This window comes from Neolamprologus brichardi, chromosome 11 (genome assembly GCF_056152115.1).
Source record: "Neolamprologus brichardi isolate AB-2024 chromosome 11, ASM5615211v1, whole genome shotgun sequence".
NCBI classification, from domain to species: Eukaryota; Metazoa; Chordata; class Actinopteri; order Cichliformes; family Cichlidae; genus Neolamprologus; species Neolamprologus brichardi.
In genome coordinates this window covers 25,346,134-25,411,947 of record NC_142114.1, presented here as the reverse complement: position 1 = coordinate 25,411,947, position 65,814 = coordinate 25,346,134, and the positions used below count along the sequence as shown (strand labels likewise).

Genomic DNA, 65,814 nt, shown 5'->3' with positions numbered 1-65,814 from the left:
CATGCATCATTAAAAATTGGCCCTTCCAGGTTTCTCTTTATGTGAGCATGTGCCACTTTCAGCACTCCTGCTATGTGACGACAGCTTCCTCTAAGTCTTATTCTCACCATCTGCAATTATACGTGTGCAGAGAGTAAACACTCTGTGTCAGACTGACATGATCTTCATGATCCTGCAGTGTCCACGCCTAAAGGTGGTGCATCAGGAACAAGCCATTGTTATTCTCACCAGTTGTTGCACACCTTGAATTCATCCCTCACAGTCAGCACAAACAACCTGAACTAGGCTCACTTTTTTTGGCCGAACCAAAACAATTGTGACTGGTCACATAAACTATTAGGAAACTTTTGTTCCCTGTGACTTCATCTGATTCTTCTAAATTAAATTCAAAGGCTGCTGCAATGTCAAATCAGCATTAGTGCTAAAAGTTGTTCAGAGGTGCATAAGAAGAGGACCTTGAAGGGTCTTTTTATGGATGGAGCCACAGAACCTTTTGATTGGAAATGATTGAACAAAATCAGGTATTGTGTGTTTCAAGGCATGTTCTTGTCAGGTCTTAAGCTTAGTTTCAACAAAATCAGTAAAGCCAGTCAAGGTAAGTCTGAAATCATTCTAGGTGATAGCTTCCTTTGTTTTTCTTGTTCTGAGGGTTTAAACTTTTAAAATGTTGATATTTTACATTTGAGAAAATTCATAAATCATTTGTTTTTTTCTATGGGTTGCATCTTGACATTTTTTTGTGACTTTTGTGAATTAATTTCCACAAGAATAAAAGTACAGTAACAACGAAACACACATTTACCAAGAGCTGTAAAAGACCCTGAATGGGTCTCAGATGAGGCTGGAGTGCCTGCAGCCTTTTGTCAGGTTTCTTCTTTAGATCACGAAGAAAAAGACGGGTTAAACAGCAGTATTGTGGTGGATCCTTCCCAGGCTGGATGGGTGCTGCTGTGTAGAGAGTGGGGGAAGGTTTGCATGCCCTTCTCTTTCTTCAAATAAATAGACCAGGGGGTAAGAGAGCATTTCAGCCCCTGAAAAGTACATGAAAAGACTTTTTAAAAGCACAGAATAGGAAACAGCAGTCGGTGAGCTACAAAAACAGCAGCAACAGTGATTATCACCCTCTTTATTCCTGCCAGCCTATCATACACACTTGTGGAAGCTGGCACATGCAGTAGCACATGACTGCACATGCTCAAACACACACACACAAACTAAAGGAGGGTCCTCTGAATTGAAGCAAGTGAAGGCAAAAGTACCATTGGACTCCATGGCAACAAGTGGGCATTACATTACCGAGCGAGGGAGGGTGGGGGAGGTGCCGTCATCCCTCTGAGAGTAACACTGTGACAGACTGAACCTTATTTATGAGGCATGTTTCTTCAGTTAATGGCAACTAAAATGCAGATAAAATGGATAATAGATTTCCACGATCAATCCAAAAGAATAGCAGCTAAATATTTCTTTCTTTCTCATGATTTGGCTTATTTTTGTCTTCATCTTTGTGATGCCTACTCATTGCTGTGGCATCTTTTCCTTTCAGGATATTTGCCTACTTTACCTTCAAATCTGTGTTTTTTTTGTGGTAAGATTAAAGCAGATACGTTTGAAAATGCATTACTGCATGTATTGGGAGGATAATCCACATGTAGCTGTAGCAGTTTGCAAAATGCTGTCTCTATGGGGACTATTTAAGCATACTGTCATTGCACTTGGGTGTGTTCTAGTGAGGCAGTTCTAGTTCCATGATTTCATTAGGTTTTAAATTTGTAGACCTGAGCCAGTAAATGCTGAGAACCTCACCAACTGGGGACCATTTCTTGACCTGAATTTGGACAAGATGCAGAACTAGATGTTGGTTTTCCAGGGCAGCATTCATAGTCTGGTGTTATTTCTTTTGGCCTACTGGGTTTGCGCTATAGGGCTAAACCATTTCAATACCAGAGAAGGCATAAAAACAACTTTAGTGTGAGCGTGGTTTTCTTAAGGCAAATAAGTCAAGGATATAATTGAACTCATTAAGTTCTTCTTATCCTGTCAGTGCTATCCTCTTCCTCACAGTTAACAGCTGTAAATGGCCTGTATTTATATAGCGCTTTACTAGTCCCTAAGGACCCCAAAGTGCTTTACACATCCAGTCATCCACCCATTCACACACACATTCACACACTGGTGATGGCAAGCTACATTGTAGCCACAGCCACCCTGGGGCGCACTGACAGAGGCGAGGCTGCCGGACACTGGTGCCACCGGGCCCTCTGACCACCACCAGTAGGCAACGGGTGGAGCGTCTTGCCCAAGGATACCACGGACACTGCCCCAGTGCTCTCAATTGAGGGCTGTAGTACACAATTATGAGGGATTAGCAAATCATTTCAGTGAGTAACCTTTTGAAGATGATCCGATGATCCAAAAAAGTATTAGGAATGTCAGACATATCACTAAACATGGGAAACAGTAAAGCTCTGTACCACAAAAACTAAAACAAAATAAAGTCCTATTAAATAAAACACCTACAGTTCAGATAACCCTGAATATTGCTGAATAGAAGCACACGTGATTTATTGAAAAATCAGGAAGCAGTATTATAAAATAATGAATGTTTTCCCAGCTGTACCCTTATGTAATACATAAAGGTCGTGTTTGTAGCGGGTGTTTGTGTTGTTCAAGGGAATTAGATAACGAGGGCAAGGGTCAGAGCCGCAAAGTATTCCACAAAGCTTCACTGCTCGTGGGATGATAATGGGAGCTTGGAAGATTTTTGTGAGACTGATTTTAAGCAGAAGGATGGATGCTAACAGTCTTGATCCCTCTGAGAAAAGACTGAAACCTGTTGAGTTAAAGCAGATATTAGCCCTGCATGAGGATGTGTGTTTTCCATGTGCACTAACCCTTTCCCCGTTATACGCGCACCCTTCTCTTTCCTCTCCTTCTGTTCTTCACTCTCACTTATCTGCTGCTGGCAGTGATTTTGCGCATCTTCAGACAGAGGGCGTCGTTGCCATGGAAACCCACACTGAGGCTACAGTTTGAGCAGACGAGATCCAAATGCAGTGACCTCCAGCCTTCTCTGCCTTCACACGCACGCACGCACACAAACACACACACACGGATGGATGAGGCAGATTAAGCGACTTTTATGCAGCTTTACGGTCATCTAGAAATAGACTGTAGAATATCAGAGCATTAAAAGTGCTCTTAACTCCACTTTAGGTTCAATGTCGCACCCTGCAATCTCTTCAGACAAACCTAATCCTCTCCAACACAGCTGTCCAGCTACCACTTACAGCTGAAATACCCACTGTACTTTGTAATGTCCTCATCATGACTCTCATCAAATTTTAATGTTAATTTATAGTGTCTTTCAAGAGAAACACAAAACAAAAATTTAAAAACAATTCAAAGACTTGCATGTCACAAGTCTGTTGGGTCGTGGCAGATGGCCCCGCCCCTCCCTGAGCCTTGTTCTGCCGGAGGTTTCTTCCTGTTAAAAGGGAGTTTTTCCTTCCCACTGTCACCAAAGTGCTTGCTCATAGGGAGTCATATAATTGTTGGGTTTTTCTCTGTATGTATTATTGTAGGGTCTACCTTACAGTATAAAACACCTTGAGGCAACTGTTGTTGTGATTTGGCGCTGTATAAATAAAATTGAATTGAATTGAACTGAATGTCAACTCTGAACTTGTGTGTAGGTGTAAATCCGAGATTGTGTGTTCTGTCTTTCTGTCCCGTGATGGACTAGTCTAGGGAGTACCCTATTGCTGGATCTGAGCGAGAAACTGAAGACCCTCCAAAGACTTTGGGATGTTTCAATAATAACCCCCAAAATCGTACCATGTATCACAAGTATCATAGATACTTGTCTACGTTACTCGTGTATAATCCACAAAATTAACATTAAGACTCAAAACTAAGGATTGAGACAATAAACCCATCAGGAAAGTGTTTACTGAGACCATAGTGGGCATTTGGATCTTTCTCCAGCTAATTTCTACAAAACCAGAGGAGTCGCCTCCTGGTGGCCATTAGAAAAAATGCATGCTTAATTGCACTAGGTTTTCTTCTCGCTTTTTTTTTTTATTTTTTTAACTCAAATCTGTTTCTGACTCCTCATTTCATTTGTTGAGCACAAATTACCACAGAAGGGTAAACTATCCACGATTAGACAACAAAATAGCCCTACACATTATTTAAAATCACTCCACCAACTAACGAACTGGCACAGAATTAAAGAAGAGCAATCAGCCAATCTTTTCCATTTCTGGGTTTGGTAAAGGTTTCTGTGTTTAGTCCCTGTTTTTCACCTGGAAATATTGGCGCAGTTGTTAGCACTGTTCCTGGGTTCAAATACACTGGCTGCCTTTGGTTTTTCTGCATTAAGTTTCCACATTTTACCTTTGCTCTCAAGCTTCACAGTCCAAAGACAAGCATTGAGTTAGCTTAATTGGTGATCTTAAAATGTCCATAAGAGTGAATGGTTATTTATCTTTCCATATCTGTCCACGGAGCACTGTTTGATAGCTGGGATAGGCTCAGCTTCCCCACAGTGAATTAGATAAGAGGATGGATGGATTATTTAAAATCTTATGACCCATTTTTTTTTTAATCAGGAAGGGTCTCAAGTCCCATTGCAGAATCTATAACATTATCAGCATGTTTTTTTTTCTTTTTTTTAAATTGAAAAACACTTTCATTCTCTCTGAAATGCTATAAAGAAGTTCCGCTAATAAGAAGAGTGCATTTTTAAAATGACAAGAACATCAAAAATACACAGCATTTGAATTAATGCAGCAAGTCACTTTCATTTTGTCTAGAATGGAAAACAAATGGTCTTTTTAACTTGATATTATGGGGAAAATCCTCTATCAGAGGTGTAAAGTATGTATGGAGGGTACAAGCAGTAAAATGGGGGCAGCAGAAAAGGAACTAGAAAAAACAGTGAACATGTTGAAGGCATGTGAAGATTTTTTTCCTCTTCTGTTCAGAGTCAAACCTGCTGGGACTTGGGATTCATCAGCAGGCTGTGATTGGCTGACAGCACGGTGGAATGATGGTGCTAGGATCATGAAGTGGCCGTTGTGATTGGCTGATGCAGACACACAAATAGTAGGGTGCATGAAGGAGGCATGCACACTCAAACACACACACACAATCATGCACGTATGTGTACACAGAAATGCTAAAATTAACACGACGTGCACACATTTTCACAGCGAAACACAGATATAGTGACACCCATGTAGAAGCAACCAGATAACTACCCCCGTGCTCTCAATTGAAATCTACATGCGTGCATACACAAGTGTACTGCGTGCCTTACAAAGCCGCATTAAAAGCACGACAGAAATCAAAAGAAACGAGACAGAAAGCAAGAGGGGGAGTAAGAGAGCATATCTTACCCACCAACCCCCGATTTCTAAATGAATCATTCTGGCACCGTCTAGTTTACTAATGAGGCTCTGAGGAATGCTGTTGATCAGAACAGGACCCTCTGGCCTTTTATGATGGAAATGTGGCGATACATTACCAGTCCCAACCAGAGAAACCCACCCCCTGTCCTCCGTTCCTCCAAGTGAGTGAGTGAGTGAAACAGTTGACAGCCGCGTAGCGCCGTGCAACAGTGACTTTTACAAATCTAAGAGTGATGTGACCCAAATGTTTCCTTAAAGAGAGACTGTGTAGTCTGATGATGATGAAGACGAGGCCCCCTGACTAAATAAAGTCTTAGCCTATTCATGTGTTGTTGTGGTCAGGCTTTGTGTGTTTTGTTTGGGATCTGTGTGTGTGTGTGTTGCCAAAATCTACTCCTTGAGACGTCTGCTTCAGCATAACTGACCAAAAAGGTGATTTTGAGTTTGGCTTTGGAAAGCAAGCCACCACTTATGTCTCTATTTTAGGCCCTTTCATCTGTAATTTGTAAAAAGCCGCAATCTCCACTTTCTGTGAAGAGATCAAATATTCAAAGTAGAGTGTTGTCCGAGCACTCATCATTGTGGCCAGTGTGATCCCACTGAAAGTTGTTCTCTTGTTTAACCTATAAGTGATCGCCAATCACTTACCATAAATTTTTGGAGTTGTTTTGGAGTAGATTTGGCCACTCCTGCCAACATTCACCGCTGTTCCAAGTTTTCTCCAATTGTGGATAATGGGCATTCCCTGGTTCTTTGGACTTTCAAAGCCAAATGGCTTGTAACTCGTTCCAGACTGATAGTTGTCAACAAGTTTCTTTCTCATCTGTTCGCAAGTTTCTTTAGATTGTGACATTACGTGTTGCTTTCTGAGGTCTTTTAGCCCGCAGACAGGTGTGTGTTTAAATCTTAATATAAAACTGCACTGTGTATTTATTCAACTTATGTTCTATTAACAGAATTTGTTTGTTGATCTCATCGATCACTGCCTCAAAGTAAGTTCACACTTACCTGGTGAAATGTCATCTGTTGGGTTGGCACAGAATTTGTTGTGGACATTCATATTTCTCAGATGATGTCTTTTTGTCACTCTTAGATTAGCTTTACAGCCAAACAAACAAGCAAGGTTTTATGAGGTTTCCATTGTGGCTGGTCTAATTCCCTTTAAGTGTCAGCAGCTGATGTCACTACCTGCAGGTTAGCATTATTTACTCACTCAAAACTGCTGCAGGATTTTTGATGGCATTGTCCCATTACACCTGTAAACTACATAGGCAGACAAATTGATGGACCAAAGCAAACATTGTCCGAAAGGCGTGAATCAAAAAGGCTCAAAGTTACTTTTTGTATTGCAATTTGTATTTTATTTCATGACTTTATAGATTTAGAGAAACTGGAAACATGGGCGGAAAAGTGGAGTCTATGACATTCAAATAATGAGAACTGAGCCGTTGAAGTTGTATCCAACTGCAAATGTATTTTCTTAGTTTTCTGCTGTGCATCATTGAAACTAAAATTATTTCAGGTCCTCAGTTATTAACTTACCATGAGATCCTGTCTTCTAACTGTGTACTCTAAACAAATTTTTAATTATTTAAACTCAAACAAATACTCGAGACTAAACAATTTAATTGCATACTTTTGATTTCATGTCAAATTATCATGTAATTGACAAAACTATTTACTATGCATCTCTAATAGAATAATATAAATCAGATGTATCCAGTCTGCTGAACAAACACAATTTGCAAACATGTTCAACAGGAGAATATTTAGTTGTTAATATTTTTGTGCATTACCTCTCTTACTTTACTCCTACATTTGCGTATTAATAACCAGTCTATTTCTGCACTGTAAGGTGACCATCGATTTGGAGCTCCACCTCAACAAGAACGTCAAGCTGAAACCTTCCAAAGGACCTGTTGCACACTATGACGTTTACCTCTACAGGATGCCCAACACCAAACCACACATCACCAACGGGCCAAGTCCCCGGACTGTTAATGGCCCCAGCAAAGCTAAAGGTCGAGTTTTAAAGTGGGAGGATGCCCTGTACCCAGCTTCTTCTCCTTGTTCTATCTGTAACCCCATCAGTACTCCCTCTCTGCCAGCCTCCATCACCAACGAGCAACAAGGGTACAGGACATGGATACTTAACCCGTACAACCCCTGATGAACTGGTCCTTGTACATTTCACTGTCATCTTGAAAAAGGTTCTGTGAATGTGCATTTTACATGTTAATGAAAATCTTTCATTCGGGGAAATTGAAATTCACAAAATAGTGTTTGCTGATCTGCTTCCAAGGTTGGATCAGATTGGATTATTATAACGCAGGGGAGGGCGACAAACTCTGGAGTTCCAAGAATTATAAACTGTCCTCAGCTGAGAAAAGCTAAATGTCTTCTGAAAGGACGAAAGAGCTTTTGGATATGTATTCGATTATATGCAGTGACATGAATGCAAACATCAAGCAGTGAATAAAATATAGTAACAATATTTAGGGATTTATTTCAGATATGTTTACATTGTTTTGAATATTTATATATTTAAATATTTATATTAAAGTAATTACAGAAGCACAAAAAATAAAACTTTAAAGTCTCTTTAAAGTTTACAGCTACACTGCATTGTGCTATTTACTGTTTTTCTTGGGAACACTTCAGGGACGATGGGAATCAGACCAGTGACCTTCTGATGGTCTCAATCCACAAAGGCTGCCGACAACCTTCACAGAGGCAGAAACTTGTATTTATTTATTTATTTGTATTTGCGTCAGTCCTCAAACAGTTACGCCAGACCAAATGGTCATTTCACCAAACAAGTCATTTAAAACTTACTGGATTTTTTTGTATTACTCCTCTCACTTGATGACTAATTACTGGACTAAATCAATTTTTTTAAAAATCTTGCTTATTATTTAAGTGGTTAAGATGTTCGAGCTGGTGTGTCCAGAGAACCGGTGAAAATGAATATAAAACACTGAAAAGAGCTTTGTTTAAACTGCTAAACTGTTAAGTGTTAAAGTACACTATCTTTTTCACTTATTTCAAAACTACACGACTTAAAAATAAGTAATATTCAAATGTATTGTTAAAGGCACGCAGTTAGGAAGCCATCACTTATTATCCATGTAAGTTTTGAGGCCTTCTTAAGCTCAATGTTTTGTTTCTCTGCCCGCAGCTTTACTGTTTCGGTTGTCTCGCTGCTCTCATTACATCATGTTTGGCCACAGCAGGCAGCTGTTCCCAAAGAGAAAAACTCAGCTGAACCAATTTCAAAAGTAGCAGACAGACAACCCCATTTAACCCCTAGCTGGTGAATAACTCAGGGCATCTGCAGCTGAAATAGAGACAAATGAAAAGAAAAACTGAACCCTTGAACCACTTGTCCGGGAGGTATATTTTTCTGCGGTATTTTGTTGCCAAGGCTCACATCGCTGCAAACCAATACAAAATTTGTTCTCAGTGATCACCTTCATCCTATCATTAAATCAATGCTTCTATCCTGAAGGAAGCAGTCTGCCACCATCCTCAGGGCACAAGGGGTCACTGAATGGTGAAAATGATGTGGCTCATATGGTGTGGACTTTACAGTCACCAGATCTCAACGAAGCTGAACATCTATGGGATGTTTGGAAATTCCATGTCAGACACTGCTGTTCACCACCACTATCAAAACACCAAATGAGGGAAAAAATTGTGTTCATCCCTCCAGTGGAGATCTTTGACTTAAAAGCTCAGTGTTCATGTGGACTGAAGCAATTTTGCTTTAATGTTTTTTCCTTTTCTTTATTTCAAGTTAGTGAAAACCAAAGAAACTTTAGATATTCATCATCTGGACACAACATGCGCCTGTATTTCTATTGGATATGTATGTTTGATCTAAATACCTTCAGGCAGTCAGGAAAGAAATTAGTGGAAATAAAAAGAAGTAATTGGAGTAATTGAATAAATTCAGCAAATCAGAATCAAGCAGCTAATGAGCTGTCTGCTTTTGCCAGTAATTTTACAGGCACTGCGATAATGTCATCATGTGCAGTTTCATTGCATTTACTGGAATGATCTCTTTGGTGTTGAGTTGTGTGAGAGTTACACAGTGCCACCTGCTGATTGGAAAAATGTCCGGTGGCTTTAGTTCTGTTTCCCAGTTTAACTAGACCGAGCTGGTTGCTTGAATCGTGAATGTAAGATGGATGACTTGATATACACACACACATTATGTAATCAGGCTTTCTGCATTTCAACACAAACCGTTCCTTAGATCTGGACGGCAACAACATCAAATATAGCAACAAAACTGTATGTTTCACAAAGACTCATCAGCTGACTGATGTCAAAATTTTGGAAACCTCCAGTGCGATGAGAATTGTTGAGGCAGAACAACCCAAAGGTTAATGAGTATTCCCTCAGAAATGCTTCACCATGAATAGAATCTGTCATTAAGTTTAAACAGAGCAAGACATAAAATAAAAATGATGAAGAAGGATGTGCTGAGTGATGAATGTGCAGAGATTAAATCTTCAGATCTTTAATTGATTAATAATAAGCCAATACTGATTGACATTCAAGCGGCAAAAGAGATGCAAAATGACCGTTTTAAAAATGCATAGCATGAAATATTTAATTGCAGTTTTTCATTTCACTTTTGTGGGCTGCTAGATATAGATTTCATATCACTGTTGGAACTTATTTAAATGCTAGAATGTCAGAGGAAAAAATGTGTCTCTGGAGATGAAGACTGGAGTGTGCAGGTGCATCTCTGAGGTGAAATTGGTCACTATTACCATGGAATAATAATAATAATAATAATAATAATAATAATAATAATACTTTAACATATATTCCTATATATAACTGTTTTTGTGAAATACTCGGGATGCGTCTACCACCACGTCTATTACCACAGTACCACCAGCATGTGGGGCTGCTTGCACGCGACATTAAGACGGCAACGCCGAAGAAGTTGCCATGTGCTTACGAAGATTGTCTATGAAGACGATGCGCACTAGCTACCACGCTTTCCTGTTTGCTAGCCCGTAGTGGAATTTATTTTTAGTATGATCGTAAGTCAAATATTAAGATTTGCCTTAATATTTGTCTTTATTATAGCTTGAGTGTAATGTGCCAAAATAAAAAAAAAATGTGAAAATGATCGAAAAGATTTGCACGGATAAAGGGTCGGAGTGAGACCTCATCTTTGGTTTAAATTTCCAGGCGTTAACAACAAGCAGAAAGCAGCAAGACTGTGGAGAAAAGCTTTTTAATATTTGATTTGTTAAAAATAGAATCGTAAGCCTTTAATTTTATCCCATATATGTACAAAACAGACATGTCGGTTGATTTCTGTTAAAATCTCCTGGTGTGTGTCACTTTGAAACCGTTTAGCTTGTATTATTTACAGTTAGCTTAGCTTCCAAGGTTAGCTATGTTTACAGAGCTCAACAGCATCCTGAACGCCACTCCTGATAGCATCACTCAGGTAAGGAATGCAGTATTTTCAGTCTCACTTTGAACATTACTTTACTTGTAGTCGTGTATTTGTAACGATCTTAAGTGGACTGCAAGTTATTAAGTGCCATAATGACCATCCTACAGGGGGAATTTATTTTAGTGTCTGACAGACAGAGTGATGCCTCTTTCCTCATTCACCACTTCCTGTCTTTCTACCTGCGAGGTGAGGTGTAACTTGCCACAGTATTGTCATTTTCTATCTGTCTGTTTAACAGCTAATGTGTTTAATCTGCTTCTTTTGGTTTTAGCGCGATGCAAAGTGTGCTTTCTGGGTCTGGTGCAGTCCTTCAGTCACTACAGTGCAATCAGTCAAAGACTGGTGAGTGTTAACTATTATTTTCTGCAAGAAAACATCAAAACCACTGGCATGAAGGGCAATTTCCATCCTTCCCCAGTGAGCCACTGTCATTAAAGACATGATATCTTATTCAAGATCTAAATCTATTTAAACAAGGATCAGCAGCATAATTAAAATGCTTTATTAGTGACACAACAGGAGTCAAATATTTTTTTAAAAAAACTCTTTTTTTGCGTGAAATGTGTGTTCTCAGGGTGTAAGTTTAACACAGGCAAGGGAAAAGGGTCAGCTGATTTTCCTAGAGGGCCTTAAGGAGTCGCTATCTATTTTGATTCCTCAAGAAACCACAACAGGAAGTCAAGCCATGGACTTCCTCAGGTATAACCGCTGTTCTTACTCACAACTTTCACTGCATAATTGTCACGTACTTAAAAAAAACAAAAACAAAACACGTTAACAAAAAAAAAAACTCAACTGACTTTAGGACTAGTCAGACAGCATCACCTCCTTTGTCCCCAGAGATCCTACCGTTGGCCTGCAGAGGCTGTATGAGTTTGTGCGGTCCAGTGTGAGCAGTGATGGTGGTGGGGAGGAAGGGGTGGAAGAGTGGGGCCCTCCCGTTTTGCTGGTGGATGACGTCAGTGTGCTTTTGAGTCTGGGGGTCAGCGCTGGAGCTGCGCTGGACTTCAGCCACTACTGCAGAGCCACAGTCTGCTCTCAGCTACAGGTTAGACCTAAATGCCCTTTCATTAAAAGTCCTCTCCTCAAATTAAACTCAACAGATTCTACAAATACTCTTATAAACATGTCTGCACTGCAGGGGAACATAGTGATGCTGGTACGCTGTCATGGAGAAGAAGCGGAGGATGATGGAAGTGATGAGGGATCAGAGTGGCTCCTCAAGAGCCTGACCCACCAGTGCAGCCTCACTCTTCATGTACAGGGTCTCCCAACTGGCTACTGCAGGGACATACACGGTCAGGTATGTGTGTATGTGGATGCAAATTTTCTAATTCAGACTGAACACATCAGAGACGCAGATCTGCTCATTATCCAGGTGTTTCGATTCAGTTAACAAGTCAAAATCGATTTATTGAGCTTTCTATGTCATAGAGTTACAAATATTTGAACAGAAAGGCTAAAAGATTGTTTTTGGTAACTGTGATTAACATTTTTGCAATTAAGAACATTATTACTGACTAATTTTCTGTTGATTGATTACTTTATTAATCTCATTTTAGCTGTACTTGACAAAATGCATCTAGTGTCTATTTCTTGTCCTTAAACAGTATCAAATTTAGCACAAGGTGCACTGTTGTTTTTCAGGTGGAGGTTTGTTGGAGGAGGAGACGAGGCGATGGGCAGCACACACAGAAGAAGCTTTTTCAATACAAGGTCCACGATAAAGGAGCCTCCTTCTTTGCTCCTGGGACATCCAGTGCCGTTCTCTAGTTATACCCTTAGACACATTTAGTCTCTTTTACGTGACAACAGACCAACCACTGTTATGTTTTCATGTTGCGCAAATAGCAAATGCTGCCAAAGTGGTTGGTGAATTGGCCATGGCTGGTCACTGCTGTCAGCAAACCGTGTCTGGATCCCAAACCTTGTGATGGAAGGACATTGTGATCCAATTCCAGACATCTGAATCTCCAGAGGATAGAGTTATTATCATGCTGACTCGTGATGTTGTCATTATTTGGTCAATTTCAGTGGACGACTCAACAAAATACTCAGAATGCAGGATTGCTGGTGGTTTGAAAGAATCTTGTTAATGAATAAAATTATTATTCACAGAACAGTTTTGTGGAGCCGTGTTGCCAATGAATGTTAATATAATAAAATCTAATTAATTTTTTCTTATTTAAATGCACACATTTTACAACAACAGTTGTCTCAGGGTACATTACATTGTAAGAAAAACACACAAGTAAAATGTGTTTGGAGAGAAACCAAGCCTACCTCATGAGTAAGCACTTAAAAAAACAGAAAACTCAAATTTTACTGGAAAAATCCTCTGGCAGAAACATACCTAGGGAGGTAATCCACCTCTGAAGGCAGACACCTGGATATAGGTACAGGTGGGAATAGTTAACAATGATTAAAGCCCAAATGAGCCCAAAGAGTAAGAAGAAACAATCGTAATTCAGTCTAATAGTGGTACTTGAATGCCTGGTATATCCTCAGTGGTCACCTAAGTAGAGAGGGTGTCACTTGAACCCAAAATGGAAAGCTCTCCGTCACATCCTAATGTTTAAAACTTGTAGCTGTGAGGAAAAGTGGTCTGTTGGGATAGTATGGAACTACGTAGTCTTTAAAATATGATGGACCTTAGTAATTAAGTGCTGTATAAGTGACAAGAGGATTTAACAGGGAGTCAATGAACAGAATATTAGAGTTATGAGCCTCCTTTGTTCATATTAGTACTCTTGATTCCTTCAGCATTTTGGATGAATTGAAAGGTCTTCAAAGATATCAGGGCATCCTGATAAGAATTCTTCTGACTACTTCCTTTAGTGTTCAGCACAGTAGATCATCTGCCTCGATCTCACCCTATACCTAGAGTCCTCTCCTGCCACACAAACCCTCTGCTTGTCCTCCTTCACTACATCCATGAATCTTCTCTGTGGTCTTCCTGTTTTGCTCCCTCATCCTTGGAAGCTCCATAGTCAGTATCCCTTGTCCAATATAGCCACTATCCCTCCTCTGTATATGTCCAACACTTCTCAATCTTGTCCCTCTAACTCTGACTACAACCCGATCTGTCTCTCTTATGTACTTATTCCCGGCACCTTCAGCCCTGCTTTCTGTCTTTTTTTAGTGCCACCGTCTCTGACCCATACATAATAGCAAGTTTCACTATAATAATAAATTATAATGATCTAGCCTAGAAGCCACAGACACGTAAACTCAAACAGGAAATTGGTTCCTAAATTTGCACAGGATGCCTAAAAAGTCGCCATCATATCCACTAGATGTCCCCACTGTAACAGCGTGCAGGTTGAGAGGTCGAAGGGGAGAGGTTTCATTGGGATATGACAGCCAGTAACTGCTGAGACGGTGCGTCTATATGTTGGCGTGTAATGGGAGGCATATGCGTTAGCATTTAGTAAAATTTGGAACCGAAGGAATAGAGCGATTGCTTACCAGTTCAACCACGAGGACAACATCAACTACAACAACAACAGCATCATTAGGAGGGACTCTGAAATTTGTCCAGGCAAGTTGAGCTGCGCACTGCTAGCATTAGCTGTGAAACTTAGCTTCGTGTAAGTGTAAAGTACCGGAACTGTTGAATTATTTATTATGTTGGTTACTTAATGTTGCTATGAATGTAGCATTAAAGCTGCCGTCTTCGGGCTCGAATAAGCTCATAACTTAAGTGTGGTACCTTTACATATGAACCCGCAGCATCTCAGAGCGCACTCTAACGACGTGCTAACACCAAGCATGCTACCTGTAGTTTTACTCTATTATGCACCGTTGTTGGAATCAGTCTGTGGTACTTTATAAGCGACAGCTGTGTTAATTGAGGTATGTTAACTGTCACAATTTTCCTTTCTTTTTTAAGCTTAAAGCGTGGGTCCATATTGGGACCCGGGTTTATTTACAGCTAGCAAAGCTAATTGTTTGCTAGCAGGGTTAGCCTGAGCTTCATGACATCGTAAGTTTTTACATAATACATAAAACACATTGATCTATCATCATTATAGCTGTTTGTTCAGCACTTGTTTTCTACTCTTATGTTTAAGGCATTTTAAGTGTTATTTAATGAACCATGGTGAGGTAGCGGTGGATATTATCAGCTAGCCTTTTTTGCACATGCCATTTTACTAATAAAGCTAGATGCTCTCATATGGAATATAAACCTGTCAGGGCAAACGGTGGGATTTAACTTTTCCCTTTGAGGTTTTTAATTGCATGTAAACATAATTTATCATCTGCTTCAGCTCGGTGAGTGGCGTCTTCTCGCTCAATTTGACATTTGTTGGTAGGCAGTTTCTAATGTTAGTTTTTATGAATGAAATTAAGACGTGTACATATTTAAACTGCACTTTCTGATTTCATTCATTAATCCCTGCCGGTTTCTGATTCTTGGTTTGATAATTACTGTGATTACCAGCAGGTGATATTGCAACAGGGTTGCATCATCCTTCTTGCAGTTGTTCATTGTCTTGTGGTGGCTATTTCACAATTCTGGTTGCTTTAATATACCTTAGAGTGTAAAGAAGACTTTAGCAAGTAATTCAGTGCATGTCTATCAATTAACCAAGATATATTTCATTTTTAAAAACTGTATTTTGAGAGAGGTGTTTGTAAGGAAGTAGACCGCCTATTACCCACCATCTGTTATTCAAATGTGGTTACTCATTGACAGGACATTACCCTCTTTTCTCATCAGCGCTAGTTGTAAAAGGCAGCTCATCCATATTGAGCTGCTCTCTGCAATTATAGCAGGACTAATGGTCCTCAGTTATCAGAGGCGCATGCCTCAGAATTATGCAACTATGTCACTGAATTTTGATGCAATTATGCCACAAAGAACGGACACAGCTTAATGCTTGCTGGAATGTTTGTGGGTATTGGTATGGTGCTTGGATTTGCAGCAGTTTATAAGGAAATATTGTTTAAGGAATATACATTCATGGCATGTGTTGAAAAGAGGTAAGCTTTGCTTTTCGAAATTTTATTGATAATTTGCATCTATAAACTCCGTGCACCATTTTTCTCATAGCAGCAGTCTTTTAGCTTTGTGCTTTTTGACAAAGTCTTACCTTAGTCTGAATCGGAAAGGTACACTAAAGAGGTCCACAATGATCTCCTTAACTGAATTTGCACTTGCAATGTGAAATGCTGTGATTTGTGAGTAAATGTGCTGGGTTTTCATGTAAGATGCATACAAGCTGTTCTTTGTTAGATTATTTGTTTAGCACATACTCACAAATGCACATGGTTATTCATTCAGCTGAGACTTTTTCCCTGACTTAGTCAGGAAATATTATTTGTGTTATATAATATATATTGTTTTTAATGTACTACAGCCATAGACGATGGTGTTCCCTATCTTGTGATACAGAATAGGATTTCTGAATAATTGCTGGTCACTTGCCAAAAATGGCTGAAGATAAGAGAAAGGCTACTCCTTACCAGCACTTGACCTGTGACTGGTGTTAATATATCTGCCCTAGTTGTTAAGTTTTACTTGTCAAGCCTCTCTCAAATACACCATGCTTTTGAGATAGTGAATGTCTTGTCTTGCTGTAACTGGCATAATAGTACGCTGGCTGGCTTTGGCCAGAGGAGGAGGGAGATGATGGGGGATGGCTACAGGTCCTGAGCCCTGCTCGCTGAGTTTCCGATCAGCTCAATCCGGGATTAGTTCACTGACGGAGATGGTGCTGACCCTTTGCCAAATCGGGCCTTACAGCTACACCCACTTACCCTGCTGGACAAACAACTGAGAGATGGAGGCATTCATTGAAAATTTTCCCTGGCAAGACGGCCCCTGGAACCAGGACCAGGTTGAGAGCAGAAAGTCATTACTTCAAAATCTGCCTTTAACGTTTGCTGCACCTATTGTGCAAGGTTACTAGGACATTGCTGTGTTTACTGTATGGAGTATTTATAACAGCAGATCAAGAGACTCCTGAGGCAAATTCCTCCCGGGGAATGTTTCCGCTGTTCTCGGGGGGACAAGCGGAGCAATTACACAGTCTGTCTGAGTCGAGGAGGGAGCACTGTGTTAAGCACAAAGCGCACGTAAAGCTAAAAAAACCCACCGTTTCTGCTTTCAGGGGACTTCAGCGGGTGCAAGCCAGAGAGATAAACTGGTCTCCCATTGGCAGGTATGCTCTTAGAACAGCCTAACTTGTCTAACAACACTGTTTGGTTAACAGTTTCATGCTGCTTATTGACACGATTTTAGAAGCTGAGGTGAGAGCGGGCGGATTAAGATACTGAACAAATCCAGCTGCTGTATGTGTGCCAGGAAACCCAGTTAAATATTGTAATAGAGCAGTGTTTACACTGATAGGCAGCTCTGAACGTGCCTACTGAGTAAACAGGGAAACAAGAAATGAGATTGGAGGTCAATTTGGTGATTGCGTTTGTTGTTAAGCGAACCACCTTTACGTCAAAGAGTTCAGTTTTTCCACCTGAGTTGACATCAGTGTTCAAGCACAGTCATGTTAGGGGGGGTCAGGCTGGAGAAATCAAATGTTGAATTCAGATAAGTCACATCAAACTCAAGCAGTTAGTCTGGCAGTTTACTTCATTCCAAGGCGAAGTTTATCATCCTAACATTAACATTTCTTTATTTGAACGATGGTCAATTTCCGCACGTTGTTGTCATGATTGTGATTATTATTGTATAGATGGGATGCCAATCAGAGTTAAGAGTATGTTAACCTGTTGGTTGGTTGATTGACAAATTATCAGTGCATGGTGTCAGTTAAAAATATTTTTTTGTGTACTTGTACATATCTCTGTCGATACTCATATAATGTGTATAAAATGTGCACCTATGCCAGAGAACAATTCTTCAGTTCCTATAATATGGATGAAAGAATCTGGTCTACACAACTATCTAACTTTTAAATTTCAATCGATGGAAATAGCTAAACAGGTTTGCTGGTTTCTTTTAGCTGTTTCCTTTATACCATATGGCACATAGTATGTGTGCTGTACCATGGCTGGATAAATTGGGATCATCAATCACCTTGAGGCGACTTTTGTCGTGATTTGGCGCTATATAAATAAAATTGAATTGAATCAAAGTTACCTAAAAGTTCAGCTACTAGAATTCATTAGCATCAATAATGAGTATACAGGACTGTTGTATTCAGAGTTTCGGGGCATCCTGTTGTATGAAAAGCATGTTGTTCTGTTTATAGCTATGGAAATATTAGGACTGGCTCAAAGGATGATTCATGTTGGAAGACTGCTAAGAAGTTCAGCAGTCAGATATGTGTTCCAATTGCTTTCTCTGTCCAAAGGTCGAAAGATATTTAGGTGGTGACTAATGATTAATGACTTGATGAATTCGTCTTCTACAAATAGCTTTTCAGTACCTGTGTTGTTTTTGTTATCATTATTTTATTTTTTTATTTCTTTAAATAGTTAAACATTACCCTCTTCCATTTTCACCATCATATCCTCCTGTGCATTATTATCTAAATGTAACTTTACAGGAAATTTCTGAGAAACAGTTGTTTCAGGGAACGTGGAGGTTATAATTTTCCTCAGGTGTGACCAGTAAAGCATGCATGTTTCACTGCTGTACCACAGTTGGATATTTTCCACCGTGGGGAATGTGTCCACACCTTTTGGGCTACTGAATGAGTCGTGTGTTTAAGTGCTATGCAGCATGTGACCACAGTATGAGCTGGTTTGAACGAAAAAAACAAAACAAAAAAAACACTGTGCCTTTAGTTAGCAGTAAGAATGACACCACAAGATGTGTGTAACAAATTAGTTTTCCAGGACAGAGCTTCTCAGTAATAGAGCTGACGTCTGTTTCTGTGTGTTAGTCTGTGGAGATGCACTACACGATTTGTTCTGATAAGAGAGGGATGACAATATTTATAAAACTTGCCTCTGTGCTGCTATTTTGTTCCACATGTGCTTACGTCAAAACAGAGATAACTGTGCCAGTTATTTAAAAATATGAAAACTGTTTTTGTAATACATTTTTATAAGATTGGATTATATAGACTCAGTTTGTCAGCAATTTCAGTATTTTAAAAGTACAATCTATTTTCTCTGGAAGGAATTTATGCTTTTCTTAGATTAAAATATATTTAAAAAAAAGTATTATAATTTGGGATATCACATGTTATATGTCTGAAAAGGAAATATGTCTGTATGTATGCAAATAATTATTTATCAGTTATAAAACAGGATTTCACTCAGTTTCACTGTCTGATGAATCTCCATAACAAGTTTAGTCTTAAATATAAAGTCTTCCCCTCGTCTCTTCCCTTCCCCTTTCTCTGAACTCTCAGATCTCATAGGAGTATAGAAGACATTTTTTCCCCCTAGAAAATCATTAAGTGACTTAATTATTATACCAGATTCCCCTCTGGATTAAAAGTTTTAAAATGAATAATTTTATAGTCAAAATTATCCCATGAGTTTTGGCTTTAAAATGTGTGAAATTGAATATTCATTCGGTGAATCTATTGACTCGCTTGCACTTGTAGGTCCCTGGATGCCCCGTGGCGAACTGTCCTCGGCCGCCCAGTTCTTCCCAATGGCCGGGAGTTGACCAAGCCCACCAAGATGACGCTGCGCGAGCAGCTGAGAGAGAAGATTTCGGCGGCCTTCTACCGCCACGGGCTGCTGTGTGCCTCCTATCCAGTACCCATCATCCTCTTCACCTCGGCCAGCATCCTCACCTGCTGGTAGGTATTCAGTGTAATTTGAGCATACGGGGAACACTTTCAGTAATATGGATTTCTTTTTAACTTTGAAAAACTGACAAGCTGGCATTTACACCTACGTGTTTTACTGATGAGTTCATTGTGGAGCATCTACTCCTGTTCTTGTTCTTGTAAACAACCAAGTACGTTAATGGTGAAACTGTCTGATTATGCTCACTCTTATTCCTTATTAAGATACACCTTCCCCCTCCTCAGATTCAATTTTTACCTTCCCAGAGAGTGTGGTTGTGTTGAACAGTTGTACTGTGACCAGCTAGTTGACCACCTATGCAGCGTTCAGAAAACTGCTTTTGAAACACTGTCCAGGGCTGCCACGATTAGTCGACTAGTCATGATTACGTCGACGACTAATTTAATAGTTGACGCATCGTTTGAAGCTTTGTAAGATCCCGAAAGATGCAGGAATAAGTAGTAGGATTTAAGAGTGTAATAACGGACTGAAACAGATGGTGGCAGCACTTTATGTACAAGCTGCCGTTAAAACCTGAAAAAGAAGAAGCAGTGTCCAGTATTGTAGCTGTGTTCAAATTCAGGAACCGCATCCTCCTGTGCCCGCATTTGTAGGCCGATTACGTTACAGCGACACGACGAAGACTGTCCAAATTCAAAGACTCCGACAAATGCGTCCTTCATTTCCCCAGATTTGAAGGATGGGTCGGGTATATACTTCGTGGCCCAACCTATCCCAGAATTCATAGCGCTGCCCAGCACGGTCCTCAGTTTCCAACAATGGCGGCAGATACTTAGTTTTAATATTACTCTTATTATTATTTCTGGGTCACAAAATAAACGTTTAACATATTTTCAGGCGAGAATGTAGCTGTGTAAACCTCAAATATCTGCTCAGTTTATCAAGACACCACATATTTTCAAAAGCTCTCCTAGGTTTCGGAGACGTCTGTTACCCACTAGCTCGACAGCTAGCCGGGGTTACAGGCTCACTAGAGCCCGTGAGAACACCGGACTCCCGGCAAATCGTCTTTAAACCCACCGCCGTCTTTCGCTACTCAGGTTAAACATGATATATAAGTCACTTAGATAACTTAAAAATGTTATTCTTTGGCTTTTTTCAGTATTTTATTTGTTCCTGAGTAAATCGGTTTGGCTGAGATTAAAGTTATAATTTTTCACAGCTGAATAAACGTCAAGCAGACAGCTGATTATCAGAAGTGTGAGATGCTCGAGAATACACTCCGGTGTCCTGTTATATTTTAGATAGCAAGGAGCAGACGGCTGAGTTTATTAAACTTCACCAAAACAATCTGCATCTTTATAGTTTAGTTAGCACATACCTTAAAGTTGTAAGCTAATGATAGTTATATAAGAGCAGATGCATGCTGGTGCAAAAAGCTGTACGTTTTAAGTCCAATGGATGCGCGATCTGATTAGTTGACTAATCGCAAAAATAATCGGTGACTAGTCGACTATCAAAATAATCGTTTGTGGCAGCCCTAGTCCAGTCAAAATCTACTAAACGGTACAGCAGACTGTTTTGCAGGAACCTGTGGACATGATGACCTCCTTTTAGTGCCAATTCTGTTAAAAGATGAGAGGAAATCTTGTCATCCACTTTACAGAAACAGACAGATGGAGAAAGTGACTTCAGAGGGGAAAACTCAGTTGGCCAGTTCAGCTCAGTTTAACTGGCCATCTGTACACACACAACAGCCTCCTGCTGACACGATGACACAAACATTCACTGAACTCACGCACATATCTCCTCTTGCTAAATCACTGGTCAAAAGAGAGGACATGGGTCAGAGTTTGACAGGCTTCGTAAGTAAAGGCATTGTAAAACAATCAGAAACGCACGCATGCACCTGCAGCGTGCTGTCCTTGCTGCAACTTACAGCAGGGGTGCTGACCAAATGGGCGACTAACTACCACCCGGGGTAAAATGAAAGAAAAGAGCTGGACGACGGGGATGTTAAGGCAGGGCTAGAGCAGAGGGCTGTGAGAAAGTGGCCCTGTGAGAATGGGATGTCTGTCCCTCCATCTGCTTGTCAGGAGGGGGGCTGGCTCGGCACAAAAGAGGCCTTTGTGGAGGTACAGTGACCTAGGAGAGTGGAGGAGGCATGAGGGAGAGGGAGGTGAGGCACAGCGAAAAGCAGGCAGAGGTTTCCATCGAAAAGACAAGAATTGATATTTGTATTAGAGTACAATATGTTCATATGAGCTGTCTGGATACAAAGGTACCAGTGACCCAATTGATCCTTCATCAGCTGCTGAGATTTCTGAACCTCTGTCAGACCACTTTTCCTTTTCCAGCTAAAGATGTACATCATCAAAAATTAAAACATAACTTTATTTATACTGCCAAACTGGGGTACAGCTCAACTGCTGAAGGCTGTATTGTGTCATTTTTATAGAAAAAAGAAAAAAGTGTGTGATGGTGCTGTTTGGGGAGCACTTAATTTTCTCCAGGCTTGACCTCATTAGGAGAGAGCCCATTTTTTATTAGATGAATTCTTACTTTGTTTTATCCTCAGCGGCCTTGACGACAGCCATGTGGGCAGCACAGCTACAGCTTAGTTTAATTAAAAGTGAACAATGTGTCAGCAGCTGCTTTTGATAATTAAATCATGATTTATTTTTAATATAAATATTTAATTTCTTTTACATTCTCTCATGTGAGAATTTGATGCATTTCTTTGCACTTGACATTAAAACTATTTTGGCTTTTGGACTATTTATCAGCTGCAACACGACCTTAGATTAAGGTTATGCAAACAAATAGAGGTGTATCAGTGTTTTTCTTGTTTTTGACAAAATCAGCGAATTCAGAAAGTCAGCATTGCATTCATTGAGAATAAAAATAGTTGTTAGTTGTAGCCTGAGTGGGAAGCTTCAGGTGCTCTGTCTCAGCTAAAATTCCTATTATAAAGCTGATGAAGGCACATTTGATTACTTTTGGCTGAATTTGACATAATTTAGGCATAAGAAAAAAATAAAAATGTAGTTTGTTTTTTGTTTTTTTGTAGAAGGAATAGACTTCCTTTGATAATTTTGTGATGACTTTTTTTCCATTTTAAGTAAGCACCAAGAAAGTGGCCAAAACACTTCAGAGTCTTTTAAAAGCTTTATTCCGTCCACCTCTGTTGCCACCACCAGCTCAGTCTTTCAGGTATTTTTCAGGGTTGCTCAACACTATCATTTCAAACTGAACGTGCTTCCTCTACATATAGAGACATACAGAGAAGGAAGGAAAGAAGGGAGTGGTTTGGTTCTCAGATGAAGTTTGTTTTCTTGAAGACCTGCTCATTTCCAGGAGAACTAGGGAGCGGGTCTCTCTGGGTTGCGCATGAAACATAATCTGGCAGGAAAAGCCAGAGGTGCTGGTTTCATCTACTCAGAAGTGTTGCAACTTGCATCACAGGGAAGCGGTCACCGTTATCGTGGCGGCTTCAGTGGTCCGTAGTGTATAGCTGTCTGCTGCTTTCTTTGAAAGCATGCATGTGGGTTTGCGTTACAGTGAGAATGATGTCTTTTCCATTTATTAATGAATGAACAAAAGGATGTAGATGCATAAATATACGTTGAACTAAATTCCTTTGTTCCTATTGTTTGACATGTGACCCCCCACCCCCCCCCCCACCCCATTCTCTTCCTGCTAGCTATCCGTTATTGAGGCTCCCCCTGCCTGGGACGGGTCCTGTGGAGTTCACCACAGGGCTGCGAGACTACAGCGTTCCTTTCCATGAGCCTCAGGGTGACTTTGGAGAGCGCCCTGACTGGGTAGGAGAAAAAACATGAAATCCATAAGATTCTGTATTTCTGTGCTGTTTCTGACTATCACCTTTGTTTTATTTCCTTAGGGTGTGTTTAAGCTATGACATTTGAACCTGAAATAATTTTAATCTTAAGCTTGAATATTCAAAAATGATGGCTAGGCAAAGCTGGAAGCTCATAAATAGTAAAACAGTGGCTCACACGATTTGTCAACACTAGTTTTAATTTGCTGTAACAAGGGGAATAAGAAACAAAGAATACGTTTTTAGTTAATATTAAATACTAATATTAAAATCAGTCTGCAGTAGTAGCTGGTTCATTGTACTTAATCACAATCTGTTTCTTAATAAGCTGCCTACATGTTTGCCCTAGTACCGGGGTCCTCCGGTCGCCTACATCCAGCAGGTGTTGGTGAAGGCAGCAGTGTCTCCATGGGACAACAGCCTGGTGCCGGTGGATGTCTTTCGGTCGCCTCTTGGTCGAGTCTTCAATCTGCTGGAAGAGATCCGCAACCATGTTCACTCCGACAGGTAAGCTTGGGTGCACTGATATGTGACGGTGGTAAAAGACATATTTGCAGTAACACAATGAGAAAATACTACATTATGAAGTGTAGTCTAAGTATAAGGAAGGACTAGAGCAGAGGGCTGTGGAAGGAAAGCTGTGAACCAAAAGCTTCTTTGAATTTAGTCCGGGGGGAGATAAACATCAATGACCTTGAGTTATTGATCTGTTGTAAATTACAAAGTTTATGGTTTGTTCTGTTTGACTAATCTACTGTATCAATGATAGTTCCCAGAACAGTTTGCTTCGCTTTTGTGCTTCTGGTTTCAATTAAATACTTGTTTAACTATTTTTACATTAACGATTTCTTGCTATTCAATACTTTATTAGTTTATTTAAATCTCATTTATTCCAGGAGCATTCGGTATCCGTGAGCTGTACTGCATTGATTTCCTCGTCTTCTGTCACACCTCCTCTTCTCTTGTCTTTACCGCTGTCTCGTTCTTGTCTCGTCAGCTCCGGCATTCGCAGTCTGGAGTCTTTGTGTCTCCAGGTGACAGACCTGTTTCCAGGGTTACGGCGGATGCAGTCGGTGCTGCCAGAGCATGGCTGCCTTCTTGTTTCTCCTGGCAACTACTGGCAGAACCAACGGGAGCTGTTTGACTCGGACCCCGACCCCCTCAAGACCATCCAGAAACATGAACCGAAAGGCTTGCACACCTCAGCGACATTGCGAGGTAGTAATGGGGAAAGCTCTGATTCAATAGCGGCCTCCCCTCGTGTGTGGGTGTGTGTGCAGTAGGTTCTGTGTACAGTATTGCTAACAAACCATTCCCATGACAGACCTTTGATCAACAGGCAGGTACATACATATAACTCAGTTTGGTCTGCTACCATATTCTACTCAGAAAAAGCCCTTGGACATTTCTCTTTTTGAGGTTCTACTCACATTCTAATAATTGTTACTGTAACCAACTGTACCCTGCCAAGGAGTGGTTAAGTGAACGTGTTCAGACCAAATCTCTGTCACCGTCCACAGAGCATGTGGTGTCATCCTGAAGATTAGAGCTTCCTTAACTGGTCTTTGTGAAAATCGATGTATTAAGTAATTAACAAATCGTAATACAATAGAACATTGTGTCATTGCGTCCGAAATGTTCTCACGCCTGTCAGTAGGTGTGGGAGCATTTTTTATTTTGACAAAATCTGAAAGCTCCAGTCCGGCCTGTGTTCTTATTGCTTTTTGCCATGCAATGATCCATGAGAGGATTAATTCATTCTGAACTACAGGCATTTTTTAAATCGAGTCTGTCAGAAACTGCCATTGTTGATCACCATATTGAGCACCTCGTGTCTATTGTATAGTCGGTTAAAGTGCAGGGGAAAAGAATGTGTCATACTCTGACTGCCTTGTTGAAAGTAGTCTGCCATCATTCAGCATGAGTAATTGTCGGTAGTAGTGAGCAGGGGATTAGTTGTATCAGCCAACTAAGAGGCTTTCGTATTGACAGAGAACAAGCAGTTTCATTCCTTGGGAACTTATTGAATTCTTTTAAAATGCTACCCACTGACATAGTGAACCAAGTTTCCCCTTCAGCATTTTGCCACATCTGCCAGTTCAAGAGATATTAAAGATATAGTCGGGGACAGCTTGGCTGTCAGATAAAGTTAGACTGATGTGCTTGTTCACACTGAGCTGACTCGAGGCTTGTCAGCCTGGTTACATTGGAGATTATATTTCAGCTGCTCTTGCAGGGCAGGGGAGCCCCAAACTCCACCAGGTACCCAGTGTAAAATATATAACTATGAGAGATGGCAGTCAGTGAGGATGAATGTATTTTGAGGTCATTTTGTGAACGTATGGATGGATCTGAGTTTAGTGATTGTGTTCCAGGCTTTCATTCTAATGGCTTAGTTTTTAGTTTTATAGCAGTTGCCTTTTTGGTTCCTGAACTTATTTACTCCTTTATAACTTCACCCTCATGTCTGAGACCAGAGCTGATGGATTGATTTGCTTTTTGAGTGAGCCATTTAACTTCATTATTGAAACCAGGATGTTGTCACTTAGGGTTTTTTTTTTTTTTTTTTTTTTTTTTTTTTTTTGGGGGGGGGGGGGGGGGGGGGGTTGTTTTTGTTTTTTAAACAGTGAGGTATTTTTTCTGCTTTTACGTGTGCTCCTGATCACTAAGATGTTTCCTTGTGTTGTGACTAAGATCAAAAGAACTTGGTGACAACAGCAGATTCCCACAAAGCTTTCTAAGCCTAAAACTGCTCTAAAACGTCTCTTTTCTTTTTATTCTTATAAAGAAGTGGTAACTGTATCAGTTCTGACACAGACCTAAGGGCTTTGAGAATGTTTGGCTGGTGACTAATGAATAACCAGTGGTCAACCTAATGTGGTCTGTTACTAGAATATGAAGAGTCTATTTACATGAAGATGTTTACTGTGTGTGTTTTAGACTTGCTGTTCGGGGTTCCTGTGAAGCACTCGGGGGTCAGTCACTACAACAGGAAGAGGGTGGTGACCTACACAATCACTGTAGTTCTATCCAGTTATGATGCAAGGTGAGTTACAAAGGCAATAGAACAGAAAAGTAAAAGGCAGTTCTATTTAAATTTAGTTTTAAGGGATGTCACTGGAAAATTTAGGGTTTTTTTGTTTGTTTTGTGTTTTTTTTCTCGTTTCATATTTTTGTCATCTCTAACTCTGTGACTCTTGGACGGTAATGCTGCTTTAGAAAAAGCTTAAGACACAAAATACACACTTCCTTAAACTTTAAACTAATAGTTAAAATCGGTAAACAGAAATAAGAAAAAATAATTACAAACTACACTTAAGAAATATATATTTTACTATTGGAACTAAATTGAAAAGAGATTGTCCTTAAAGAAATTTCAATCTTTTGTAGTTTACCAAAATTTTCAGAGAAGAAGCTTGAGGAGGGTGAGACTGGGATGTTTCCATGACTTTGAGTCAAGTGTCTTTTGGAGCGTTTTCTGTTGTATCGTCTGTCTGTTCTGGGCTTGCCCACGGTCAAACTTTGTTTCTATACATTAAAAACTAAACTAAAAGAACAAACCATCTATGGAAACTAACTGAAACTGAGATCTACAAACTAACTCTGGAGCCTGAACAGAGTAGGAGTCTGTGACTTAGGTTTTGCATTTTATTGTATTTCACTTTTTCAATAGAACGGCATAAATAGTCAGAACTGTCTTCTCCTTGGATTAATGGCATCTGTCCCTCGAGGCCAAGTGTCTTTTTCTCAAAATTAAGAATGGAGTGATGAAGCTTGTTACTCCATGTGACGATGATTAATTGTTATTTGTGTGTGTGTCCAGGTTCCTAGCCAGCCTACGGGGCCGCCTGAAGCAGCTTCACCCATCCGCCAACTGCACCCTCAGAGATGACCACATGGTCCACGTCCACTTCAAGGAGGAGATCGGCATTGCTGAACTCATCCCCCTCGTCACCACATACATCATTCTTTTTGCCTACATCTACTTCTCTACACGTTAGTCCAACTCCCTTTAAATCTGCTTTGTACTTGTGTTCAAACATCTCGACTCCCCCCACCACTACCACTTGTTTGCACACCTCACCACAGTTAAAACAGAAAAGTGCCAGAGAATGAGGGCAAAACGTGCTGTGCCCTTTTGTGTGCACAAGTGTTTGGGTGCCAAGGTTGTCCCTGTCTGCTGCAGGGATAATCCTCACATGGGAACATTGCACACCGCTGTAAGAATGCACCCACCAAACCATCGGCAGCTTGCCAGCACAAACATTAGCTCAGGGAACGAACACACACACTCGTGCACACAGACACACATGCCGTCCAAGTACTCAAATGACTTTTCACCTGCAAGGTGGTTAAATTACTCACAATTGGCTCCTGATATGCACTTGTAATTGCAGTATAAGTATTTAGATAATTATTCAATGAGACTAATGTTCCAAAGCTTCAGAGACATACCTTGATGTTTGTTGTTAGCACATCTTTCCTGCTCTTTGCACGTTCATGCTGTTTTAAATTCTCAGTAACACAATATTTGTTGTTAAACAGTGAAACAAGCAAGAAATCACACACACACACACAACCCATTACAATCAATGCAAACACAATTTTTCACTTTGCTACTAAAATCCTGATATCCTCTGAAAATGTTACCATTCAGAGATGTTGAAGAAATGGCTGTGCTGTAATTTTGACCACCAGAGAAAAATTTAGTATGTCGCTTTTTTATGATTCAGATTGTTAGCATCAACAGCTCTTTGACTTTCAGTGTTACATGTGTAACCAACATTGCCTGACTTTTATGCCAACTGAAAAGTGAAGAAACTTTGATTACATGTCAGAGCAGACTGGGCTGCTAGTGTCTCAGACAGTGAAAAGTGGTACTGCGCAAAGTATAGTTTAAGGAAAAATTGTATATCTTTTTAAACATTAAAACATGTAAATACAGGAAAAAAGCATTCAGCAGAACTTTGCAGCCACTGCAGTTGTATAACCGTTCTTCATGAAATTCACATTAAACAGTAAAAAGAAGGGAATTTTATTTAGGAAGTGTGATATGAAACGGGGTCTGTGCAGCATTAGACAGTGGAAAGAATGCATGAGAAAGATGAAGCGCACAGTCTTTCTGTTCTCCTGAGGTTCGAGGAAAGCTGAGAGGTCAGAAGGGTCCACGATGTTTCTTTGCTCCGATAATAAAACGGAGCTTTCTTTCTTATGTTGAGAGTCTGTTTCATTCTTATTTTTGATACATCGCGGTCAGAAAGTTCAGTTATTTGTCTCACCATTGTTTTGCTATCTGTTCCCTTCTGAGAAAGACCTCTCCTTCCAGTCTGGAAAATCAGAGTGTACACTTGAGGCTGCCTTGGAAAACTGCAATTGAACAAACATCTGTTACAACAATATGCAGCTGCTGTTTTATTTTACAGTGTAGTCATTTTCAGAATCACCATTTCAAAGAAAACCTGCAAGTTTGAGAAATAGCCTGTACAGTTTCATTTCATGACTCCTGCATATTTTATCAGCAAGCCTAGTGTTCAGTGTCATCACCTGCCACCTAAAAATGTAATTTTGGAAATGCTTAAACGCCTTCTTCACATGATCACCATCATTTGATTTAAGAAAAGGTCTGGCTGAGGATTTGAATAGTTGTACGGCTGGTTAGTGTGAAGCCCTCAACATATCTTCTTTTTCTTCCTTGCAGGTAAGATCGACATGGTGAAATCTAAGTGGGGCCTGGCTCTGGCTGCTGTGGTCACAGTGCTCAGCTCTCTGCTCATGTCTGTGGGTCTGTGTACACTGTTTGGACTGACACCCACACTTAATGGAGGGTAAAAACCTTTTTCTACATACTTGAGTGTCTGAAGATTACTAAAGGGGTCTGGTCTCTGCTCTTGTTCATCTGCCAGGAACAGCCAGTTTGGCAGCAGACACTTATTAGATTTCAGCCTAAAATTTAAGCCAAGGAATGCAGAGACTTTCAAAAATCAGGCAGCCAAGAAAACAGTTTAATCAAGACGCAGCAAAAATGTATTTGTTTGCATCACTGAGAGCAACTTGGTACTTGTACTTTCATGACTTATACTCATTGTTTCCCTTGATTACACCATAAACACCAAAGCAAGGAATCAGTTTCATACCAGTCAGTGCCATTTTTTTTAAAAAAGTAAAAAATTGTTTTGTTTTTTTGTTTTCTTCTTGTATTTGCACATAGAAACTAATGCATATGGCATCGTTGTATGTTAGTTAACTGAAGTAGCTTCCAGTGCTATTGCACTTACCTTCCACAGTAGCTTTAACTTCAGACTGTAGTGATTAGCACTTGAATGCTCCTTTCACTTTTAAGTGCATGAACTGTTTTTACAGTACATTTTCTTTATTATGAATGCTGTTTAAACCAGCCTAAAAGCTGTCTTCATGCATGCTCAATCGTCCAGGTAAGGAAGTCCTAAAAAATTCATTCTGTTCGTCTGGATGTAGCGGTTCCAAAAAACTCTCTGAAAACACTATGTCCAAATGAACAGAGTCAACTCTTTGCGGCAGCCTGAAAACACTTACTAGCTAATATTTTTAAGAGGTTGAAGGATGAGTTTAACTTGTGAATCACCACTGAAATTATGTCTGCAGTAATTTCATTGTTCTCCTGCTCTTATTGACATTCAAATATATCCTGTTAATGTTAACACCTCTGGCTGGCTGTCAGTTGTATCCTTATTTTTACCAACTCACGTGCACGTACCTGACTTTTGACTTTCCTCTTCTTCTGTATTGATCGTACATGGAGTTCTGTTAATGATCACTTCATGTGGGCAAACAGCGTGTTAGTGGGTATGAAAAAGGAAGAACACTGTGTGGAAGTGGGATGGACTAAAATATGGGGCAGATGTATTCAGATGCTGACGTATAATGGCTGTCCAATCGTGAGCTGTTTATTAGGAAGCAGACCTCATGGCGTGACAGTGGTACTGTTAACCAGCCACTAAGATCCATGCAAGTCCTCCATGGGCTGTGCATGCCCAGGCCATGTGCTTGCATAAACACACCACAAGGCCAACGTACCAAAACTATGACTGCAACATGCAAATCTGCAGAGTCATGATCGACTCCACACACAAAGCTGGTGAGATAGTGATACAGATAGTGTTGGGGGTGTGTGTGTTTTATTATGTACAGTGTTACTGAGTGTGTGTGACCCAGTTATACACTTACCTCATCTAAAGCTTATCTATCCTGTCAAACTAATCTGTCACACATACTAATCTCAGGGAAATTCCCAGCTATGTGGGCCAAGAATTTAAAAAAAAAAAAAAGAAAGAAAAGAAATTGAACCCTAAATGACTGATTTTACAACTAAAAAAACAAACAAAACATAGCGAACCACATATATTTTCTCGGTGCCTTGGCAGCTGCATTATTAAAGTCAGTTTAAATAGAATTCCACACAGTGGTAATGTGGTGAAAGTGTATATTACCAAAGATAACTGTACTCAAAGTTGAGGGTATTTTATTTTATTTTTCTCCCTGCAGTGAGATCTTCCCTTATCTGGTGGTGGTAATCGGGCTGGAGAACGTCTTGGTGCTCACCAAGTCTGTGGTTTCCACCCCTGTCGACCTCGAGGTCAAACTGCGCATAGCTCAAGGTAAGTTTGGAGAATGTAGTTTAGTCACGGCTTATTAAATATTGTGCATTTCTTTATTTTTCCCTGATTGTTGTTGTTTTTTCAGGCCTTAGTAATGAGAGCTGGTCTATCATGAAGAATATGGCCACTGAGCTGTGTATTATCCTCATTGGATATTTCACTCTTGTGCCAGCTATCCAGGTAAGAGGACAAATGCTGGAACTGTTGAAGGAAGTGCACCAGGAGAAAACTGTAGTTAAAGTTATTGTTATTAAATAAGCAAAGCATAATGCTAAATCAAGTCAGGTGGGAAATGCTTCTGTGTGGTTAATGTCTCTTCTGGTTTTTGTTTATTTTAGGAATTCTGTTTATTTGCTGTTGTGGGGCTGGTGTCTGACTTCTTCCTGCAGATGTTTTTCTTCACCACTGTACTATCTATAGACATTCGCCGCATGGAGGTGAGAAACGCATATGCATACTTTCATCACTCGATATTTTCAGCATGTATCGTGAAGTTTTTGTTTTTTTGAAATATATATTTTTGGCCTTTTAACTGGCTTTATTGGATAGATACAGTGAAAATCGACAGGAAAGCGGAGGGAAAGAGAGAGGGGAAGACATGCGGCAAAGGGCCACGGGTCGGACTCGAACCTGAGCTGGCCACTTTCAGCCATGCGGCATATGGTTGCCTGCTTATCCGACTGAACTAAACTAGCGCCATGTATAGTGAAGTTGACTTAAAATATGAAAAACGATGTTAAAAAAAATGTGTGAACCTCATTATTTCCCTTTAGCTGGCTGACCTGAACCGCCGCCTGCCAGCTGAAGCAGGTATGCCTCCACCCAAGCCAGGCCCCCTGCGTACACGTGAGGTACCCCCTCCACCGCGACCCTCTCCGCATACAATCACTCTGCAGACCCCAGCCTTTAGAAACTTGAGGCTCCCCAAGAGGCTGCGTGTGGTGTACTTCCTGGCTCGCACACGCCTGGCTCAGCGCATCATCATGGTGAGAAGACAAATTCAGAACTGACTGTAAATGTTTTTGTGCACTTTGCTGCCATTTGTCTTCAACTGTCAGCTTCTAATTCTTTCATACAATGGCAAAGACTGACAAGATCTGGGGTGAATGTCTGTTTCAGCTTTAAAACTAACAGAATAGCTTTTACAGTCTGCAAGCTTATTGCTGTGCCTGCATAAAGCCAACAATTTATGTAAAGATGCCTATACTGTAAGGTGGATTCGTTTAATGCAAGCATATACATGCATTAGGTTAAAATGGTCTAAATTAAGTAAATATCAGCTCAATGTAAAATGAAGCTGGCCACATATTCCAGCTAACTTATCAACATGACCTTTTTATTTTTTCATTTTTAGGCTGGCACGGTGATCTGGATTGGTATCCTTGTGTATACCGACCCAGCTGGAATCCGCACCTACCTGGCTGCACAGGTGTCTGAACAAAGCCCCTTAGGTGACCCCGGGGGAGGCGGTCTGCCCCCACACCTGGGAGTGGCCCCGGTTTTTCGAGGTGGGGATCCTACCAGCACCTTAAGCATCCATCGTGCACCAGATCCAACTCCTTTACCTGAGAACCAATCGCAGGGACATCATGGTCCTCCAAGGGCGGGGCCCATTCCACAGTCCCCACCCGCTGTACCTCAGATCACCTGGGGGGAGGAGGATGAGGAGGGATGGAGGAGACTGTCCTTCAGGCACTGGCCATCACTCTTCAGTTACTACAACATCACTTTAGCAAAAAGGCGAGTGCTGCTGGAGAGTTTGTTGTTGTTGTTGTTGTTGTTTGTCAGTCTGTTATTTTCTTAATTGGAACACAGTATATTACACTGTAGTGGAGATCCCAAATCTTCCATGAAAGCAAGTGAAGCAGTTTAGATTTTCTTGCCTCATTATGATACTGGTGCAGCATAATGTGTTGATTCATTCCCGGCGTGTATGTGATGTTTCTGCAAAATGAAATGCTGCATTATGACGTTTATATCAACTCCAAATTAAAGATGGACAAAAAGAACCACTAATTTCTGTCAGCCATTCTCCACATGGAAAATGCAGCTACAAACAAGTCACCTACTTCAGTTATGTGCTTATGCGTTGTCCAACAAACACTTTCCCACTTTAAAGGTGTAAAAGCCAGGAACAATTCTTTTTTTTTTTTTTTTTTCTTAATTCTTTAATTCTGCTTCGATTTTTCTTTCAGCTTCATTATGTCCACTATGTTATTGTCTTTTTACAGGTACATTAGCATCTTACCTGTCATCCCAATCACTGTTCATCTGACACCCCAGGAGGCCATTGACGCACGTCACCCTCAGGACACGAGACACCCTCAACCACCCATTCTCAAGGTTTCTGCTGACTTACAGACAGACCTCACCCTCTACAAGTTAGTACTCAGAAAGACACCGACCTCTACCCGCTTTAAGTTTGAACTGCCTCACAAACTCTTTGATAAACCTGCATGCCTTAAGGTGTTAAAAAGGTAACTTTTGATTATTTAAATCCAGCTGATTTTCGAGTTGTTTGCCCCAACTATTCTAGAGACTCGCATTGAAAAGGACGTTTCTCAAAGCAACATAAGCCTCCTACAGCTCTCCAAACAAGAAATGAAAGGATTTCTGTGAAAATGTTGATCTGACCAAACATATGCATGTAGGATCTACAGGCAGGGCAGCTTACCACCTGTTGGGTCATGTTAATCCCCGCTTGTTTGGGTTCTTGTTGTTTTGGGTACTTTCCTGCTGTTATTATAAGTTCATGAGGAAATTATTTACCGTAATTGTCGGGCTATAAGCCGCTACTTTTTGCACAAGCTTTGAACCCTGCGGCTTTTAGTCAGGTGCGGCTTTTCTATGGATTGTCCATGATTTTTGTCATATCGTAAGACGATTTGTTTTGTTTGTTCCGCTGTTGTACGGCACTACATTGCCTGGCGGAAGGGCATGTGATCAGATACACAGTATCGGGGTTCAAGAGTGGTATGTTGGTCACATGTCCATCCGCCAGGCAACATAGTGCCGTACAAGTAGCGCGAAAAACAAACTTCAAAGTAGCGCTACACGTTCAGCGGGAGGCGTGGATGACGAGCGGCGATAAACTTGCGAAAAGCAAGTTATGCTCAACTCCACGGGTGGAATCTGACAGCGTGGAAAAGTGTGAAAACATCCATGATGTGTCTCCAAACAGCCATCTCTTTCTTGACAGTTCGCTTTGTGCATATTCTCTTACATATGATAAGTCAACATTGAAACACCTGCAGCTTTTAGTCAGGTGCGGCTAATGTATGTACAAAACAGGATTTTCCCCTGATTTTAGCTTGTGCGGCTAATATTCAGGTGCGCTTTGTAGTCCGGGAAATACGGTATGTGTAATATGTAGACACATGATTAAAGAAATAAGGGGAAATGCTGAAATCTCAGAATCCTCTGAATGCTAAATTACCTGCCTTAATTAGTATCTTATGAAAGAAGGTACAGATGAACCAGCTCTGATTGTTTTTATGAGTTCATATAATTTTTGTTTTAGACAAATTACAAAGAAACATAATCTTCTTAGCCTAATTGAATGAGTGATATCTTTTTCAGGCCCCGGCTTTTCTTAGTTTCACTTCAGTTTAGCGATCACTGTTTTTGCACATGGTTAGAAAAAAACAAAAACCTTGACGTCACACAGCTGAGTGTAAATAGGGGCCACAGCAGATAAAGGACCTTGACCTTCACACTTTGTACCAGTGTGTCATTGAATCGATTGCACCTTGGACACTGAAGCCTTTAAGTTTCTTCTGCAATATTGGTGAAGTTGGAGCAGTGAAGTACAATAGCATTTAGGGCATTTGAGCCATTCAGGTTTAGTTTTCCAGACATGAAATAACATAATTTTGGACTAAAAGCTTTTTTGTTTTTTTCCCATTTTCTTTTCTTTTCAGCTGCAGTCTTAGTCTATGTCTGCGAAACTGCTCTTGGAGGTCTTGCAAAGAGAAATCATCACACTTGGATTTTTCTTTTCTCAAAATCAAAAACATTTTTTTAAGTTATTTTTAAACTGGTCGGTGCTGTAGATATATTTTCTATTACAGTATTTAAGTTGACATAACACAGAAGGGAGTAAAAGAGCACCTACGTTTCATGCTTGACTTAGTGCTCACTGTGTTGCTGGGCTGATGGTAATCTTCTTTTATGTGAGGTGAAAATGCAGTTTCTTTGTGTGTATTCTAATAATGCCCGGGGTTATCTGTCTTTAGCAAGTATTCATATTCTCTAACTGGCCAAGCCTGGCTGACTTGTTTACTTTACAGGCTTTGTCAGTGTTTTTTATGGGCCTTTTTTTTCTTACCCTAGCAGGTGACACATTCAGGGACAATGGGCTAATCCTGTGTGGGAAGTATTTACTGTGCAAGAATATCTTAGGAATTTCTTCAGTGTTAGCATAGACTTCAGTGATGACTTTGGTCAGAGGTCAAAGTCACAGTGAAAAATACAATTTTAGACATGATTGCAGAAACTCACTACAACTAGACTAGCTGTCAGTGGCATGGCACATTGGTGAGCACATTTAAGCTCACCCCCAGTCTACCATAGTACTTAAGGTACAACACCATTAGAAATGTTGTTAGATTGTTATTTTATGGAAATTAAAGTTTAACTTTGGTTAAAATTTTAGAATTCTGTAGTATAGCAAATCACTCTTAAGACTAGAAGTGTTCTTTTACACAACAATGATGAGCGATCGATACGTGCGTGCGTGTATACAATATCGGTCCAATAAAGCTGCTAAAATGGGAAGATAATGTTCTTTATCTTAGAGGGAGGTTCAGAGACACCGATTCACTGTCCTTTCCAGCTTTATCAGCTTATAACAGCCTCATCTATCTGCCGCAACAACACTGTACCGTGTTATGTAAACCAGTCTGTCACCTTGACATAAGTGTGATGTTTTTGGTCATCTTTGGACTGCAGATATGATTGCTATCAGCAGTTTGGTCAGGGTCGTGGCCTTCACAGTTGGGAAGTGGCAACTGACATCAACACTGGTTTCGATAGATGGAAGGCCAGACTGATAAAGGTGTTACAAGGGAATTCTCTGTACTTTAATCTGGAGCAAAGATCTGTACATGTAACAGACGAGTCAGCGTAGCCCTGTCTTGTTTAAGAGAAGTTTTGAACTGGATCAAGTCTCTCATCCTACTTTTGTGTGATCATACACGAGCGATTTCACAGACTAACACAAGAAGAGCTTTCCAGTGTTCCTCTTAACACAAGTTTTTCTTCTCTTTTTAAAAGAAGAAAAACTTTTAAAACCATCTTGATCAAAATCAACTTTAAACAGGAAAAAAGTTTGAACCAGTTAATACTGACTCCATCTCATCTGTTTCTGATTTTACCTTTGAAAACCGCTGGATGTTTGTGTGAAGTAACCGTAGTGTGTAACAGGTCTGAACACAGGATTAGAGTTCATCATCATCATTTGTGCTGTTTCTTCTTTTTTTTAGAGTAACATCTAAAAGTTTATAAATAAAACTACATGGCAAGTAGTAAGATTCATAAAATCTTTTTGTTGTTGTTGCTACAATTATAAAATTTGATTCAAATATCTTGTGAAATGTATGTTTAAAAAAAAAAAATCTTCCGAACTAGTTTCCTCCTCTTCATTCTCACTGCTGTTCATCTGTTTGTATTGAACAAGTTCAAAAATCCCACTCAGGGCTCTAGACTAACTTTTTGCCATGGGCGTACTGGTACACCTAACTTTTTAAAGTTTATAATAATTTATATAATGTGTTTTTCTGGATACACTGTGCTTTTTCAGCATTCAAAGATTGATGACACCGTGTCAGAGCACTGGCTATGAATTTCAGAAGGATCAGGCCTTAACTTAACAGAAAAGTTAGCAATAGTTCTTTTCCTATTACAGCTACATCCACTTCTGTCGTGCCTAGGCTGCTCACTAGGGCTGGGTATCATCACTGATTTCTATAATCCATTCAATTCCAGTTTTCAAAGTCCCGATTCGATTCAACTTAGCCTCAGACAGTCAGAAATATTATAATTCTGATCATTTATTAGCACTGACTTCATCAGAATTGTGAACATCACAGCAGATGCCTTTGTGTGAAAGTAACTGAGAATAAAACACAGAAAAACATGAAGGAGATTTTCCTGGTCTGGCTTTTTATAGCAGATAACCTTAAAAATATTCTACAATGTTCTGCATATAAAGTTTAAATTTCTTCAGTATTGAACAACAGAAAAAAATAGGCTTTCTTGTCAGAGGTCATTTAAGTGAAAAAAAGATGACAGCCAACAGCGCTGTAAACAACGGTAGCCTGGTGGGTAATAAGCGAATGAATAATACAGAAAACAGAGATTGGAGATGGGAAACTGTTCTTGAAGTACAGAGAGAGATAGAGAGAGAGCTAGCTGTGCATGGAGTGTGATTTTAATAGTCGTGAAAGCAAAACAGCAAAATTCATGACGACATTGATCAAATGTGAAGCGCAGTTTGCTGCTTCTTTTGCTGCTGGCTCGGTGAATTTTGGTTGGAGAGAGACAAAACCTGCAGCTCAGAATCAGCGCAAAAAGACGTAATCACAGCGCGGACCGGACGCATCAGTAGCCCTGCCACTACATCATCACCAGAAACCAATGAGCTACACATCTCCCTCACAAGTGGCTACAGTCTAAAACGGAGCTAAAAGAAAGCAAATATTTTGCCATTTATATTGTGAACATGAGTAAAACTGCAAATAAATGGCGATGTTGCCCCAGAGGTCCTGGATGTCTAAATAAGCAACTGTGTGTCAATGCTGGTTCCCCAACTCGTTTCTGCTGCCAGTAACTCTCCTGTTATTGCAGTTAAAATGTTTTTAAAAGCTAACAGAAGTACACAGACTGCCTTGTTTTTATTTGTTTGTGCGTGAGTTTAAATGATGTCAGGGACTTTAGATGGATTTTACTCATTGGAAAACAAATGGCCAATAAAGTAGAGATTAGCAAAATAAAGAGAAACACAGAAAGTAGTAGTAGTACACCTTTACCCCTTAAAAGCCTACTAGGAGTAACCCTTAAAGCTCTTTTTCTGAACTGAGGAGTTTGTCCCATATTTGGCCTGTTTGTAGAACAAGATTACTGACTGTGCATCAGATGTTTGTGCGATGTTTGTCTCCTTATACAGCTGCATTTCAAAAATCCTGGCCGTCAAAATGTTCCCTTCATGGGGGGAAAGGGTTAAAGCTCTACTTTCACATTACAGATGTGGGTTTTTTTTAAACAGAGAAAGTCAACACTCCTCTGCCAGGTTATCATCACATTAGCTCCACATTCCACAGTAGAGCTGGCACATGCGCTCTTTCAGGGTTTTTCTTTTCCAAGCGGTCAGTTCCACGTATTGTGAGTTAGATTTGTACAGTTGTACTTGTTCAACACACAAACTATATAAACATGTGAGTGTGCAGCTGCAGAACAATGTTTTAGGTAAACATCGAGATCTGTTATCCTGTTGTCAGTTATGAACAGTTTCTCACTTTGCTGCTTGATTTTTGGTCAATCTTTATACACGAGTTGGGCTTTTTACTCATCTGACTGTGAAAGTGTCCGGATAATATTTTAGGAAACTCAGCATCTCCACAGTATTTTGTGAGAGATAAAGTCTGTTAGGGATCTAGAGCTTCAATTAAAAGGGTGAATTCATGGAACATTGAAAAATTCTGTGAAGGAGATGACGAGCATATACAGAAGTTCAGCTTCTGTGTGATTGTTAAATGTGTTGTCGTGTGGTGGCACTGCACTCCTGACTCTTTTGTGTTGTCTTTGGATCCAGGGTGGCAGCTCTGGGCCTGGCTGCGGGTGTCCTGCTGGTTCTGCTGCTCTTCTGTCTGTATCGCGTTCTCTGCCCACGAAACTACGGTCAGAATGGTGTCCCTCACGGGCGGCGGCGGCGAGGGGACCTGCCCTGTGACGATTACGGCTATTCACCACCTGTCAGCGAGATCTCACCACTGCTGCTGAGGGGCCACAGTATGGTGAGACTAAGATGGAGACGCCGCAGTCATTGTTTGTCCACCAAACAAACTCATAAGAAAGGCAACACTGTGTACATATAAAGAAAAAATAGCACGTGTTGTTTATTTAGTCAAATTTATTTGCACACTAACAATATTAGTTAATTTGTATTCCAGATGTATTTTAAGACCAGATCTCATCTATGTGGTGCAGATAAATCCAGTGTTAATGAGTTCAGTTGCAATGATTCAGATACTGTAATTATATAAAATCTGCTTAGCAAATATAGATTAAATGTCAATTTGAAAAAAGGGTAAAACAGCTGATTCCTATGCTTTTTAGCGATTTTAAAAGATACAGAAATGTGTTTGTGCTGTGTTGAGGTTTAAGCCAAGAGTACACTCACACTTGCTCATAGTACTATACTACAGTACAGGGTGGGCCATTTATATGCATACACCGTAATAACATGGGAATGGTTGGTGATACTAAAGTCCTGTTTGTGGCACATTAGTATATGTGAGGGGGCAAACTCCTCAAGATGGGTGGTGGCCATTTAGAAGTCGGCCATCTTGGATACAACTTTTGTTTTTTCAATAGGAAGAGGGCCATGTGACACACACTTATTGGTAATGTCACAAGAAAAACAATGGTGTGCTTGGTTTCAACGTAACTTTATTCTTCATCAGTTCGATGTGTCACATGGCCCTCTTCCTATGGAAAAAACAAAAGTAGGAGTTTGCCCCCTCACATATACTAATGTGCCACAAACTTTAATATCACCAACCATTCCCATTTTATTACAGTGTATCTATATAAATGGCCCACCCTGTACATTTATAAAAAAACAAAAATGCTGAATTTAATAAATGTGTATTAATTTCTTTTTTGGCTGATCACTTTAGTCTTATTTAAACCGGCTTCCTGCTCCATGTTTCCGTCCTGTAGGATATCGAGTGTTTGGCTAGCGATGGGATGCTGTTAGCTAGCTGCTGCCTGGCTGGACAGATCCGGGTTTGGGACGCACAGACTGGGGACTGCTTGACTGTCATTCCAAATCATGGGTGAGACACTCTTAATATCTTGTTTTAAAAACATTTCAATGCCATATTGATGTCTGTGATGTTTCCAGATTTGCTTTTACGTTGTTAGGAATTATTTGGTTTTTTTTATTTTTCCATTAAGTAAAATTTAGTTTAAAAACAAACTGTCAGTTTAGGAAATTTGAGGCTGAAAATTGATTGTATTATAGTGAATATGTTGGAGATGTCAGGCAGAAGAGGAAGTCTACAGAGGTTCATGGATGTAGTGAGAAAGGACACTCAGAGGGTTGCTGTGACAGAGGATGCTGGGATAGGGTGAGATGGAGGCTGGTGATCATCTGTGCTGACCACTAAAGGAAACAACTGAAAGTAGTAGTCATGATCTGGAATATGCAGTGAGCAGGGACAATCTGGTATTCATGGGTGGTTTTTAGATTATCAATTTATTTTTGCCTATCAGACCTTTTGTGCGGTAATGTTTGCCAGTAAATCTGCAAACATAAAGTCAGTTTATCTCTTCAAGTCATGCTAATGTTTTTTCTGTCTCCTTCTCAGGCTGAGGCGGAGCAGCAGCAGTGGCTGCTGGGACCACCGGAATGGCTGGGACAGCATGACCGGGGCTCAAGAATCAGAGTGTTTGAGTCCTGAACGAGACATCTCGTTTAATGGAGACGGGCTGACAGAGGACGAGCTCTACCCAGTAAGACGCCGCACCACGCCCAGTCGTCCCACTCTTTTCATTGACCAGCCCGATCTCACCCCGCTCATTGACACCAACTTCACCTCCCAGCCCCCTTCCCACCTGTCCACCGCACCCAGAGCAGGCTTTGATTTTGGAGGACTGGTGGAGCGTGCCTACATGGAGCACGAGCCCCCATCACCATCTACCTACGCCTCTCCGTCCTCAGCCTCCTCCTCGCCCCCATCAGGCGCTCAACTCCAGAGGAGTCCGAGCTTAGGGGAAGCAGCTACACCTGTAATCCAAGAAAGATCCCCGATGGGTGGGGCGCAAGCGGCAGGAGACTGGGAAAGCTCTGTCTGGGCCATGGAGCTCAGAGGGAATCTGATAGCTGCCGGGAGGAGCAGCGGCAAACTGGAGGTTTGTAAAAATTTCACATGTCACTCTGAAAAAAGTCATACTGTTGATCCGCTGGTGTTTAGAATCACTGTACAATTGCATCTGGTTACAGCTGTGGGACGCAGTGGAAGGGTGGCTACGCTGCAGCAATGAAGACGGTGTTTCTGGGATCACAGCTCTGGCCTTTCTCAACAACAGGTTAAACACACACATGCTCTAAATCGGCAAAAAATATTTTTCGGTCATTTTAATGGCACACTAATTATTTATTTTATGTAATTTTCCAACCTCTTAAAAGATGTTACTTGCTTCTATAACATTAGATTGTAACACATCAGATGTATGTTATAAATGGCCTGTATTTGTATAGCGCTTTACTAGTCCCTATGGACCCCAAAGCGCTTTACAGTACATTCAGTCATCCACCCATTCACACACACTGACACACTGGTGATGGCAAGCTACATTGTAGCCACAGCTGCCCTTGGGCACACTGACAGAGATTCAAAAGTGTGTCATCCTACTTGTGGCTACTATGCGCGGCTGTTCTTTATTCTGAGTGTCTCTTCCTTCCCAGAATTGTGGCAGCTAGGCTGAACGGGTCCTTAGATTTCTTCACTGTTGAGATGAACAAACCTCTGGGTCTGCTGCAGTACAGAGGTGAGGCTTGAAATGTTTCTGCATCAGTGTTGTATGAGTCAGTTAGATTTTTAATTGGGGAAAAATGTACAGTATGAGGTATTTTTTTTATTTTAAAAAGAAAATGAGATGAGGTAAACCTAAGTGGACGGATTTTTCCCTCTCTAAATAATTTTTCCCTCCAGGTCCCCCTGGGCGAAGCAGCATGCCTCAGTCTCCCTGTTACAGCAGTGAGGATGTGATCAGCTGCCAGCTCACACGCTCCGTACAGTGTGCTCACCAAAAGCCGATCACGGTGCTTCGTGCAGCTGCCGGCAGAGTCGTCACTGGCAGCCAAGACCACACAGTCCGGGTAACAGACCTGCACTCTGTCCTTCTTATTTCAAGTACAACAAATATTGTTTTGATTTCTCATTAAACTCTATAGCATAGGTGTCAAACTCTGGCCCGCGGGCCAAATTTGGCCGCAGCCTAATTACATTTGGCCCGCAAAGCCATACCAAATTACTATTAGAGCTGACCTACTGGTATTATACAGCTAATGTATATATTGTTTAGTATTAAGCTTTGCTTGTTCCATATTCAGTTTTTCAGCAAAACTTGTTTGAGTCCATAAGAAAAGATTCATTCTTATATCTGGAGGAAGATTTTTTTTTTCCAATAAATATTAAGGTAGTAATATTATTAATATTACTTTGTTCCAGTTTTGAGTTTTGGCCCACTGTGTATTTGAGTTTGACACCCCTGCTCTATAGAATGGATCTTATTGGCAGTAAAAAAAATAAAAAATAACTCCAAAAGCAGTCTTTGTGATAGTGCTTTTAATAGATCATCCTTATCTGCGTGTGCTGTTTAGGTTTATCGACTGGAGGACTCTTGCTGCCTCTTTACCCTGCAAGGTCACTCTGGAGGGATTACAGCCATCTACATAGACCAGGTCAGCAATGTCCCTGTGTCTCGTAACATTTCATATTGTGATAACGGAGGCATTGGTGAATATATTCTCTAAAAACCGTGGGTCAAAATAGAGGAATTACCAAAGTAAAACCACAAAGTTGTTTCACGAAACAGTAAATTAGACTTAATTACAAACTTTTCCCTCTCAGACGATGGTTCTAGCAAGCGGTGGGCAGGACGGCGCCATCTGCTTGTGGGATGTCCTGACAGGGAGCCGAGTCAGCCATGTTTACGGTCACTGTGGTGATGTCACCTCGCTGGTGTGTACAACCTCTTGTGTCATCAGCTCAGGACTGGATGACCTCATCTGTATCTGGGACCGCAGCACTGGAATCAAGCTGTACTCAATACAGCAGGTACTGTGCTTGCCTTTTAATCTCAGTCTCCTTCACGTCTTCATTTCTTTAACCCTCTAAAGCCTAACCTGGCGTCAGACGGGTGTTTGCAATTATTATTTTTTTCAACAGTGTAATTCCCTGTAACTCCAAAATTCCAACAGTTCCTAAAAGCAGTGGCTCTGTGTCTCTATCTGACAGAGACCAAAGAAACTCTCCTTAGTCATCACAAAAAGCTTTCTAAAAATGTCCTGATTTCTAATCCTTTACATGATAAGTTTAATTTCTCAAGAATACAAACAGTAGTTGGAGCCCTTAAAATGCATTACACAGCAGTCTGTTATCAGCTTCTCTTTTCTTCCCACCAGGAGGTGGGTTGCGGGGCCAGTCTGGGTGTGATCTCAGAGTCTCTGCTGGTGACGGGGGGGCAGGGCTGCGTCTCCTTCTGGGACCTGAATTTCGGCGACCTGCTGCAGACGGTGTACCTGGGTCAGAGTAGCGACGGTCAGGGTGTCCGGCAGCTGCTGGTGCTGGACAACGCCGCCATCGTTTGCGACTTTGGCAGCGAGCTCAGCTTGGTCTACGTTCCCTCTGTGTTGGAGAAACTGGACTGAGAAGGGCTGGCAGCTATCAGTGGGAACAGTCAAAGCATCCAGTTTTTGCTTTGTTTCGTTGGTTCTGGCGTTTGGATGATGTGCGATCATTAGATACAAGACTATCTGTTTTAACAGGGAGGTGTTTTAAAGTCTGGATATCATGAGGAAAAACTGGCTGTTGAACCTACTGCGTTTTATCAGAGCCATCTTGCTGACGTTACGGAAGGTCACGAGTTTGGTTAAGGTTGGATTTTTCTCACTTGAAGGGAGCCCGCCAGTTCTGAGTTTGTGCTTTTTGTGCACGCACATTTGTTTTTGCAGATCTGCCCTCTATGCTGCTCACACAGGGCGGGGGGAGGCTTGTGACCCCACCCACCCAGAGAGGAGGACCATAGAGCTCCTCCTTTTTGTTTTGTTTTCTTTCTTTTTAATATTCCTGCTGTGCCGTGCGCTCAACAGCGAAGTGCAGCCGCAGAGAGCTCGACAGGTCCATCGCCTGCGGGGATGAATTGAGCGTGTGTGAGAGAAAGATTGATTGAATGAGTTTAGACCCTTTTTTATAGTAAAACTGCTGAGAACAAAAGTTGATTGGTTATGTGTGAAGTGTGCGTTTGTGTGAGGGAGAACCAATGATTACTGTATAAAGTAAACCTCCAGAGGGGGCTGTTTTTATGTCTACATTTATTATTTATTAGCGATACTTTTTTTTTTTTTTTTTTTTTCCCTTTTTGAGTAACAGTTTGTATATGAATGACTAATCACAGCTCTTAAATAAGACCATAATAATGTGGAAAAGGTGACTTAAATGTAAGAAGGTGTTTATTTGTTTGGCAGCACTGGGCTTTTGGTTGTTTGTAGCAGTGAGGTGGAAACACATGTGTGTTTGTAGATTTGGAGGCCGCAGGGAGGCAGAAAGGGTTCCTCCTTTACCCCAACCTCGGCCTCTGACTCTGGGGTTACTGATGCTGTATGAGGGGCTGCTTTTCCCCAGTGCGTTACACCTTCATCAGGCTACCTCCATTTTTCAAATAGCTTGAATTTTGGATGACTGATGTTGCATTTTTTTTTAAAAAATATATTCTGTGCTTTAGAGATTTTTTTTTTTTTTTTATCACCGTTTAGCCATAACTTGGTCACCTGATATCATTTTTAATCCACGATCTTTAATTCAAGCCACAAAGGGTGACGAAACCTTGTCTACTACTTGGATCACGTTAGATATACTGTGTGTATATTTTTAGTTTTTGGTATGTTGTTGATGCACGCTTAAGCAGAGTTTGTCCTGAAACCTGTTCTTTTTTTCAGCGACCAGGTGGTAAAAATGTGAAGGAAGGTAACAGCGAATGCATCCTGTCCCTAATCTCGCATAATACTAGTACATTTTAAAACAGTTTGCAGTATTGATGTTGGATTTTTCACATCAGGAATGGGATTGATATATAACCTTTTGAAAATTTGGACCTGACACATGTGACACACTGTTCAGATAATCTTTTCCTGAAACACACACAGTATTATATCACACATCTTTTTAATTGGACTAAACAGGAAATGTCAATAGTATTTTCAGTCAGTTTTTCCACTATTAGTCATACGGTTGCTCTCTGTCAGGTATGAATGTTTTCACAAACACTTGCTAGACGCCTTAAGAAACCAGACAAAAGCATGTCAATCATTGTTTTGTAGCGTGTATAATATGAAGCTTCTGTCTGAACATCGAGTAAAGAGCCTGTTGTCTCAATTTGTAGCTTCAAAGAAGTCTGAGTGGGCAGCAGAACTATTTTACCTATCCTGTTAAGATACAACTCTGGCTCATTAACTAGTTTCAGTTATGTTTAATCATAATAATCAACTACTACTACTCCATTTTCACTTTTATTCAGCTGAACAGGAATAGCGGTTTGACAACCAGTGTGATTTAAAATGTAGTTGAATTCAGTTTCCACTTGCAGAAGTAGCAGCTTTCTACATTCGTTTGATTCCCTGTAGAGTGTTTAAACAATGACACATGATAGATAGTTGTTGGTTATGGAGAAACTTGAAGGTAAAAAATGAAAACGTTTTTAGGTCCCAAAAGTCTGAACTTTTGTACTTATTCTGCACACCGGGTGAAAATCCTGTCAATACTGAAACTGTTAAATTCTTAAACTCAACAAGCCAAGTATTTATGATAGCAATGCATTTTTCAACATTTTAACCCGCTCGTTTTTGAGTCGGTGCCTGAACTTCACCTTTTTACTCTGGGTAGAAAGAATGCAATCCTGCAGGTTAAAGATTTTTCTCTGACGCCAACAACATCCACGATGTCCAGAATGTATTTTCTCCCAGTCGTCACCTGTTGTTTCAATCTGTATCTCCTGAATGTCGTCTCAGAAAATCCGTTAAGACCTGCACCTGATCCCTGCGGTCACAACACTAACTCCTTTCATCTCTAACCCTCTCTGATGTACAAGCTCACACACATTTTTAGGCACTTTGTTTTTGCAATTTCAGCTTGTATGCAGGAGAGTCGGATGTAACTGGACTTAAAGTTCACACCTGCAGCGCTGTTAGACACGCACGTGACATAAAGACTGCAGCGCTTGTTCCTCTCGGATGCAGCGACCAGTTTCTTTTCCAGAAACAAGCAGATGATTATCGTATGATTTATTTTTTATTTTTCCAACTGTAGCATCAGTATTCACATTTCAACTTCTGAGACGAATGGCACCTCCATCACAGAGGCCAGTGATGTGATCTTGCTGCTGTGGCTGTTGATTTATTAGCTTTGTGGTTTTTGTTTAGTTGAAAGCTTTAGAAACGGGGAATGTTTTGTTTTTTTTAGATTTCAGTTTCACGTGTTTTCTAGAAATGTGAATTAAAGCTCAAGTTTGATATTTTGGGAACTTGTATTTGCTTTCTTGCAGAGTTAAATACTGACGAATGTACACTGTGACTGTGTTAGCAACTCCAGTTAACTCTGATGTCAAGGAATTACACTCTATATTCAAAGAAATTGTCAGAGCTAAAACAGCCGTTTTATCATTGTGCTATTCGGTGATCACAGGAGCTCTATGACAAGGACATTTTATAGTGTTGTATATCTTACATTTCTAAAACAGGTGAGAAATCGCCAAGTGTAGTGTTGCAGGCACAGTTCCTCAGAAATGTGACCCTGATTCTGTCATGCTTTAGTTTATCTGCACATAAAAATGGACATGGACAGTTTCCTTTAACAGTGTTTACTAAATATCAAAGTCAAAAGGTCGAGAAATTACATATAAGAAAGACGAGAACTTGTGCCGTGTTACTGAAACGAAAACTTTGTGGCAGCAGTTTCCTCTGCCAGTAAGCGCGTACACACATTTTCCAAAATGTCAAACTATTCCTTTAAAGTTGAAGGATGGGAAGGTGGGTTGGTTTTGATTGAGTTGAGTCACTGCTTTTTCTGAATGTTTTTGTTTATAAAGATGAACTATGCCTTTAATTTTAGATCGCTTCATACCTTTCCGTCTCGTTGCAGCCGTCACGGCACCATATCAAGAGTTTGTGGATGCAGCAGCGACCTTTTTAATCATTTAGGTTAAAATAAATCTTTAGCTGCATCCTCACAATGAATGGCAGAGATGTTGTGGGTCTTGTTTGATCCTCCAGCTGCAAATACAAATCAGTGTAACATTTCTTACTTCATTTTTTTGTTTAGATTGCTGTAAAAAGCATCGCAGCACATAAACAAATGTAATCCCCAGGTGTTTTCCTCCCCCCTCACCCACTCCAGCCTTCTCCCCTCTTTGGCTGGCTACAATCTACGCAGGCTGTAGTAACTTGTTTACTATTTTGTAACAGCGCAAAACTTTGTACTAATTTTCAAATAAAGAGGCTTTGATACCACAAAGGTTGACTGTCTACTGGATTTATTTCAGATTTTACAATAATGAATGATTAGTGATCTTTTTTTTTTAATTCCAGAAGGACAATTTTTGTAATATTCTAGGTTTAAGATATTTACAGTGTTACAAAGAAAAATAATCAACTTGTTAAGACGTGCTGATTTGTATGCTGCTCTGTTAACATAAAAACTGAACTGTACGCACTGATTGAGTTGGGAGTGCCTCCACATGTCTGCAACTTCATCCTTTATTCCAGCCATTCAATAATCACAGAGCGGCCAAGCGATGTCGCACCCTTGGCGATGCTTTGATGACCAACAGTGAGGCTCCTGTGAAAGTGGAGTGCATGCTGGGATTTATTTTTTTCGATGAGGAGCGCAGGTTTGGTGCTGGAAGAGCAGACATGCTTCCATCCACCACACACGTAAAAAGAAAAGCAGCAAAGAATGAAGGAATACCAACGAGTGCATAGTGTTCTGGTCCCAGAAGCCATCGGTGATTGAAGGAGAAGCAAGTGTTTTTAGTTTCAAGCCTCACACCCCTAAAGCAGGGCAAGTACACCTTTCAATCTTCAAAACTGAACCCTTACAATCTGCCACTAGGCACATCTTGGTAATCAACCACTAAAAATATCTCCAAGCCAATTTGTTTAGTTTTTTTTTCCTTCTTTTTAAAGCAGGATTAGAAAGCGCTACAGGCCATCACTGACACCTGGTGGTAAAGTGGGTGAAAGGCAGAAATCTATAGTTTCATCTCAACGCTTGCTGAGGCTCCAGAGGGGATCCAGGCTACTGAGCGGGTCGTCTCCTTCGTCCCCTCGAGTTCCGTGGAGACCCTGGCCTTCTGCCGGCTGCAGAAAGCTTTGTTTTGTCACCCGCTGTTTCCCTCGACCCACCCCGTCCATGGAGAAGGCTTCAGGCGTCAGCGAGGCCAGGAGCTCCAGAGATGAAGGAGCCGGTGCAGAGGAAGCAGGAGGAACACTGGGCGGAGCCTCTGGGACTGGCTGATGGTTGGGTGCTGGCAGAGAAGAAGGGGAAACGGCATCAAGCCCGTTGGGTGGTGGAGGAGAGGCAGTGGGGGAAGTGAGAGGCGGGCTTAAGGAGGATGGGGGCTGTGGATCTGTGGCAGGATAGAGATCCTGGAGCTGCTGGATGTCCCCCAGTGAGTCAAGAGCAGGTAAGAGAGGGCTGACCTGCTCCTCAGCCTCCATGCCTGCATCCGTGGTACTTGGAGGCCGGATGCTTAGTTTAGCGATGGTGGCTTGAATGGAGCTGATGGGCATGTCACCGCCGAGGACAATATCCTGCTGAGATTCCTGTCTCGGGTAAGGCTTCAGAAAAAAAGAGAGGTGTTTAAGAAACACAAATGAAAGAAGTGATGCAGAGAAAAAAAACAAATAGCTTCAGTACCTCAACTAACCAGAACTCACAATTCCTTGGGAACAATCAGGAGTGCAAAAATGTAAACAATTAGAGGGTTACAGTCAGATTAAAGTTGTGCAATTAGATGTGAGATGCTAGCGATTTGTTTTAAGAACCATTTCAGAAGTCCATGTCTAGAAATCTACAATAGAGGTGAGTAAAGTTTTGACTGCATAGCTAACAGCACTGAACAAAATTGGCTCCAGTAAATATATGTATGTGACATTCTGTCACCTACAAGCTGCGTGGCTATGGTTTTTCAAAGGATTATTAATCAGCAGCAACATATCTTTCCCTTTATGGTGCTTTGTGAGCCACTAACCAGTTGAACTTATTTGAAAGGACAGTATAAGAAGAGTGACAAACCTTTGTGGCTGCAGAGTTGGTGTTCTTGCTGCAGGTGGCGGTCGTGATGCCGTGGCGCTGTAGAACCTGTTCGGCGTGCTTCAAAACAGCCTCATAGCAAAACTTCAGGTGGAGCTGGAGGCAGACCGAAAGATGATATAAAGTGTGTACTATATGAAGAGCTATTCATCAGCAGTGCCTGATTCATGATGTACTTTGTCAGCATAGTCACATATTTCTACATTTAGGATTTTTGAGCAGCACTTTGCAAAGTGTTCTGTGCGACTGTTCATTTATCTCATAATGCTTAATTAAAATTTAGGTTTTAAACTCCTTGAAATGTACAATCAGCTTTTTCTGTTGTCTATATGTACATTTTTGCATGTTGCAGCTTTAAACCTACGACAACAAAGATCAATCCTAAACACAACATCAGAGTCCCATCTCTTTCTTACCTTCTCCTGTAGCATGTTCTTCCTCTGTTGTCTCATCTTCTTCACCAGCAGTGGAAGGTCTGGGATCCCATTTCCTGCATCCAGCTCCTGAACAGCAGCATACAGCAGACAGAAGGCGCCAGTGCGTCCAACACCCGAGCTGAGACGAAAAGTGTACAGACTGATTAACAACAACTGAGATGCTAAAATGAATAAAGTGGTAAACACACCACACTTTTTTTATGCTCAGTTGCAGTATCCAGATGAAATACATAATCATGCTACACGATTCTCAACTAACCACAATTTAGTAACTCCTCGAGTTAAAAGTAACTTTTTGAAAAACTCTGTTATATTTAGAGCATCTTTTCAGTGGAATAAGTTGCCTTATGCAATTAGAGAATTGGTTTCTATTCATAATTTTAAAAATCACCTAAAAGCCTATTTAGGCAGTTTTTAATTTATTTGTAAATATTGTAAGAGGGTAATGGAAATTGTGTATTTTGTTTGAGTGTTTTTTTTAATCATTTTTAATATTTACATGTTTACATTTTCAGAACTGTAAAACCTTATTGTGGATGTAAGAGCCAAATTATGTGGACATTTTGCATCCAACTCATTGTGTAACATTTTATTCGGTGGTATTTGATGGTTTGGGCCCCAGGAAGACTAGCAACCACTGTTGTGGAAGCTAATGGGGTTCCTTATAAATAAACAAATAAACAAATAAATAAACAAATAACAAGGATCAAAACTTAGTTGGTCTTTTATCAGCAGGAAGCAAAAACAGTACACGTGTGTTATGTGTTGTCTACACTTGAAGGCTATGACCCGGAGGGCCAGGAGCATTTACTAGGGACATAAAGGTTCACATTTACATGCATTGAAGAAATTCCCTGTATATAAATGGAATGGACAGCCACAGAAATACACTCACCTGCAGTGCACAACAACAGGTGTATGTAAGGGTCTCTGGTGAAGGTAGTGTCCATGAACCTCTTGAATGAACCGCAGCAGATTGCTCTTGCTATCAGGAAGGCCCCTAATGGGATATGAAGAAATAATATTTGATGTACTTAGGTTGCACTGCCCGGCTGACTAAGAAAAGTCTTTATCTGCAGCTTTTAATATAAAGAGATGACTTACAGCTCTGGCCAGGAAGTAAACTGGAGATGGACAACAGTCCGCTTTAGGCTTTGGTCACGGTACTGCAGACTGATCATGCGCTCCACGTGTGTTGGTGTCATCTTCTGTGTTGTTAGGCTGAGTGTTATTGGTCCCTGAGAGAGTTGCTGGCCACGCTCCGTTGGGAAGTAACGCCAAACCTTTCCCTGTGAGGATATAGAAGATGTTAAACACACAAACAACAAAGTAAATGAACTTAATGATGTGTAGCTTAATTTATTTGAAAAAAAAAAAAAAGAACCACAAAAAACTTTAAGTTCTCTTGTAAAAAGCATTTTTACACACTACTGAAAAATAGTAATGTACAGATTATATACTTCCACTGTGCAAACTAAACTAAACTCTGTACCTTTTCCAGCTCCTGATCCGAAACCAGCATAACAATCAGTGACACTTTCTGCTCATAAACCATCAGCCAGAAATCTGCTGCTGTGCCGGTGAGCGGAGCCTGCGTGGCAATAAGGCGTGGGCAGTATGGTGACAGGTCTTCCACATAGCTAGCGTTAATGTAGTCATCTTTCCCTGACTGTAGCACCACCCGGTTTATGTCATAGGGCATTACGTCCTGATGACGGTTCTTCATGGTGTAGCAGCGGGCAATAGCAATGGAAAGCTGGCGAGCATCTTTCTCCTGCTGGTCCTGTAGCTCTTTCCAGCGGGCATCCAGCACAGAAAGCCCTCCCTCATTCTCTGAGGGGTTCTCCAGGGAATCTACTTGGGCTCTGTAACGTTCTAGTTCACTGTGAAGGCGGGCGACACGCTCTGGGGCCTGGTATGGGTCACCCTGGATCAAGAGAACTCCCTGGGAGCTTTTCTTTCTACGCTCCCCATCCTGAGGGTCAGCTTTGGTGGGTTGGAGAACATTAGTGGGGGCCTTGGTGCCTCCCGGTTGGCTCTCTGGACTTGAGGACAGGAGGTCATCTGTGCTTGAGTTCTGTCGTTCAAACAGTGAAGTGGAGGGAGAAACAGCAGAGGGAGAGGGAAGAGTCGATTGGGCTGTGCCTCCAGGAGTCGGGGTTGGAGCGGGCCTCTGCTGAGGAGTCAGACCTAGAGAAGACGGACCTGGAGAGGGTGCAGGGGAGGGAGAAGGGGAAGGGGAAGGTGGGATACTGTTGGGTGGCTGTGATACTGTAGGGCCTCCAGGAGTGGGCTGAATCATGTGCTGAGTAGGTGGGGCATGTATACCATGTGGGCCTATGGCAGTGGGTGGCTGTGGGGCACTTGAAGGTACATTAGGTCCTGGAGCTGGAGAATACATAGCTGAAGGCTGTGGATGTGTCATAGGAAGAGGAGCCTGAGGTTGTTGCGGAGCAGCAGGCTGTGGTGCCAGAGGCTGCTGAGGCATCATTGGCGCTGCTCCAGGGTAGCATACGCCCCCAGGATGAGGCAGCTGAGATTGGGGTTGGTTGGGCATCCGCATGGGCTGCTGCGGCATATTTGGCATGGGAGGCTGTCCGGGGTGATGGTGGTGCTGTGGGGGTAGCGTATTGGAGGGCATTTGAGGCATAGGCCCCCTTGGCAAGTGGCCCTGAGGACCAGGAACCATATGGGGTTGTGAAACAGGAGGCATCTGTGGGTGCATTGTAGAGTGAATGGGTTGGCTCGTTGAGGGCATGTAGTTTTGTGAAACTGGAGGCATTGGCTGACTTGTGGGGGGCACTGGTGCTCTGGGACCACCTGGTATTTGCATCTGTGGGTGAGGCGGTATCTGCTGGGCACCGGGGGGCATGGAGACCTGTTGGTGCTGTGGTAACATGTGTTGATGAGGGAGTGCTTGGGGCATCTGTTGGTTGGAATGGGGTGGGTAGGGTTGAGATACAGGGGGTGCTGCTTGAGAAGACGGGGGTCCTGGTGGGTGTGTAATCTGAGGTGGCCTTGGCATGGAGCCTGGCATCATTTGAGGGTGTTGAATGTAGCCCTGTGGAGTCTGGTAGCCTTGGGCTCTTGGAGGCTTCGCCTGAAAGCCATTTTGTTGTGACTGTAGCTGACCTGGAAATGCCTGCTGGTACTGGGGAGGAACACCAGGCTGTTGGGGCATATATGGATGTGGGTAGGTTTGTTGGTTTTGAAGAGGATGAGAGCCAGGAACAGCCCTTGGTCCAGGCTGGTAGCCCTGAGGGAGTGGTTGTCCAATTGGCTGGGGGTACTGCTGTGGATGCTTCTGCTGTTGGGACTGGGGAGTCTGGCCTACACCCGGAATGGGACCTGTCGGTTGGGGAACAAACTGGGGGTATGCCCCTATCTGTGGAGGCACAGTGTAACCAGCTGAGGCTGCAGGTGGGACAGGGTGGTGTTGTGTGGGGGTGTAGCTGGGTATAGGTGCCTGGATGCTGTCAACCGTGGTGGTTGAAGGTCGAACAGGGACAGGGGCAACATGGCCAGGTTGGGGAGCTTGAGGAGGGGGAGGCCGATAGCTAGGGAGCCCTGCCTGGGGTGGCATTTGTGGAGGCCTCTGTGGAGTCATCTGTGGTAGGGGCCCACGTGGCAGGGGTCCCTGTGCTCCATGAGTCCCTGCAGTAGGAAACTGAGCAATCCGTGCCAGGAGTTCTGGAGGTGGCAGGTTAGCAGGGAAGCACGGAAGACCAGCAGCTGAAGCAGCCGGCCAAGGCAGAGAGGTGCTACCCAAGTTAGCACCAGGTTGCATGTAGGCATCAGGACCAGGCAGATGTGCTGCAGTGCGAGGGAGGGAAGGAATATCAGGAGGCAGGCTGCGGAGATCCTCAGGCAGGTCACCTCCCAAGGCCAAGATGGCCGCATTGATCTGGGCCAGTTCTGGATCCTCTAGGCTAGAAGAGGTGGAGTCAACATCCTTTGGCTTAAGGGACGGCTTAGCTGCCGTCGGCCTCGCTGGTGGCTTTTTCTGGGTCTCTCTGAGGAACGGCCAACACAAAGAGGACAGCATGAAAAATCAGAAATGTAGATAGCATTTGTCTTTTACAAGTAGTTATAAGTTACTACTACATGAAGTACTAGTGATTTGTTGACTATAATTAAAGTACTCAAAAAGCTTTAAAATATTATTCTAATGTCTTCCTTACTTTTCGAGTATGGGCTTCCTTTCCTCTGCCCTGGTCTGACACAGGGCCTTTGCCCTCTCCAGTAGACGTGATGCTTTAGCTTCCAGGTCATCGTAGAACTCTTTTCCCTCCTGTGATTTCTTCATCAGGTCCTCGTAGGCTTCATATGAGCCCACCAGTCCCTGGATAGTTGTGTTCCACTGCTGCTCAGTCTGGGTCAGGCTTTTCCGAACAGAAGCGTATTGAACATTGGCTTCGGTTAAAGCCTTCAAGATGTTTTCCTGCGCTGCGAGGTTCTGGTCGATGTATACCTTTACTTGTTCGTACTTCTTCAGCTGCTCCTCAAATATGTGCTGGAGAGACACAAGTTAATAAGTCTCTCACGACAGCATTTATTTAGCAACTTAAACAAATAACAGTGTAACGTGGTTGCAAATGTGTTTTGACAAACACCTTCATGTCTGCTCGCTCCGTAGTGACGAGGGTGGATGTGATGTCATCCTGCTGGATGAGGTCACGGAGCTGTTTTTCCAAAGAGCTTCTCTGTTCCCTCATCTCCTGCACCTTTCCCAGGATCCGCTTCATGCACTGCAGACCTGCTACTTCCTCTGCGCAGACACAGGTGTATGTATGTGTTTATATTCACAACTCAAACAAAATCATATTCACAGTTTGACCAGTTAGAAAATAAACAATTAAGCTGTCAGCTGGCTTACTGATTTAAACTAATAAAAAAAATTAGCTATTAAAACATATACTGGATTTTGTCATTTGACCTAAATCTTAAGATTTTCCATTATTCATTAATGCGCAGCCCTGACTGCAATGCTACAATAAAAGTAATATACAACTAGGTTTCCTATTTATAGTAATTATCTAAACTATTTAACTTTGAAGAGCAGAAAATCTTGGGTGACTTTAAATGACCCTAATGACTTTATCTGCTCTACTAAACCTTGCAAAATTTACAGTAACCTCTCATTATCAAAAAGCCCTCACCTTCACTCAGCTGTGGCCGTGGCAGGGCTTCTCTCAGACTATCCAGTGGCCCCCCCAACAGACGCAGATTGCTGATGTGCAGGTTCATGGCCCGGTGGAGCTCCGTGTTGGTAAAACTGGCCTTCTCATGAGCCTCCATATACTTCTCAAGGTCTCTGCGGATTTCAGCCAGAGCCTGGCCCTGGGCAGCTGGGTGCAACTCACCCACAGCAGGGCCACCAACTTCCTGGAGGGCTCGCTCACCTGCTTCATCCACCTCTAGCACATCTCTGATCTCTTTCAGTGAAGACTCCACATCAGTAAAGACACCAGAGAGCACTGTGCAGGAGAGGACATGAATAGTTATGAAAATATTGCAAAAGTTTGGGGGAAAAAATGTGGCTTTTAGTTATCAAGAGATCATGCATGCTTAATTTTGTACATGCATATTTGTGCAAACTATTATGGACACACACCACTCGCTAGGACAGTTAAAGGTCAGCAATATTTTAATGTTGTGACATGAAATAATCTTCAATTCAGCTTCAATTAGCTGTAGGGACAGCAAATTATCAATAATAACCCACAATTTTGCTGCTTGTCATCGGATGACCTACTCACTCAATTGCTTCAATTAAGAGACAACTGTTTCATAAGAATGTAGCTTTTCTAAATCAAAGTGTTTGATTAAGTTATTGAGCACCAGCTGTTGAAATTTGAGGGTTTCGCTTCTTCACTGTGTAACCTCTGTGCACTCTCATAATAGAAGATAGCAACCGCAATGGTTAGGTCTGCTGTGCTTGCCTGTGGCACTCACCTTGCATGGACTGAATGAGGCTCTTGACGGTGTCAGGACGGACGCTGAGGGCAGCACACTTCTCCATCAGGACCGGAGGAAGGTGGTTGTACATATCGAGGTTGTCTACAGACTCTGGCTCCAAGCCTAGAGAGTCCATGAACTGCCTGTAGAAGGAGGAGGCAGTTACCTAATACTGCAACAGAATCTTTAAAACAAAAACCCTAGTATTTTAAGTACTTTAGTATTTAATGTGGGTATCGATTAAAAGTTTTGCTGAACCAAGATTGGTTCTTATTTAAAATTCAACTGGGGGAAAGAGGGATATTGAGTAAGCCTTAGTTCACTTAGTTCACAAAATTAATGACACATCATACTCACTCTAGTGTTTCATTCTTGCTTTCAATCTTAGCCATCACATCCCTCAACAGCTTGGCCTTTTCTTCACTGAAAAAAAAATACATAAGATATAAAAAATGAACATGAATAACGTACTAAAATATGATTGGGGATATTTTCCCATTTCTAGGATGAACTTGACATCCACAGAGGGAGCCTACCTGTACAAAGAAGAGGCTTCGTGGGCAGCCATGGGCACCAGTTTGGCAAAAAGGTCTGGTCCAGTGACAGTCGGGTCGGTGGGATTGACCGGCAGAGCTTTCACCAGAGGAGCACCTAGAAAGACAAAAAACATTTATGTAATAGCGCAGATGAGCATAAAAGGAGAGCATGTAACCAAATGCATTCAAAAGAAGAGACTACTGTCATTTTACTTTTTAGCATCGCTTGTACCTAATTTTACTCTTACATCCCAAACGTGGGACAACTTGATTCAACAAACATAAGTTTGTCTTAATGAAATAAAAATATTCACAAAAAAAAAATCTGTGGTAACATCTCAAATCTGAATATTTAAGAATGTCTGCAGTATTATGACAGAGTAAATCACTTACTTTGGTTATGGGAAAAGTAACCAACCAAGAAAAAGCAGTTTAATCAGTCAATAAAGTAGACTGATACCCTAACGTAATTTGAAAAAAATGCTTGGCCACTGGTCTGTTTCAAAACAGAGAATCATGTTCTGCCCTCAAAACATCACTTTATTGCATTTAGTCATTAGTAGTTATTAAAATCTCTGAGAAACTTTTGTTCTGTCTCTTTCTGCTCTTTCCTATCACCTCAAACTGGTCGCAGCAGATGATTGGTTCTGCTGGAGGTTACTTCCTATTAACGGCGAGTTTTCCCCCCATAGGGGGTTTTCTAATTGTTGAAGTTTCTTTCTAAAATTGTGGGATCTTCTCCCTACAATAAGAGCACCCTGAGATGACCGTTTGTGAATTTGTGCTATATAAATAAAATTGAACTGAACTGAACATAATTCAATTAATTGATGGCTTATTTCTCAAAAAGGGCCTAATCTAGAAGAAATGGTTGTCAACTTTTCCATTTAAATATAAAAATTGGCTAATATTAGCTTTGACTGTGCATTACTGTTGGCCAGGCATAACATGACATGCAAAACTATAACAGCACTACTTTAGAAACTACATATACATTAAAATCCATGAATTTTACTTAGTGAAACCTGATGATTAAAATAATTATATCCAAGGAAAACAGAAAACAAAGGCACGACACCAGGATAAAAATGAAGGAAGATATACAAAAACATATTCATACACAGTGTATACATATTTGCAAAACCCTATATGCAAAACCAGCTTTGCATGTACTGACTGAGCGAAACATACTGATGCTTCCTGTTACCTTTTACAGAGGCTAGAGTCTCCAGAGACGGAACAGTCTCATGATAAATGAAATCATTGTCCTTTTTGGCAGAGTTAAACCTGCAAGGTCAAAGAAAAAAAAAGCTCAAAAACCGCTGATGATCATGAAGTGGCCAAAACTGTTAACTAAGAGTTTTTGCTCACTTTCCACCGATAACATCCATGGTGAACCTCAGGGCCTCTTGCACGCTGTCAGGTTGTCCCTGGTTGTAGTAGGATAAAAGGAGAATTCAAAACGTGTGATTGAACATCTTTTTTCTAAATCACAGTGTGTTTCCAGTAATAGGAGCTCTATGCATCTGTATGACGCATGTCTGCAAAGACAACTTCAGAAAATTTGATTCTCCCAAAAACATTTGAAGTTCAAGTGTGAAAACAGTTCAAGGAAAGTTCAAGTTACACTAAAACGACCTAAGCATGGATTGCCGGGAAGGTAGAGAGAAGTAGTACCTTGGCTAGTTTGACGGCTTCATTGAGTTTGTCCAAGGAGCTCTGCAGGTAAGCCAACTGTGGAGAAAAATGAGCATTTAAGCCATTTAACCGACAGAAAAATAAACATGACTCAACAAAACCAACTAAGAAACTGGTCAAACTAACTGAAACAGTTTTACCTCTAAAATGTAAAATAAAATTAACCATTGTGACACTCAAACGTCATGTTTAATTCAGATTAAAAGAAACTATTCCCTTATTAGTACCAAGAAGGAAAGAGTTTCTTTCCAGTTTCCCTGGATGTCAGGAAAGGGTACATGTCACTAATGTCACTAGTTCCTGGTGGCAGGATGCCAGTAAGACAGGAAGAGTCTTCATTCTTACATATTTGTTTTTAAACATAAATAAATCTATAAGGTAACATAACCACTGTGCTCTAATGTGCCGCCACCAACCTCCACAAACCAAATGTTAGTCATAGGTATTGGTTTGTTAATAGTGTGATATTTTCTCATTTTCACATTCTTACTAAGATTAAGATAAAGAATATCCTATTACCTCCTGACAACAGTGGAAAAAAATGTCACGTCACTGTCTTTACAGTTAGGCTAGTTCAACTGCATACTAGCTTAATCCAGCTTTATACGCAGCATACAGACATGTTAAAAAAAAGGTCAAAGAGTGTATTTCAAGAAATGCAAAACAACAGTTTTTTAAGCGATGACGAGCTAGCATTTTTAGAGTGCTTGCCACTCAAAGCACTTTAACCACTTTAAAATCACCAACAACCAAATAAGAGTTCTTCGAATGTGGGAGGAAGCCACAGTGTTCAGAAGAAATTCATACAGGCATATGGTGAACATGAAAACACCACACAGAAAAGCCCCGTTTGCAGCACCAGGTGGGCTTCCATACATGTGCTAACCAGGAAAAACCAACTTAGGCCAAAGATCAGACCACAGCGGACTCGCTATGGTGATGATCAGCTGGAAACCCTCAATTTGAGCAATACATGTACATTAGTAGAGATTATAAGACAAAAATACCCTTTCTAATCTAGTTAAAGAAAAAATACTTGTTTGTCTTTATTTCAGTTGAACTGTTATACAATTCAATGTATTAATAACATTAGAAAATGGGAAAATTTTAAAATTATATCAGCACTAATTCCTCTTGAGGGGATTTTTAGTTATATCAGTAGCAATGCAGCAAAATATGACTGCACAAATATAAACCACAGCACCCTGACAGTGGAAAATAAATAATGCATCTGTGTGTTAGTCGTACCCGTTCTCCATACTTCTGCTGCTCCTCTGCCTGTTTTCCCATATGAAGCTGTTGAGAGAAGCGAAAGCAATTACTGAGACCAAACTCAGCACACACAAACAAGTGCATACATGTAGGGAACTAATTTCCCCCATAAACACTCACATGCGCGATAGAAGCAAAGTAATAAATCTTCATCTGAACCAGTTTCTTCCAGTCTTTCTGGATCTTTCCCAGCATGGAAGCTGTCTCCGAGTTCTCCAGAGCCCTGCATGCTTCTTTGTAGTAATCCACCACCTGTAGCACCAGGGCCGCAGTTATTAGCATTTAATATTAAAATGAATGATGACTATATGATTCATATTTAATGGTAAGAAGTCAACCTGAGCACTGATGCGAGCAACCAGGAAACTCTTCCTGTTGTCCAACATGGACTTCTCCAGAAGACATTCCTGAGCCTGGCCCTGCGAGAGAGACCAAGGTTAAGGACACTCATTTGTTTTGTGTGTGTATTTTAATCCATGCATGCGCATGTAGGTGTGTAATCTACCAGCATAAGGTTGATGTTGAGGTTCAGAATCTGGTGGCTCATATCCACACTGAAGTTGTGGCTGAAATGGTCTCTGAGGTAGGAGAAGGCTCCTGCTGAGCACTGGAAATGAGTGCAGGACACCTTCATCCCCTAAAAATAAAACAGAAAGAGTCAGTGGGACTGTGTGAGCCAACAAAATGGCCAGAATTACTCTGCGCCCAAGTATGTGTCTCTCTTACCTCTTCAGATACCCTGTTGTCCATGGCTCCCAACATGGAGTGCAAAGCCCCTGCAGACAATCCACAGATAAGTTTGGTGGAATTTGTAGGTTTTGTTGTTCACATTCAGTAAATAATTGGCATATAAGCTGAAAATTATCTGAATTTCTCTGCATTGTTCTTTAAAGGAAGTGATTTGTGTGACACGCTCAACAGTGGCATGCCCCTACAGCATATACAAAGTGATACTGAGGGGTTTCATGTACAAATTTAACATTAACTTCTGAAAATCTCCAACACCATGAAGAAAAAGCGATTGTTTGTGTCAACCATAGAATTCTGAAATAACACAAGTCAAAGCTAACACAAGTAAACACAAAATGCAGTTTCTAAATGAAGGTGTTTATTATTAAATTATTATGTTATGACATCAATTAAAATGGTAAATGGCCTGTATTTATATAGCGCTTTACACATCCTGTCATCCACCCATTCACGCACACATTCACACACTGGTGATGGCAAGCTACATTGTAGCCACAGCCGCCCTGGGGCGCACTGACAGAGGTGAGGCTGCCGGACACTGGCACCACCGGGCCCTCTGACCACCACCAGTAGGCAACGGGTGAAGTGTCTTGCCCAAGGACACAACGACCGAGACTGTCCAAGCCAGGGCTCGAACCGGCAACCTTCCGATTACAAGGCAAACTCCCAACTCTTTGGAAAGCTGAGTTTCTCCCACCACACCCAGGCGTGATTACTGCCACACCTGTTCTCAGTCAAGAAATCCATTAAGTAGGCCCTGCCTGACAAAGTGGAGCAGACAAAAAAATATAATGAATTCTGCTGTCTACCAAAAAATCCTGAAGGAGAATGTCAAGCCATCTGTTTGTGACCTCAAGCTGAAGCGCACTTGGCTTTTGCAGCAGGACTATGATCCAAAACATATCAGCAAGTTGGTCTCTGAATGACTTGAAAGAAAAACCAAAATGATGATTTTGGAGTGGCCTAGTCAAAGTCCTGACCTGAATCTGACTGTGATGTTGTGGCACGACATCGAAAAGGCGCTTCATGCTTGAAAACTCTCTATTGTGTCTGATTTACAACAATTCTCCAAAGATGCCTCTACAGTGTTGTAAAAGACTCATTGTGAGTTATTGCAAACGCTAGATTGCAGTTGTTGGTGCTAAGTTATTATGTATTGGGGGTAATCACTTTTTCCCACAGGGAATCTGATTAAAATATAATTTAACAAATACTACAGTACTGAGCAAGACAGCATCAGGAGTTCCAATCAGTTACTTTCATGTTTTTCATTTTTTGTTTTGTTTTTTTAAACTGACATGTTCAGATGCGTTTAACTGTTACAGTTTATTACTATTATTGACTCTAAGTGACTCACCCAGATTGTAGAGGATGCAGGCTTGCTCATAGCTGATGTCATCATGGGTGACTGTTTTTCCAGAGAAAATTTCAGTCCTGTTTTCCAAAGAAAATAGAAAAGTATTTTTAAAGAGAATAAAATGCCTGAACAATATCATATATTATTGATTTCTAAACCATAGTATTAGAATGACACTGTATTCATAGACACTACAGAAAAAACACTGAAGAACTGCATTAATTAAATGTAGTTGAATTAAGTCTAAATTAGAATTTAGCAGTACAGGTTTGCACGCCTAATGTCAGTTCATTCATTCTATCCACATCCCAACATTCAGCAACTAAGCCAGTGTGCTGACACTGCTCTCTACGAGCAAGCTGCAGTGAGTGTGTCTCTTAAATAAGCTTCTCTGGTGTTCAGCAGTACAGACTGCAGTTGGATGGGTATGTATAAACACTCCATACAGTTTCTGTGGATTCCTGTGTGTTATTACCATGAGATGGGTACTGCAGCCTCCTGGCCGGTTCCCATGGGCACCCGGCTCTGCAGATAATGCAGCTGGCCAAAGTACTTCCTCAGTGTGCTGCATCCCTCGAAATCCCTCGTCACATTCACTGCGCTCTGCGAAGCAGACACAAACACTGTGTTTCTGTTGTGTTTAATCAGCTACAAAAATCATTACTCTTGCAAAGACGCTGTGACCCAGCGATGAATTATGTAACAATGGGTTTCAGTGCTTAATGCTCAGAATTTATCATTTTCCTTGACAACACTTCAAAAGGCCTCATTATGATATGATTGATAACTTGTATCAGAATGTTTTGTATTGAAAATCCCTGTCCACATGGAAATACTATTATTAATGTAAAACTGCACACATATGACTATACATGATGATCTTAACCTCATCACAAAACAGACAGTTTGTAGTTGTGATGCACTGGATGGAGGTTTCTTTTACTATCTGGTTGGGATTGTGAGTGTTAAGATTAAATATTAATGACTTTACGTGATAACCAAGTTTATTTATCACAATTTTATTTACACAGTCCTTTCAAGGTGCTTTATAGTGAAAAGTATACACCGTGCAGTGTTAGAGAGAGAATCCCAATAATCAAAAGATCCCCTGTGAAGAAGCACTTAGCAATGGTGGGAAAGAAGAACTGTCAACAGAACACGGCGTCCTGCAACAAACACTATAACCCCGGCAATATGCCAGTAAGGACTCATAGCCGTATGTGAACTATGCCTGGAAGTTGGGAACACTTAATTTCAGGATCGATGAAATTGCCTAAAAGTGAATTCCACTATATTCAATAGCAACCCACATAACGATGGACAAGTCCGAGTCACATAAATCTGACTGAGAATACTTTGCACAGTGCTCACCTGCCGCAGCGTCTCCAGTTTCTTCAGCTGTTCGTTGTAGTTGTCCGGATTCTCTCCATAGTTCTTTAAGATGAACTAGAGGAAAATAAGCAGAAGCAAGAAGTAGGTGAATGTGCTGCTGAAACTCAGGTAAAAACAAAATTAAATGAACGGTTAGATCCTAATAAAGAAATAAAAATATCATCTCTAATACTGAGGGTTAAATTGTTTAGAAAAAAAATTCAAATGTCTTTGAACTGGGGCTCATAACTCATTATGTTAATCTTTAGTCTTGAGCATAAGCCAAGCACTTAGACTCTTGGAGCTTCAAGACTTCCCATCATGCTTTGCCAGGACTCACACTGTCCCCCATAAGCCACTACAATAAGCTTTAAGCTACTAATTGTCAGGTCAGGAGGTAAACAGCCCTGCAGATACACTGATTCTTCTACTAGTGCTTTTGTTTCAATTTTAATTCAATCATGGACAGGTCACAATGACAAAGCAAGAAGACAGACACAGTCACGTTGTTACTCCTTCAGGCCAAATATGTGCTGTTGTGCATTAGTTTGGGGTAAACAGAGAAAATGTTGGTATTTTAGATACATTTTTAAATAATGTTGTTTTGATCGACTACCCCTTATTTAAAGGCTACACTTTTAAGGCCAATAAAAATAATAAAATAATCATTCTTAGTATTTTTTAAGAAAACACTCTGCCGTTAAATTAAATCAAAATAAGTCTTCCTATTACCAAAAAGAATTACTAATAAGAAAGTCTGAAACTGCATCTCCGCCTCCACAGTGGCTAAAAATATACTCCACACCATGTATGAACTGAATCCTTGGACCTAAAAGGATGTCTGGATCCAGATCAGTTTGTGACATTTTTGTGGAAACATCAAGATAACGTCTCTCGAATTTGCTTAGATAAATCTGAAATACATTTGTGAAACTATGATCCCACAAGTGCAATTTTGTTCTCTGTGCCATAACGACTTGCTAACAAACAAACCAACCACATAACCCCTCTGATTATTGTATTTAGTCATGAGGACAAAGTCCTTTTACGTGCATGAGGAAGAAGTTTGGAAAGACAAATGAGTCACCAGGTAAAGATGATACCAGCTTTAAAAAGCAGTCAAATGATCTGGAGTTTAAATATCCGAGATGAGTTGTGGAAGGAGCAGGCCTAAAAAAAAATCGGTTAATATTTAATTTTCTTTTTTCAAGCTAAGAGCGAAATCCCTTATTGACACCACACAGGAATAGGTTCTTCTGACACATTAAGGTTGTAATGTCGCCCACTAGGAAAAACAAAGCTTGGACTTGGATGCTCACATAAACAAGGTTTTCTCCTAGAATGGATTTGAAAGCACCAAAAAAGGGCCCGAAACTTTTTCTTTCTTCCTGTTTTTAAAGAGTCATTATCTTCCATATTTGTCCTCTACAATGTTGTTTGTTTCTGTTTTTAAATGCCTTTATTTGTTTTTAACATGCGCTACATAACAGGATAGCCCACCTTTCTTACGGTTAAGGTAAGAAGTAGCGTCACAGGTGTAGTGACAACTTTCCCTGTGTATTTCGTTATAGAAGCTTATGTAAACCCGTGTTTATTATTAAGCAGGCTGGTAGTTTGAATAGTACAAACTGCTCCGCTCGCTCAGGTGCATGTGACAATGAGATCATTGTTTATTATTCTCATGTCGGAAGGCTGACTCGAGGCGTAGGAGTCCTAGAAATACTCACATATGCCTTTCGCGTTGGCAGTATTTTGATCGATTCCTACAAAGCTAGCCACTTAGCTGAAAGCTAAATATCAACTTGAGTTTTTAGCTTATTACCAGCTAGCAAGCAGCTTGCTAACGTTAGCAAACAAAGGCAGTGAGCAGGAGGGGTTTGCCTGACACAGACCTTTGCTAGCACGTCAGCTACCCGTTCTGGAAAAATCTTTTACCCTCGACAGGTAGCGACAACTGTTGCTTTGAGTTATGGCTAGCGGTATCCACTTGATAAGGTTATCCCTTCGTTCATAATCCTTGTTTAATTGACTTTCGACCTCAGCCCTGTTGCTCCACTCCCCACCCAGCTCACCTGCCTCACGGACGGGCTGAACTGGAACTCCCCAGCCTCTTTCAGATCCAGCCAGATCATAGGCATCCGGGGGACCGCCTCCATCGCGGCCGAATCTACACGGAGCTCTCAGTCGGTGCGATGTCAAAATCCCGCTGACAAATTTGTGGACGTTAACGGTTTTCCTGAAGATAGCTTTTCCCCCAAACAACTGTGTCATGTATCCATTTACACTTCAACCGGAAACTGGAAACACACGTGACGTAGGCCTTAGATATGCTTGCGAGCGTTTCTGGGAAATGTAGTTTCTGAAGAAACTAGACTTAGGATATAAATCACACTGGAAAGTAGCTAAAGTATAATTTTATTATACAGCCACAAATTTAAAACATTTACAACTAAATATTTTATAGGAAAAAGTGAACCCAATATAATTGATTTTCTTGTATCAGAAGAAATGAGAAAGATACAAATTTTTATACAAATTTAGTTTTTAACATATTACAGTAAATAAAAAAAAACTACAACTGCACATTAGTCTTTATACTAATTGTTTAATTAAACCATAAGGATTATTTTTTTAAGGAATAGTTTACCATGATACTCTTTTTTAAATGTTGAGCAGCCTATTGGTTATTTTATTTTCAGCACTTTACCAATGAGTGAATGATTCTCCTGGAGAGAACAGTAGTGCATATTGGGCTGCAGATGCTGGGGATCATAATGTCAGAGTTCTAAAAACAACTGGGTCACAGCCTGAGGCAGCTGTTACAGATTAATTATGGAATAATATTTAGCCTAATCCTTAATAAGATGCATGTGCATGCTCGTCTACCTCCATGGAACACTAATTGTTTTGTCTTTACATTGTCTTTACAGACATTAGAGTTAAAATTATGCAAACTGGCAATGAAGTTCTAATCAATAAACAGTGTCACCTTTTAAAAAGGTTTTTCTGGGAACTAGTGGCAGTTTTTGAAGGCGCTGTGTATTTATTGCATGTTCACACGATCTCTGCATTTTAAA

General features: G+C 41.0%; 3 protein-coding genes across 9 annotated transcripts; 2 read left to right on the top strand and 1 right to left on the bottom strand.

Annotated features, from left to right (window-relative positions):
- Positions 1-10,396: 10,396 nt before the first annotated feature.
- Positions 10,397-13,035, top strand: elp6 (elongator acetyltransferase complex subunit 6). Its single transcript, XM_006791808.3, has 7 exons — positions 10,397-10,887; positions 11,004-11,082; positions 11,168-11,238; positions 11,471-11,595; positions 11,737-11,944; positions 12,038-12,199; positions 12,544-13,035. Exons 1-7 carry the CDS (start codon positions 10,834-10,836, stop codon positions 12,667-12,669), a joined length of 825 nt encoding a protein of 274 aa, XP_006791871.2. The 5' UTR covers positions 10,397-10,833; the 3' UTR covers positions 12,670-13,035.
- A 1,183-nt stretch (positions 13,036-14,218) lies between these two features.
- On the top strand, positions 14,219-47,558 carry scap (SREBF chaperone). Of its 7 annotated transcripts, none has more exons than XM_087848428.1 (24): positions 14,219-14,437; positions 17,013-17,063; positions 19,419-19,619; positions 23,273-23,393; positions 23,760-23,917; positions 24,408-24,628; positions 26,351-26,456; positions 27,234-27,406; positions 29,109-29,235; positions 30,932-31,044; positions 31,130-31,224; positions 31,383-31,481; positions 31,818-32,030; positions 32,399-32,784; positions 33,276-33,425; positions 38,855-39,056; positions 39,985-40,100; positions 40,635-41,178; positions 41,270-41,355; positions 41,735-41,817; positions 41,982-42,148; positions 42,653-42,733; positions 42,903-43,109; positions 43,457-47,558. In XM_087848428.1, the coding sequence occupies exons 3-24, from the start codon at positions 19,498-19,500 to the stop codon at positions 43,700-43,702; spliced, it is 3,816 nt and encodes a 1,271-aa protein (XP_087704554.1). In that variant the 5' UTR covers positions 14,219-14,437; positions 17,013-17,063; positions 19,419-19,497; the 3' UTR covers positions 43,703-47,558. The 7 variants fall into 7 exon arrangements, with proteins under 7 accessions (XP_087704554.1, XP_087704553.1, XP_087704555.1 ...); XM_087848429.1 differs by having other exon boundaries at positions 14,317-14,486; XM_087848425.1 differs by lacking the exon at positions 14,219-14,437 and adding an exon at positions 15,647-15,882.
- A 365-nt stretch (positions 47,559-47,923) lies between these two features.
- On the bottom strand, positions 47,924-65,029 carry ptpn23a (protein tyrosine phosphatase, non-receptor type 23, a). Its single transcript, XM_087848423.1, has 24 exons — positions 64,810-65,029; positions 62,738-62,812; positions 61,842-61,969; positions 61,367-61,443; positions 59,986-60,035; positions 59,765-59,896; positions 59,598-59,678; positions 59,380-59,511; positions 59,236-59,283; positions 57,967-58,023; positions 57,661-57,719; positions 57,497-57,576; positions 56,290-56,404; positions 56,111-56,176; positions 55,751-55,896; positions 54,955-55,272; positions 54,409-54,563; positions 53,977-54,308; positions 51,288-53,808; positions 50,900-51,084; positions 50,691-50,795; positions 49,775-49,913; positions 49,341-49,454; positions 47,924-48,883 (listed from the first exon to the last, which is right to left on the bottom strand). Exons 1-24 carry the CDS (start codon positions 64,891-64,893, stop codon positions 48,308-48,310), a joined length of 5,775 nt encoding a protein of 1,924 aa, XP_087704549.1. The 5' UTR covers positions 64,894-65,029; the 3' UTR covers positions 47,924-48,307.
- Positions 65,030-65,814: the final 785 nt, after the last annotated feature.

Bases quoted from the DNA above. Each gene is read 5' to 3' on its own strand.
- ptpn23a (XM_087848423.1), bottom strand. From the start codon at position 64,893: ATGGAGGCGGTCCCCCGGATGCCTATGATCTGGCTGGATCTGAAAGAG. The intron at 61,970-62,737 runs GTGAGCACTGTG...TCTGCTTCGCAG, and splicing joins AACTGGAGACGCTGCGGCAG to AGCGCAGTGAATGTGACGAG. The intron at 60,036-61,366 runs GTGAGTCACTTA...GATTGTCTGCAG, and splicing joins CTGCATCCTCTACAATCTGG to GGGCTTTGCACTCCATGTTG.
- elp6 (XM_006791808.3), top strand. From the start codon at position 10,834: ATGTTTACAGAGCTCAACAGCATCCTGAACGCCACTCCTGATAGCATC. The intron at 11,239-11,470 runs GTGAGTGTTAAC...GTGTGTTCTCAG, and splicing joins GTGCAATCAGTCAAAGACTG to GGTGTAAGTTTAACACAGGC. The intron at 12,200-12,543 runs GTATGTGTGTAT...GTTGTTTTTCAG, and splicing joins GCAGGGACATACACGGTCAG to GTGGAGGTTTGTTGGAGGAG.
- scap (XM_087848424.1), top strand. From the start codon at position 16,888: ATGTTTCCGCTGTTCTCGGGGGGACAAGCGGAGCAATTACACAGTCTG. The intron at 26,457-27,233 runs GTGAGTTACAAA...GTGTGTGTCCAG, and splicing joins CTATCCAGTTATGATGCAAG to GTTCCTAGCCAGCCTACGGG. The intron at 33,426-38,854 runs GTTAGTACTCAG...CTTTGGATCCAG, and splicing joins ACAGACCTCACCCTCTACAA to GGTGGCAGCTCTGGGCCTGG.